We start from the raw sequence: 72,089 nt of genomic DNA on the forward strand, positions 1-72,089 counted from the left end.
GTATGTGAGATAACATGCGGGTAGTATTCACGAGTCTACATGATTCGATCGAGTGGGTATTTGTCGTTATTTTGACCAGAATCGTGTTTTTGGGCACTCGATCGAGTACCTCGGGCACTCGATCGAGTATGGGATCACTCGATCGAGTAGCCTGGCTACTCTCGAGTAAGTCGAAGATCGAAGGTCCTGTTTGGGTTTGAGTCGGGGCACTCGATCGAGCATGTTGGGCACTCGATCGAGTAGCCTCAACTCGATCGAGTAAGTTCTAGTACTCGATCGAGTGGGGTCTGTCAGGTCATATCGTGTTTCGTGTCATATGTTTATTTTTTGACATTCGTTGCATATTACGTTTAATCCAAAGGTGTTGTATTACTTCTTTATGCATTGTTTTACGTATGTGTTGGTCCTAGAGCGTAAGTTACCCAATCTTATGATGTAAAGAGTGGCACTTATGATGAATATGAGTTCGGTGGGGAGGACATGAGTTATATGTGATTATGATAGATGGTGGAAAAAGAAAAGGAAGATTGGTATAGTTTATTGAGGCATAGAGCACATTTTGCGAGACGGGATGAGTGATATGATTGTGTGTTGAGTAATGTAAAAGTAAGAGAATATGGGCAAGGGATGATGTGAGTATAATGAACGTGAGAATAAAAAGATTGAAAAGTAAGGATGCGGATAGTGGCGGCTTGAGATGTGTAAAGAATTATGGAGGGAGATGGTTAGAAATAGAGTTGAGTAAGGATATATGTAGTGAAAGTGCGTTTTAAAGGAGTTGAGAAGAGTAGTATATAGTGAACTTTGTGGAGACATGTCGCGAGGTGGATTTGGGAGATTTGGTTTATTAAGAGATGAAACTACTGTGTGATTTCCTTGGGCAATTAATGGTACAAAAGGAATTTTGATTCCTAGAGAGGTACAAAGGAGATGCAATTGTTAGAACAGTGAACGTTGATTTTATGGATAAACTAGAGGCAAGGGTGATTAATGGCATAATAAGATAATATTTATGGTAAGAAAGAGTGAGATGATATCGATATGAAATAATGGGATTTGAGTTTTGGAGCAATGAAAAGATAATCGGAGCACTAAAGAGTTAGATAGAAGTAATAAGGAGCTGAGCTATTAATGGTATTTTTGAGTATAACGAGAAAAGAAGGATAAAAGTAAGTTGAGAAAAAGTTCACCGGAGTTATGTGACATAAAGTAAGGAATCGTCGAGATGTATGATACTATCAAGGGTAAGTAAGTTAATAGTTATACGAAGTTTGGGACAACATGATTAATCATGAGTTTCGAGGAATTAAGGGAGTATGAAGTTGGTGGAGTATTTGCACGATACGAGATTTTGGTGGAGAGTTAGATGATGATACAATTAAGGATAGTATTGGGAAGAATGTTGAGGTAATTTTGTTAATGGATTGGATGTTCGTTATTTGGGATGTCAACCAAAGATAGAAAACAAATCGTGATGTTTAGAGATGAGTGTAAGAGGTTTGATGCCCGGACAGCGGTAGTGTTATGGTTTGTGACTAGTGGTTAAGGGTAATGGTATATTAGAAAGGTAACAATTCTAAAGAGGTTGATTTTGCAGAGACCAGATTGATAAGTACAGTTATGAAAGAGTATAAGATGTGGTTATATGAGGCGGTTGTTAGTAGTTGAGTATTAATGGTGTGGCTACATTTGGCAGAGGGTGATGGATATGCGAAAGGGAGAATATGTTATGAGGTGTATACGAGTTAAGCTCGGGCGACAGGTAACCTATGTTGAGTGGTAACTTACGTGATCGGGATTGACTAGTTGGTTGTGATTACGGGTCTATGATATGTGTAAATGTTTGTGTGAGGTTCTGACCTCACAAGAAGTGGTATGGTGTGATAATTATAAAGTTGTTTTATGAATGTTCTGTAATATATAGGTTGGACACGGTAATTTAATTGAATAATATCCAAAAAGGTAATAACTTGATTAATTTGACATGGCTAGTTATAATTTTATGTGTATTAATAACACATGTGTATTCCGTGAAATGGTAGAGATGATGTTCATGAGATGCTTATCTGTTTATCCATATAATATGTTGCGTGGTGATTTAATAAAGTGGATTTGAGTAAGTTTTCTTGTCCGAGAAGTTATGCTCGATCGGTGTTTATGGGAATCGTATGCAGTTGTGATGTCTATCGGTGTGGTTGTGGTGCCTCGGGTGGTGATCCGGGCACGGTACATAATGTTGTGATGCGGGTATTTTCGCACTACGGTGTGGCTGTTGGTGGCGGTGTTGTGATGCCGTCACCGGTTGTGGTGGAGTAGGCGGGATGATTATGATTCGAGTTTGAAAGTGCATACCGATTATTCATAGTTTGTTGTTTTGTTTGATGTTGCTCCCTGCGAGTTTCAGTTTCTGCAGATAGACAGTTGTCTTGTTTATTGATGTTTTCTTTACCAAGTTAAGTTGGGAATGAGGGTATAGTATGATATGAAATAGAGTCGTATATGTTTTCGTTGTTGTCATGGTATAGTGATGTTCTATTGATGGGACACGGTTGTGAGAGGTTGTTCTGATAATTTTGATCTTGTTCTAGATAAGGCTTTAGTAGACATGGTAATGACAAGTGGTCCGTAGGACGTGTGTGGTAATGATTTGAAAGCTGCAGGTGGTTCATAATCTTTTGTTGGGACAGTGAGTGTAGGGTGTTGGGGGAATTAGTGTCATATTAGGTTATGTATGAGTCTTGCGGTAATGAAGGAAAGAACTGGAGGATCTAGTGTGAGTGTACGTAACGAGTGTGGATCGTGAGTTATGCGTTTGGGGAGATAGGTGCTTTATATAGAGAGGTATGTCATGTTGCGGTAATGTGGAAAAGTGGAAGTTTTGGGTTAAGATAAAGATTCTGAGGTATAGGTTAGGTGGTGTGACGAATGAGTTGAGGTATGAGGAATGTTTAAGTAAGAGAGCCTTGGATATATGCATGGCGAGTGTTTAGATTATAAGTGGTTATCTTTGACATGCGGTGGTGATGAGGATAATGACACGATATAGCTAGGATTTAGTATTAGTGAGTTACGAGGACGTAACATTTGTCTTAAGAGGAGTAGGATGCGATAAAAGAGAGTTTCATGGTGGTGCATGTTGTAATATAATTGGAAGTGGAGTGTTAGCGTAGCGTAAAGGAGGGATTTGTTTTGTGGATGATACTTATAAAAGGCCATGGCCGTGCTTGTAGTAGTGTGATGCTTCGAAGTGTGAGAATATTTTATATAGTGTTAACAGTTGGAGGATGGTGTTATGAGTCTGAGTAAACTTCGAGGACGAAGTTCCTTTTAAGGGTGGTAGAATGTAACATTCCGTTTGATGTTCTGAGTATTTTGGTAGTGTATGGAGTTAGTGTTGAGAGAGATATAATGGAGTGGATACGATATCGTGAGCCATGTTGTGGAGGTAGGAATAGTTAGTGGAGTTGGTGTTACGAGTTCATATTTGGGTTGGAGTTTTGTTTTGAGTTCTTAGTCACGTTGTTGTGTCTTGATCGAGTTAGTATGTTTGTTTTCATGTATGGGTTGAACTTCGGGGACAAAGTTCTTTTTAAGGAGGGAAGACTGTAATACTCCGTATTTATGAGTCTTGGGGTACTCTATCGAGTAGGCCTTACTCTGTCGAGTAAGGGAGTTTTGCGAAATAAAATAGTTTCGACTGTTGGGTACTCGATCGAGTAACTAGGGTACTCGATCGAGTAAGGGAGCACTCGATCGAGTACCTTAGCTACTCGATCGAGTAGCTGGATTTCTGACGGGGCTGTTTTGTCGGGTTTTGTTAATAATGCGATTAAAGTATAAAACACTTCCGTCATTGTTTCCAAATCACTTTTCCAAAACCTAAATTTCTGTTTAAGAGAGAAAGCAAACAAGTTCATCTTCTTAATCGCATTCTTAGCAATTCCCGGAGTTCAGACGGTCAGTTCTTGTCGTTGTTTATACCGTTGAGTTCCTTGCGTCGAGGGTAAGATCTATGTACCCTTTTTTATTGTCTTTCCTTTGATTTGGTTAAACCCTAATTTTGGGATTGGGGGTTTTATGATTTGTTAAGGTTAGATTGTGATTATGTGATTATGTGATAGGAGAAGGATTTGTAAAGGAGAGGTTTTGAGACAATTTGCTAGATCGTCGATGATTGTGTTGGTTTCGGTAGGATTCCCTACTCGTATTAGTCCCATAATGGGATGATTGTTGATGTATTGAGATTGATTATTTGATATAGTAATTGTATTGTGACGGCTGTGATTGTGATTGTGATTGATTGTTTCTCGGTTCTCGAGATGCGTTCTCTACCGAGTGGAGTCACTTGCGGGAGTGACTTCACGCCCTAGTTTCGCCCTTCATGGAACCCGCCATGGAAGGGGATGTGCACATTAATGGACAGGGTTATCGCTCGGTATGATGAGCGGGGCTTAGGTGGGAACGGCCGCGGTCCCCCCGGCTGGCAGGTGGTCCAAAGTGGACGATCGGTGATTGAGATGATTGGAGTTGGGTTGGTTGTGTATGTGTGACAGTTAAGTCATCCGCTTATCTTATTGTGACATGTATGTTAATTGTGTGATTAGTATTGACCCCGTTTAAATGTTTTAAAAACTGTGGTGATCCATTCGGGGTGGTGAGTGGCTTGATTGCTTAGCGGTATATCTTGATACGCGTGGGATCTAGTGGGGATGGAGTCATCACATATCGTAGTCTTTAGTCTTCCATTTGTGTTTGTTAGGACAGTTCCTTTCGGTTGGTTTATAGTTTGAGAACAGTTGTATTTTGCTTACAGTTGGTTTTGTAATGTAATCACTTAAACTTATTTAATAAAGTATGTTTCTTCATTGTCTTATGATTATCATGCCTCGGGTAACCGAGATGGTGGCATCCTTATACCTGAGTGGTTCTGGTAAGGCACTTGGAGTATGGGGGTGTTACAGATATTGTGTGATTAAAATAAGTATTGTTGTGGGCTAAGGTGATTAAAATAAGATAAAGTATGAGTATTGTGGGGTATTGTTGTGGGGTGGGGAAATTAAAATAAGTATAGAAGTTTGCCAAATAAGAAAATAGGGTGAGTATTGTGAATAGACGAAAAATGAAATAGGGAGAGTTATTTAGAATAGGAGTGAGTATTATTTTTAAAGACCGATACAAAAACATTTGACATTAATTATTCGATACATACATTATTATTTACAAAAAACCACTCCTCTCATTAATAATTTCAGCGTCACAGTAGATTCGAACATGTTTGATAAAAAGCGGAATAAGGCCATGTATTAGGTACGAAACAACATAGTCAAAAACATTTGGCGAGGCAATGGATCTGTTGTTGAGAGTGATAGTGAAGATGAAAGTGATGAGGATTATGATAATATGGAAATAAATGGTTAGATAAAAAGATATAATATGTGATTTATTTGTTATCGTAATGTAATTGTAGTATAATGTATGAACAAACCAATGTATATAAAGCGGAAAAATGTTGCAGTATTATTTTACCTTGTGTTTTAGACTATAATTTCTTTATCAATGTTCTCTCTTGGCAAGTAATAATATTATATTAATAATGATAGTAATATTATATCGTAATAATTTTTTTTTTCTTCGCTGGGAGAGTTGGATACGGATGTTGTGGCTTTGCTCAAGCGAATCCAAAAATTCTATGTTTCTTAGGATGCAGGGGCTAGCGCGGCCGCTTACATTTTTACTAGACTTAGCTTTGTTATCGCTAAGGGAGTGGGGGCCCATATTGTATCTCGGCTGCCCACTAATTTCTTGTAAATTTTTTGATTATTTTTAATACAAGTTCCGGTTTATAATAGGAAACTAAAAATAAGAATAATAGTTAAGTTAAATAAAATAAAATTTAGTTAATTTAAATTCGACTCATATAAGTTCAGTTTATAAAAGTTCAGATCTTATAAGTTTGGTTCAGATCTTATAAGTTCAGTTCAGTTCAAATCCTATAAGTTCAGTTCAGTTCAGATCCTATAAGTTCAGTTCAGTTCATATCCTATAAGTTCAGATCAGTTCAGATCCTATAAGTTCAGTTCAGTTCAGATCCTATAACTTCAGTTCAGTTTAGATCAAATTCGTTTCAGTCCAAAAGAACAGGGCCTAACATTAAGATAGAAGAACAAAAATCCTAAGAAAGATCATCAAGAACCGAATTTTTACATCAAATATCAAAAACAGCAAGAAATTAAAAGACGGAAAAGAGAAAAATACCAAGAAAATGATGAACAAGAGTAGAATCCGATCCACTAGAACAAGGAAACATCAATAGATTACGACGAAGCAGAGTATAAAACAGAGTATTCTCCCCACAATCAACTGATGAATCCCCAATAACAAACATCGCTTTCGGTTTCATCAACTCCGACAACACCAAGCTACCATTATCATTGTTCTCGACTTGTAAAACCTCTTGGTGAACATCTTGAGAAATCGAAGACGGAGTCGGAGATGGAGCATCGTTGTTGTTGGTGGTGGATAGAGCTTCTTTGGATAGAGCTTCTTTGGACAGAATGACAATTATTGCTATGATGAATGCTGTGATCATTGCTAGGAAAGTTACTGCTATGGCTTCCTTGTTTAACTGCATTTTTTCGGGTTTTTGTTTTTACTATGGTGGTGAATCTGGTGATTGAAGATGTGAAGAATTTGTGGGTAATTAATTAGCAGTTGTGAAATTGGTTTAATTTTGGAAAGTTTATGGTGTTTGACGTATTAACTGATCTGTAACTGTTCAACTGCTTTTTATATATGGCGGGAACGTAGGCAAGTAAGGTAACTGATTTTTGTGGGCTTGAACTTGTAGTAATCAGCAATTGGGCTTATCCTTGTTATTTGACCCGACCCGATAAGCTGAGCCACGACGCGGAAAGTGCGACAAGATAGACCCGAACTCGAACTGACCTTACCCGAAAGTAGACCTGGCAAAAGCAACCCGACCCGATTGACTCGACCCGAAAAGGCCGACCCGAGACCCAAACTTGACCCGAACTATACATGTCTCGAATGTGACCCGAAAACCCGAATTGGCCCAACCCGACCCGAACATGACAAGAGCTTTCTTGACCCGTAACTGACCCGACCCGAAAATGACACGATCCGAAACCACCAAACCTGAAAATGACCCGAGAAAATAAAACTCTAATTGAACCGAAAAGACTTGAAATGGTTATTTCTCTATTATTTATTGACCCGAAAATGACCGACACGAAACAACCCGACCCGCTTGACCCGAAACAGACCTGACCACCAAACCCGAAACAGACCCAAGCCCGAAATAACCCGACCCGACCTGAATTAACACGAAATCAATGAGAGACCCGAAGTGACCCGACCCAAATTGGCCTGATCCGAACCCGACCTGTTGACCCGTTTTGCCAGGTCAAAAGTGACCCAAAATGTCTCAAAACGCTTTAGGACCTTTATTGACTCAAAAATAACTGGACTTGAATTGACATAACATGAACACACCCGAATCACCCATTTGTTGGTGATTTTAATCACTAGTCATTTAAGTGTATTCGGATTTTCAGACCGAAATCAGTATGAGCTTGTGATTGATATAATGTGAGTTAGGGGGTGCCGAGTGCACACTCATATAATCGAAATTATCGAGTTCATGGTTAAATGGATATAATTATGATAAATGATATTTATCTTGATTTTGGAAAGACAAAGCAAGATTGATAAAACTTCATTAAGTAATCTCTTTATCTTTGCCTAGATGAAGAGGGCCTCAACCGTTTTATCCTACAAGGGATTTCGTGTAATCCAAGGCATGAAATAGGGTCGAAATACTCTTAAGGAAAGCGTGCTCTTTGTGATTCAGTTGATAGTGTATCTCCCTGCATTAGTCCCCCAGTGACCATTACAGTAAGCAGGTTTAAGTTTCTCCTTGACCTGGCAAAGTTTCCTCCAAGTCCAGCTAGCGCTAACAGTTGGAACATAATCCAGCCAATGCTGGTATTTGATATACATGTGATTCACCCATCGTATCCATAAATGATTTGCCTTTAAGGCAAGCCACCATACGTACTTGCCAAGCATAGCCACATTCCACAGTTTACAGTTAACAATACCAAGACCACCAGATTTTTTTTTCCTGTACAAACCTTAGTCCAAGCAACAGGTGCAGTTTTCAGAAACTCCTCAGAACCACTCCACAAATAATTTCTACAAATAAGCTCTATTCTGTCCATCACAGTAACAGGAATGAGAAAAATTCGAGCCCAAAAACTGTGCAGCTGTGAGAGAACAGCCTGAACAAGGACAAGGCGACCTGCATAACTGAGCTTTCTAGCTCCCCAACCTCGAATTCTCACTACCACTCTCTCCACAAGCCTAGAGCAATCCCCAATAGCCATTCTTTTATATGAAATAGGAATACCCAGATACCTGAATGGGAAATTCCCTTCTCTGAAGCCTGAGACCCTCATCACATATTGACTATCCTCATTGCACATACCATTAAAGTAGATGTTAGATTTCTCTCTATTCATTACCAGTGCAGAGGCTTTAGAGAAAGTAGTAAAAGCTCTCAGAATGGTACATATAGACTGTCTATCTCCTCTGCAAAACATAAGGAGGTCGTCCGCAAAACACAAGTGAGTTAGCCTGAGTGCTCTACACATTGGGTGGTAATTGAACTCCAAGTTACTTGTCACATAATTCAAAATTCTACTAAGGTACTCCATGCTAAGGGTAAAAAGAAGAGGAGACATTGGATCTCCTTGTCTGATCCCTCTTTTCCCCTGAAAGTACCCAAAAGTAGAACCATTTAGAGCCAAAGTAAACCAGGGAGTAGATATGCACTCCATAACCCATTGAATCATCTTTTGAGGGAACTCCAGGGCAACCAACATCTGCCTAATGAATTCCCATTCAACTGAGTCGTATGCCTTCTTGAGATCCACCTTCATTAAACACCTAGGAGAGCAAGCTTTCCTTTTGTATAACCTCACTAAGTCATGACATATCAGGATGTTATCAACAATGTCTCTCCCTTTTAAAAATGCACTCTGATTCTCACTAATGATATCAGGAAGCACAGTTGCTAATCTGGCACAAATCACTTTATATATAATCTTATAAACCACATTGCAACAAGCAATTGGCCTAAAATCAGCCACTGTCACAGGTCTGTCCTTCTTAGGAATTAAAGTCAGTGTGGTAGAGTTGACTTGTTTGAGCCTTCGTCCAACAGTAAAGAACTCTTTCACAGCACCACATAAATCAGCACCAGTAATCTCAAAAGAATCTTTAAAAAACTGTGAGGTATACCCATCCGGACCAGGTGCTTTATCAGCAGGTATAGAAAACAATGCCTCTTTGATCTCAGTATCAGACACATCAACAATCAGCCTCATTTTATGCTCATTAGTTAGCACCTTCCCTCTCTGAACAATGCCAATATGCACCTTAGCCACCTTGGTTTGTGTACCCAGGATATGCTTATAATAATTTATGAAAGCTGCTTCAATATCAGTCGAGGTAGTGTGATTCTGACCATCCATGTCATAAATTCCCAGAATCCTATTCTGCATCCTACGAGCTTTAATGACACTGTGGAAGTAATGAGTATTATCATCACCATCCCTCATCCAATGTGCTTTTGCTTTTTGTGCAAGAAAACTTCTCAAAGCTTGCCCACGATCCTTATAGAGGAGATCAGCATCCTTAACTGCCTGCTGCAGACCAACATTAGTAGGGTCACCCTGCAACTGCATCTGAACACTGTGAAGATGTTTCAATGCAACCTGAGCAGTGGTCTCTATGTTGGCATATCCAGTTCTGTTAAGTTCTTTCAGAGGTTGTTTCAGTAGCTTAAGTTTCTTTACTAGCTGAAACATTTTATACCCATACAACTGAACACTCCACCTAGCTTGAACAATATTATGGAAGGTAGGATCCTTCCCCCACATGTTAAAGTACTTAAATGATCTATTCTGGTTCCTGAATTCAGAAGTGAGCTGCAAGGTGCACGGGCAATGATCAAATACACCCTCAGGATGATAAATTGTAACAGTATTTGGAAACTCAAGTAACCAGCTGTCATTGACAAGAGTTCTGTCAATTCTACTGAATTTTAAATCCCCAATCTCATGTTTGTTTGTCCATGTGAAAAAAGCACCTTGAGCAGGAATATCACATAACCCACAATAATCAACACACTCCTGGAAATCCCTAACCTCAGCATCAGTAACCTCTGATCCAATTCTCTCATTCATAGCTAGCACGTTGTTAAAGTCACCCATAATAACCCAGGGACCTCTAACATCATTCTTCATACTCTTAAGAGATTGCCATAAGCAAACACGTTCAGCCAACCTATTAAATCCATACACCATTGATAACCACCAAGCTTTCCCACTTTGTAGGAAAGTAACTCTAGTATGCACCACCTGAGCCTCACTTCTTAAGACTTCCACATCATAATTACTTGCATCCCAAATAATCCAAATCCTGCCTCCATCATGGCTATCATTATTATGAACCATAGACCAATGAGAGCCAATCCCTTGATGAACTTTATTAATAGTAGCAGTTTTTACTCTAGTTTCTAACAGCCCACAAACTCCTAAATTATTCGAATGCAAAAACCATCTAATATCCTTATATTTATTTACACTATTCATACCACGCACGTTCCAGAAACCTATACTACCCATTCTCAATGACAAGGCCTTGCTCCCCTGGTTCCTCTTCAATTACTTGATATTGCACAGAATGCTCAAGCACCTCTAAGAAAGTTCTCCTGCCACTTCCCATGCTCATTCCCCCTTGTCTAGTAAACTCAGTCAAGACTCTTGCTGGTGAGAAAGGAGTAAAAGACACAGGTATTGGAGTAACAAAGCCTCTGGAAAGACTAATGTTATTCCTGGGTTGGATCCTTAATGCACCAGCAGGTGGTGGATTCAACAGCTCGTGTACAACAACAAGGTTGTTCCGCACCCTCTCCTTTGGGACCCACTTTTGTCTGACCTGCTTTTGCCCTTTCTGCTGCTTTGTCCTGCAATCCCGAGCCAAATGCCCCACACCTTTACACTCCGTACAAATGGTAGGCCTTCACTCATAGTGCACAATCTGCCTGTGCAAAACATCTAACTCATTAGTGAATTCTATCACATCAGGCAGGTCAGCCCCCATTTTGACTTCTAGCATCACCCTCGCATGCCCTATGAAGGTTTTCAGTTGAGTATTGCTATCACACCTCACAGGAACCCCAACCAGACCTGCTATTTTGTTCAACGCATTCCCCCAAAACTTGAGAGGTAACCCATAGAACCTGATCCAGATTGGTACCATATCAACAGTCTCACGAATCAGCTTAGCAGTCGGAGTCCATTCCTTGACAACCACAGGTTTGTTATCAAAGAGCACAGGCCTAGACTGTAAGACCCTTAACTTCATTTCCTCAGTTTTGAAACGGACAAGGAATATACCATTAGAATGGAAAGAGATCTTATCATATTCAGTATATCCCCATACCCGTTTTAAAAACCCATCAATAATCTTAAACGGAGGATTCACACCTAGTACGTAACAGTAGACAGCAGTCGACCAATACGCTAGTTCAGATTCAGTATCATCAGAAGTCAGACGAAGAGGACTTACTCTTTCCGAATCAGAACCTGACCGCGAATTCACCTCCGTCCAAGTACTCCCATCATCAGATTCTTCTTCAGCGATTGAATCCATACTACGACTGAAATTGAATGGTCTGATTTCACCATCCTTATCAAGAACGCAATCCTCAACCTGAATATCAACCTGAGAATTGTCAATTTCCTGATCGAGATGATGAAACCTAGAACCATATTTATTATTATTTGAATTACTACTACTAATCTGTGTTTTTTGAGGAGTTTTTTGTGAATTATTACGGTTTACTACTCTAATTACTCTATTAGATTTAGTAATGCAATTATGCTAAAATCTAGAGAGAGAAACGAATTACTCTATACCAATTTCTTCAACATTCTTAAGAGTATTTATATGTTTTTGTGATAATGGTTGTACCGTTACTCTACTCATCAATATTGGAAGAAAATCAGAGAAGTTGATTTATGGTTCCTGAATTTGTCTCCGATAATTTTACTTGATGATATGACAAACAGGGCATGGTATTGTCTACAAATTTGTTAAAATCATGCATGTGTTTGATGTCCTCTGTGCGGAGCGAATGGATGTTAATGCATCATAATTGTTTGTTGGATATTTTAGCGGATCAAACATTGCACAGATAAGTACATTATACTTATTATATACCTTTAATGTTTGATAAATAATTGTAACTTTCTGGTCATCTATGATGTGCACCATCTTCAAAAGTTATGTTTCGTATATTGTTTTCTTTGATTGCCAAAAGCAACAAAGTGGATAAATAATCACTATTGCATCGAGTTTTGATAAAAGTGAATTGATTCATCTTAAATATGTGTGGCATGTTAACTACATTTGTTGTGGTATTGCATTGTTGATCAATTATTACTGATGTTGATGCATGATAATGTTTAGCCTGAAGTCAGTTATCTATCCATGAACAAATGCATCATGAACTATTTTCAACATGTTTGTTTTAAGAATCAACAATGGTTATTATATCAATGTGGAATTTATAAACGATTTTGATTTACATGTATGTATTCATGATCGTTTATATGCTGTTGAAACTTTGATTGTATACTTAATGTATTCCGTGAAACCGTTGTATTTGTGCAGTGGGTATTGCACTATCAATTTTTATTGTTTAGTTGAAGTGCATACATCTTGTTATTTGGTTTAATAACCGACAAATGTTTGTTTGATTTAATCATGTCTTTTCAAGATTAATCAATGCATGGTGTAGTGCATGTTATGTTACATAAAACCTAAGATCATTTTGAGTTGTGATGACGGTTTATTATTCATTTGGTCCTTGGTTGTTATGGTATTCGTTTAGGGCATTTTATCAAAGTGAATTTGCATGATATTTTGCTGGTCAAATTTTGATGAAATGACATGGAATTAAGAATGGTAGAAAACCATTCTGTTATTTATAAATTGATTCTTTTGCACTTATATCTTATAAAGATTGATTATATTTTATGACATGGTTAAGAGAGTATCTCTTTGGTTGTCCCAAGTTAGTATAGAATAACAACTTGGTTGTTGTCTATAAGAAGTGGGTGTGAATATCTTTTCTAGATCTTCCTTAACATAATACACGATCAGGCGGAATTGAGTGGTAAAACACGAGTACTCGTATAGCTCAATAGCATAGTGCATTGAAGTTTGTGTGGTGTATAGTCAATGTTTATAGTGACTTGAGACACACACGGTTGTTTAAGGAGAGAATTGGAGTATCACCCATGAAATGTGACACGGTCTTTGTCGAGTTTTTGTCTCATTGGCGGTCACCACGAGTTCTATGGGGTGCAAGCTTAATGAGATGGTTCTTTGTATTAACTTTTGATAAGAGTTGTTATTTGATCATGCATGATGTATATCATGTGGACTATCTATGTAAACATATATGTTTGTTTGATCAATTGGTTTAAAAATGATCATGGTTATTGTTGTGGTTAATATGCAAATAACTTTATGATCTCATGAATATTAGAGTGATTAATGTTATATTTATGATGTTTGATCATCAAATGTTTTAATAATTATGTTAAAAATTGGTTATTACTTATTAGTTATCATGTGGGTTGACTATGTTTTAGTTGAGTAACATTTGATCGGTTATATAGTATTGTGGTTAGTGTTCTAACTGTCTTGAAATGATTGTTTAACATGCCAATAACTTGTGTAAAGCTATTTAAAAGTTTGATTATTTAATTAATTTTATCATATAATCTCGGGAATGATGATTTGTGATAACCATGGTGAGATTATGGCGTCATGGTGGTTTAACCATGTAAGAGGTACATCAATAGCATTTAATGTACAGTTATTTGACGAGTCCGGTAAAGGAGTAGTCATTTGTTGTAAGATTATTGACAAGTTGATCTTTGGCATATACCAAAGATGATTTACCTTATAAAAGGTAGTTCTGTTATCGTGTTCTTCTATGGAGGATATAGGGGAGGTAGTATGACCCTTGGTATTAGGATCAAGGGTTGGATTTGGTAAAATGATATTTATCTTGATTGGCGGTTATATGGTTGGATTTGGTATGAAAACCATCATGCTTATCCTATTAACAATCTTGTATTACATACATTTTATGTATATGTATATATAAGGGAAGAGTTAGAATAATTCATACTAACATATTAACATTTCAGATTTTGGAAAGACAAAGCAAGATTGATAAAACTTCATTAAGTAATCTCTTTATCTTTGCCTAGATGAAGAGAGCCTCAACCGTCTTATCCTACAAGGGATTTCATGTAACCCAAGGCATGAAATAGGATCGAAATACTCTTAAGGAAAGCGTGCTATTCGTGATTCAGTTGATATCCAAGTTTACGATCATTATCACTGTTACCCTATACAAATTTTACCAACACCATTTTCCATGTTAATTAATCAATGTTTTTTATATTGTGATGTATTCCCTTGAGATGTAACGAATTTGTAAGATCGTATTCCATTCTAATCTCGACGGGTTCTTTACGTTTTTATTTATTACTAAGAAATATTTTAACTAAACGTGTAGAAACTGTTGACTTGAGTCGGAGGGAGTATTATTTGTCAGGTCTACTTGTGATGTACTCCCTTGAGATAGATCGTATTTCATTTGACATTCAATGGGTCCTTTATATTTTTATTTATTACTGAGAAATATTTTAATTAAGGATACACATATCTAGAATCCGTTTTTAAAATAATGCTCAAATATAGTATTTGTCGTTTTGGGTCGGTTTTGAAAATATTTGTCAAAATGGTGTCCACGTAGGCCCGGGTTTTCAAAACTTGAAACACGGAACTAGTAAGTAGGAAAAAAAACTTTTATAAAATGGACTAAAGCAAACACACCATTGGGAATGGTGGGTTTTGGGAATGAAACACGCCACTCACATTGGCGTGTCTATGTATAATTTTTTTTTTTAAGTTAATGGGAGTTTGTCAGTTGGAGAAAAAAAAGAACTGTAAAAACACGCCAATGCTAATGGCGTGTTTCCTTCATAAAACACGTCATTGATAATAGCGTGTTAGTTCCGTATTTTATGTTTTGAAAACCCAAGCCTACGTAGACACCATTTTGACAAATATTTTCAAACCGACCCAAAATAGCAAATACTTTATTTTTAAGCATTATTTTAAAAATGGATTCACATATCTACCACGCACAAAACATACTTGGAAGCTGGATTTTCTAAGCAACTAGTTTTATACCCGTGCAAAAATTGCACGGGTCATAATAGCAAGCGCTATTATTATATACATGAACATATAAGTGAGCGTGATTAAATGTTCAATACCGTGAGAATATAAATAGTACATATTTGGAGATTCGGATTTTGATAAATATTAGATTTGAATATTAGATAATATACAACCGTATTTTATTAGAATTATATTAAAAGTACTAGATTTTGTGCCCGTGCGTTGCACGAGTTTCAAATTTGACTCTCCTTTAATTGTTGTGGAACTTTTTTACCATTTTAAACGGTGTTCACAATTATAAGTTTTCGTTAATACTACTAAAATTGAAGGCAAATAAAACAGTCGAAGGAAATTATAAACATTAACATCATGTTACAATCAAGTTGGAATTAAAAACAATTAGAGTACCACTTTTGGGTATATATAGGGTTTAGTAACTAATCCTTACTTAAGATGTGTTGCCTTATATTTTCGAGTGAAATGATACTATCCGTGTAATACTACGGATTTTATAAGCTAAGTACTCGACCGAGTAGAGCCTACTCGGCCGAGTAGTGCCAAGAGTGTAGTTTGTTTGGGTTCTGCCGAGGAATACTCGGCCGAGTATGGTGAATACTCGACCGAGTAGAGGATACTCGGCCGAGTATACATTTTACTCGACCGAGTATCCGGTCTGACGGGTTATATTTTTTCCGCGATTGATTTAGAAAGGATTAGAGTTATTTATAAACGCAAAACAGTTTCCTATTACATTTCATAAAACCTAATCACTCAAACGACGCTCTAATCCTCTCTAAATCTCCCCTTGTGTGTGTGTGTGATCATAGCAAGTGCATTCATCCTTTGTTTCTTTCGCCGGTAAGTCTTTATCCCTATGTTGTTGATGATTAATTATAGGGTTTGTCTTTATTCATGAATTGGAGGAAATGGGGTTTTGCAGTTAGTGATTGGAACTATATGATTGTTGTTGTAGGTGACGATGTGGTAATTGTTATGCATTTTTATGGTTGATTGCAGCGTAAGCGGATTGCGAAAAGGTAGGGTTTCCCTACTCAGTTCTTATGTAATTGAATTGAGATATTTGTTGTATTGTGTATGATTGTTGTCTGCTGATCATCGGAGTGTTGGTGTTGTGGTGACGGTGGTGATGTGGTTGTGTTGTGACGGAAGTGGTGTTGTGGCAATTTGTGATCTTTGTGGTATGTGTGATGGTGGTGGAGTCACTTGCGGGAGTGGCTTCACACCCTAGTTCGCCCTCCGTGGAACCCGTCACGGGAGAGGATGTGCACATTAAGGGACAGGGATTGTTAGTCGCTCGTTGATGAGCTGGACTAGGTGGGGATGGGCTGCGGTCACCCACTGGCGGTGAGGATTACCTGTTGCGATGGGTAATCTAGTAGGGCTACACACTTCGGTGTGTAGTCGGTTAATGTGTGAAATTGGGAGACCGGGGATGGAGGATGATCAGCCGGTTACATTATTTGTTTGTCTTATTTGAATTATGCGGTAACTGACCCCGTGTTGTTGTTTTGTAAAACCTGCGGTGATCCATTCGGGGATGGTGAACAGATATGACAGGTAATGCAGATGTTTAGTTATGGGACAAACATGGGGAGACATCACTTCGAGTCTAGTTTCCGCCGTTACGAGTTTAGCCGTCAATGATTTCAGTTGTATTGAAGTTCTTACACTTTTAGTTTGAGTTGATTTGAGATAATGTATTCGCTAACTCTTTATACTTTAATAAATGTTGTTTGGAAATTGTAACTTTGATATACTAACCTCGGGAAACCGAGATGGTAACAGCCTTTCATGTTAGGGTAGTCCTTGGTAAGGTACCTTGGTATGAGGGGGTGTTACAATCCGTCCTAAGGAAAACTAACCGGTAACGGTAAGTCGGAAATTATTGAATTTACTTGAAAAAGGGAAAAAAAATATTTTAAAAAGAAAATTAATCTGCAAACCCTCAATTGAATACGTTAGTGTGAGTATGTCCTTTTCATTCCCAAAAACCAATCCCAAATGTATAATCCTCCCCCAAAAAAAATCCCCAATTTCTCATCTTTGTATAATTTGAGTCATTATTAACTACTTTCGAAGAAAAATACACATAAAAATCCTGTTTTATGATAAATTTGTGGAAAACGTTTTACACAAGTATTTGTGTTAATAAGAATTCTCATCTTTGTATAATTTGAGCCATTATTAACTACTTTCGAAGAAAAATACACAATTCCAATTTTCTCAATTTGAACTCACTTTCTTATATTTTCTACTATTAGTATATTGTTACGTTTCAATGTCTATTATACTCTCAAAGGTCATCAATGCTAAGTCAGTTTTCTCCTCTAATTTTGTTTGCATACATAATTGTTAGAATAACAAATATCTTGTGTATATTATTAGGAGATATGGATGCATATTGTTGAGAGATTTGGTAAGATATGTATCGTGTATTTAGGGTCATTGGTTATTCAGTTACCTAGTTTAGTGGATTACCTCCTTTGTATATATTGAAAGGTTGTACGCAGCTTCTGAAATGAATTGATGAACTATTATCTTCCCAATTCATCCTGTTCCAACTTTCACATGGTATCTTGAGCAAAAAAATATATACAAAAAACAAAATGATCCTGTTTATTCATTACGTTCACAGTCGACCAAAGTATGACTAGAGACGATAAACAGAAAGGAATAATGGGGGGTCCAAAGATCATCCCTGTAACTTCACCATTGTATTTGCATCCCTCGGATAGTCCAAACTTAACGGTCACACAAATCGTTTTCAATGGAAACAATTATGATCTTTGGGCAAAGGCTGTTATGAATGGACTAGATACGAAAAAGAAAGTCGCATTCATCGAAGGGAAAGTTCAGAAACCCATTTGCGACGATGGGAGGAAACCATCGAATCTGTGGCATGGAGACAGTGTAACGCAATGATTAGGGCTTGGCTTCGTAATGTAATCAACCCAAAGTTACACTCGAGTATAACTTTTTCTGTACCAGTTCACGAAATATGGGAGGAGCTCCGTGGTAGGTATTCAGCCGGAAACGCACCACGAGTTCATCAGTTGAAGACCGAACTCAATGAGTGCAAGCAGGGATCAGATTCCATAGTCGAATATTACACTCGACTAAAAACTATTTGGGATGAATTAGAAAATTACAGCAAAGCAAAGGGGTGTACCTGTGGAGCAGCGGCTTCGATTGCGAAAGAGAAAGAACAGGAGAAAGTTCACCGGTTTTTAATGGGATTAGATTCGAAATTATACGGAAACATTCAAACTAACCTATTGATGGAAGACCCAATTGCAATCCTCACTCGTACATATGGCCTGATCTTGCGAGAAGAACGTCACGCATCCATGACCAAAGTCAAGGAAGATCGTATTGAAGCAGCAATGGCAACACAGGGATATGCAGGAAGAGGAAGGAATGATGAAGATGGGACATACAAACCGCCACAGTGCACACATTGCAAGAAATTCTACCACACCGAGGCAGATTGCTATGATAAGCATGGGTATGAAGAAGTTCGAGCAAGAGACATAGGGCGTGGTAGAAGAGGAGGCTATGGAGGCCGCGGAACTGGAGGACGCGGACGTGGCTGTAATACCCGCCCTTTTAGAGACCCTTTGACTATCATTGATTGACCTTGGGAGCGGAAGTAGTCTTAGGAAAGTATGCCAAAACCTGTTTGAGCTGCGTGTTAAGGGTGGTACTCGATAGAGTAGAGGCTACTCGATCGAGTAGCTAGGGTACTCGATCGAGTAGGGGGCCACTCGATCGAGTAGGTTGGGTACTCGATCGAGTACCGGGTTTTCAGCGAGGGTTTTATATCGCGTTTTGTTAAATCCGCATATCACTTCCGCCACTTTCCTCCTATCCTTCAGTCGCCCCTTTCCCTTCCCTTCACCTCAAAACCTCCATGGAAGCCTTTTGAAGATTCTTGTGCCTGAGGAGAGCGTCTCTTGAGTCGGGTAGCGGTCTTTTGCTGAGTTTCTCCCTAATAGGTATGTCATAGTCATCATCTGTGCCTTTGTCTCTATAGTTAGGGTTGGCTTGTTAGTAATAGATGTTTGTATGATGGTTATAGGCTTTGCTTGGTCGCTGGATATGTTGTCTGTCGGCGTGGATTGGTTGCGGATGCGTAAAGGTAGGATTTCCTACTCAGTATTAGTCCCATAATGGGATATTGGTGATGTGCTGTAGTTAGTTGTTTGATATGATGATTATTGTATTGTGTTTGTGGTTGTGATTGCTGTTGATGGTTCTCGAGATGCGTTCTCGGCTGAGTGGGGTCACTTGCGGGAGTGACTTCACGCCCTAGTTTCGCCCTTCGTGGAACCCGCCACGGAAGGGGATGTGCACATTAATGGGACGGGGTTATCGCTCGTATGATGAGCGGGGCTTAGGTGGGAACGGCTGCGGTCCCCCAGCAGGCGGTGGTCCGGTGGACGATCGAGTGATGGTTTGGTTGGATTATTGTGATTGCGGTTGAGACTGATGTCATTGTTTGTATTGTTGTTTGTAGTTGCCATTGTCGTATCTTATCTCAGTACTGACCTTGTTTGGTTGCTTGTTTGTTATGTGTCTGCCGTGATCCCTTATGGTGAGCAGTCGGTCTTAGCAGGTGTTGATGTCGTGGATAGCTGGAGTCCGGGCGGGGATGAGTCTTCACGAGATTTGTTTATAGTAGCGAGTAGCTTCCGAGTTGTACCTTTTACATCGTTTGTTGTTTAAACCGCTTGTAATATAATTTAATAGTTCTTTTATTGACGTTTGATAATTACTTTCCTCGGGCGACCGAGATGGTAACGCCCTTATATGCTCAGGAAGGCCTAGTTAAGGCTCCTCTGGATATGGGGGTGTTACAAAGTGGTATCAGAGCGACGATTTTGGAACCTGTAACAAATGAACATAATGAACGTAGAGAGTCTAATAAAATGAACCTGGTGTATGTGTAATGGGAGCCCCGGCTGATGCTAGATTTTGGGTGAGTAGGCGCCCTCATTTCAAAATCTTGGCCCCATGACGCTTAAGCCAGTCACATGGGATGGGAATGTGGAGTCCGTGTGTCTATGAGTGCTATGTATGTTAATTGTGCCGGAGCTACCTCCGGTTAAGTTTTTGTTAGAATTAATAGAGGTGTGATAGTAATGTTTGGGCCGATTATGGTAATTATTGATAAGATTATTGAAGCTCGTTGGATGAGTAGTGAGCTTATATGATGGTTATGAGATATGTGACGAAAACTTATGTAGCTGCTATGATGGTAATTATAGTATAGTGAGTTATAATTCGAGACATAGCATATGGTAATGCGTTATTGCTTTATAGGAGGGTCGAAATTTTTCCGCTGCGTAATATTTGATTCGTGCAAGGTGAATTGCTTATGATAGAATGTAAGACATGATCGAATAAGTTGTTTAAAAGTATGCATTTATGCGAGAAGTGATAGATTCATTTATTATGAAAATTATGCAATTACATGACAAATGAAAGAATGAACTAATGTTAATTTAAATGTTTCAATTTAGTAGTAATATATAAAGTAAGCTTAAATGTAATACGATGACGTGATTATGTTTACGGAAGGTTCGGTAGCAGGTCAACCGAGTAGGGTAATGGGTGTAGTGTACGTGGAATAAACTTCATTTGTTTGGCAATATGGTAGGCTTTGTTAATAATAGTAATGCGTGAATGAACTTGATAATGAGTGCCGAATTCCGAACTTAGTTGGAATCGACACGCGGTGTTGTTTTTGCAGGAATCTTCAAGTTACTTCGTACTTATGATCGAGTACTTAACTATACTTGACCGAGTGCGAGTGCTTACTTGACCGAGTAGACCTCACTCGATCTAATTAGGAAGCTATGATGTCGGGATGTGGGAAAATTCCTGCAGTTACTCGATGATTTAGCTCCTACTCGATCGAGTAGGGTGGTACTCGATCGAGTACCCCAGGCACTCGATCGAGTAGGTTACTGTGCAGTAATTCCTACGGGTTTTCTTAAAACCCTTCATCTTTCTATTTCTTCCTCTTATTCCTCTATATTTCGACACACCTACACCTAAATCACTCTCAAATTCCTTATTCCCTCTCAAATCCTTTCTTTCTCTTGGGTTAGTATTGAATCTTGGGGGTTGATTTCTTAGTTTAATTTCATTTCTCTACTTGTTCATCAATCGAGGTATGCTATTCTTCCTAATGTACATGGTTTATTGCTTTGAATGTGCTAAGAAAGTAAAACAATCTGAAATTTTCGATTATAATGACCAATTTGGTGCTTTTAATTGTTGAAACATGATTCACATGCCTTCTTTTCATGTTTGTTGATGGTCAATTGCTGTAAATTAGATTAGAAATTGCAAAGATTGAACCCGAAATTTCTAGGGTTTCCAAAATTGAAATCGATTTTTGGTTGTTTTACAATGATTAGATGGAAGAATTGAGCCTTAAGTATTGTTTATATCATGTTGGAGGATAGATTTTGATGATTTTCCCCTTAGAAAGTTGCCTTACAACTCCGTCTTAAAAGTGCCTTGAATGGAAATTCGGGATTTATAATTGAAAAATTGATGTTGTAATTGACAGTATAAGCATGAGCTGAACTTCATTATGCTAATAGAATCGATGAGTGATGAATATATGCCGAAATTTTCACAACTGTAAAGACCGTCTGAAAATTTTAGTTGAGTTGTTGAACATAATATGAAAGTGATGATGATATACCATAAATTATTCTTTCTCTTGGATTAGTAACATGTAATTAGCAATGTAAATGGAACGACCTTTAGAAGCATGCTAGGATATTCGAATTGCTGAGAATATGTGTTCACATGCCAATTTTTTTTCATAATTGCGGTTTATAAGTGGCTACAAACTGAGACTATATGTTAAAATTGAGGAAACCATTAATGAAATGCGTGTACCTAGCTGAGCATCTAAGTTTAATGGCATGATTTATGTGTTTCAAATATTGAATTGGTTGATGAGTTAGGGAACTTGCTAAGTATATAGAACTCAAATTGTATGAAGTATATGCCTACATATTTTATACAAATTGTTTGACCTTATACCTAAAGCAGATGCCGAGACTGAACCTTGGAACCCGCCAAAGCAAACGAGGGAGGGGTAACCCACCTGAGTTAGGGGAAGGAAGTTGGCCTGTGGTACCCGCAGTCCCCGAATACCCTACAGTTGTTTTTGTTGACTTCAAGCAAAGGGAGCGTTTTGTAGCCTTACAAAAACGCAAATTGAGACCTACAAAGTGTATAGACACCAGTGTATTAGAGGAGTTGGAGATAGAGACGGATGTCCGTCACATATTCGAGACCTTGGGTTTTACGGGTTTGTATAGGATGAGGAAGCATACTTACCCTTTTCTTACCTTGGAGTTCATGAGCTCTTTTAACTACGACCCGGTGGGTCGGTTTGCCGTTTAGTTTAGATTGATGAATACCAGTTTTTACGTTGACTATGGACTGTTTGCCTCTCACCTTGGGTTGGCCAAGCCTCCCAAGGACTCCTTTCTCGACATTCCAGCTGAGTGCGGCGTCTGCCGCCTAATGCCTTGCTTGACTGGGAAGCAAGCTCCCACCTCGAGCAACATGCTGATTAATGATGTTCAGCATATTACCTTGAGGGTCTTCCTCCGTTCTCTCTCGAACCTCCTCTATGACCGAAAAGATATCAGTAAATTGAATAACCATGAGGTTTTGCTTTTGATGTCGTACCTCAACCCGGAGCGGGCCAGGAAAGTGGTCTTTAATGCTCCTTCTATAGTTTGTGCTGCCCTTGCCTTGATGGCTTCTTCCTCTTCCCGGTACCTGAGTTGTGGTGCTATTGCCACTCGGTTAGCTGAAAAGCTAACCTCCTTTGAGGCTTCGTCGGCGTACGTGCCTCTAGCTACCCCAGTGCCTACCATGGATCGTGAATACTATCTCGACTCGAAATGGTTGAGGACCTTGGGCGACGGCGCCCTAGCATGGAGGGTGCATGGGATGAGTTGGATGAAGATTCCAGCTCCTGAGCACCTCCCACTCACGGAGCCCTTGGAGCCGACAGTAGTGACGGTGGACTCCGATGATGAGGAGGAGGAGGATGATGACGGACCCCGCCAGCTACAGACCTATCTCATCGACGGTACCATCCTTGAGGAGATGCCGGAGCCGACGAAGGGCGAGAATGCGGGAGTTCAGGCGGCAGAGAGGCCTAGAGTGGTGAGGGGACCCCGTCGAGTGAGAGAGGGGGCCTCGGAGACTAGGCCACGGCCAAGTAGCACCGAAGAAGAAGCGTGATCTTTTCCATGCTACCCTTACCTCGACACCCCGGAGACGCGATCCCGATTACAGCGGAGAGAGTGTCATCTACCTTGACACTCCGGAACATGCACGAGATAGCCTACGCTCAGGGGATAGGGACCGAGGGATCGCATCCGGTGTGGTGGAGTGGAGTCGGGGACTACACAGGGGTTTTCCATTCCTACGGGATGGATCAGTCGACGTGGGGGGCACCTCAGTCCTTCCCTTACGGTGGCTTGACCCCATGGTACGTGGGCCCGGGAGCAGGAGCAAGAGGTGATGCGGAAGTGGGTTCTTCAGGTGCGGGTATGGCTGGAGGTGGTGGTGGTAATGATGAGGTGATGTTCGAGCAGCAGCAGCAGCAGCAGGAGGAGTGATACTCCTCATTCTTATCTTTGTTGATAGTAGTTGATGTTAGATGGTGATATTACTGTTAGACTTTGGTAGTCGTTTCCTTTCATTATTGAGACTTAGTTGGATTTGTATGATTGGCCATAAGGCCGGAATTGCTATTTTAACCTTTTGCAGGATAATTGAGAGTCGGGGCATCATCCCGACTCAATTTATGTGACAGTCATGTTGTTATATGTTGGTTTACGACGGGTTATGTAAGGTACTTGACCTGCAGGTACTCGACAGAGTACCCCACACTCTATCTAGTAGCTGCAGGGAAGGAGGAGAGGAAACATTCTGATCTCGGGCTACTCGATCGAGTAGCCAAGACACTCGATCGAGTAGCATGGCACTCGATCGAGTATCGCTGCATACTCGATCGAGTAGCACTATTACAGGAGGTTTTTGGAAATTAAAAATGTTCAATTGTTTTATATTTGCGGGTTTAATGTTTAAAGTAGTTGTGAGTACGTAGTAACACCTTTGAACCGTTAATTTCATATGTTACAAGTCATGATTGAAGTTTTATAAGCATATTTGTTATCATTAGTAGGGCGGCCATAATTTCTTGTTACTTTAATATTGCATACGCCCCATTACGATTTATTTGTCGGAATTGTAACTCTGCCTATATTTGTGAATATCATTTTAACGTGTGTTGTCAACAGTAACTAGTCGTTCCGGTGACTTGAGCACGATTTCTAATTTAACGAGTATGTAATTAGCGAGTAATGTCCACAACAAATAATATGGTTTTCTTTAAAGATTAAGATGCAAATAATAAATAATATGCGTTGAAATTAGGGTGGTGAACTTCGGGGACGAAGTTCCTTTTAGAGGGGAAGAGTAATGTCGCGAAATAAAAAGGCTGTTTTCGAATAATGTTTTGCTTGTTTATAATGTTGTTGGTATTATGTTTTGCTTTAATTATTTAAAGTAAAGGGGTTGTATGTTTCAAGAGACGGTCACGAAAAATAGTTATAGTGTGATAAATCGTACTCGAATCACGTTGCCAAGTAACATGGTGGCGTTGGTTGTACCATATGATAATTGATATGAGACATGTCCTGATCGATAGTTTGATAGTCGATACTGTATGTCGATACCGTATGTCGGGTGATCGTAGGTGGTGATTCGCATGGCGAGTTTGACGTTTCATAGGTATATAGAGTAACGGTTAACGGTAATAGTGCTTGCATGATAGTAGTAAAAGTCATTAGATATAAGTATAGACGGTGATCATGATGACAGGGGGGGAAATGGTATTTCCAGGGAGTAATGGGTTGAGCGGGAAGATGAGTAAGGACGTGCTGTTCTCGTGTCTCGAGTGGGAGATGGGTGAGGTGAACTTCGGGGACGAAGTTCTTTTTAAGGGGGGAAGACTGTAATACCCGCCCTTTTAGGGACCCTTTGACTATCATTGACCGACCTTGGGAGCGGAAGTAGTCTTAGGAAAGTATGCCAAAACCTGTTTGAGCTGCGTGTTAAGGGTGGTACTCGATGGAGTAGAGGCTACTCGATCGAGTAGCTAGGGTACTCGATCGAGTAGGGGGCCACTCGATCGAGTAGGTTGGGTACTCGATCGAGTACCGGGTTTTCAACGAGGGTTTTATATCGCGTTTTGTTAAATCCGCATATCACTTCCGCCACTTTCCTCCTATCCTTCAGTCGCCCCTTTCCCTTCCCTTCACCTCAAAACCTCCATGGAAGCCTTTTGAAGATTCTTGTGCCTGAGGAGAGCGTCTCTTGAGTCGGGTAGCGGTCTTTTGCTGAGTTTCTCCCTAATAGGTATGTCATAGTCATCATCCGTGCCTTTGTCTCTATAGTTAGGGTTGGCTTGTTAGTAATAGATGTTTGTATGATGGTTATAGGCTTTGCTTGGTCGCTGGATATGTTGTCTGTCGGCGTGGATTGGTTGCGGATGCGTAAAGGTAGGATTTCCTACTCAGTATTAGTCCCATAATGGGATATTGGTGATGTGCTGTAGTTAGTTGTTTGATATGATGATTGTATTGTGTTTGTGGTTGTGATTGCTGTTGATGGTTCTTGAGATGCGTTCTCGGCTGAGTGGGGTCACTTGCGGGAGTGACTTCACGCCCTAGTTTTGCCCTTCGTGGAACCCGCCACGGAAGGGGATGTGCACATTAATGGGACAGGGTTATCACTCAGTATGATGAGCGGGGCTTAGGTGGGAACGGTGCGGTCCCCCATCGCGGGTGGTCCAGTGGACGATCGATGATGAGTTTGGTTGGATTATTGTGATTGCGGTTGGGACTGATGTCATTGTTTGTATTGTTGTTTGTAGTTGCCATTGTCGTATCTTATCTCAGTACTGACCTTGTTTGGTTGCTTGTTTGTTATGTGTCTGCCATGATCCCTTATGGTGAGCAGTCGGTCTTAGCAGGTGTTGATGTCGTGGATAGCTGGAGTCCGGGCGGGGATGAGTCTTCACGAGATTTGTTTATAGTAGCGAGTAGCTTCCGAGTTGTACCTTTTACATCGTTTGTTGTTTAAACCGCTTGTAATATAATTTAATAGTTCTTTTATTGACGTTTGATAATTACTTTCCTCGGGCGACCGAGATGGTAACGCCCTTATATGCTCAGGAAGGCCTAGTTAAGGCTCCTCTGGATATGGGGGTGTTACAGTGGCAGAGGTAGAGGACAAGGTACTTACCAGGCAAATGCGATGGGTACCAATACGTCTTCTAAGAATTCGGAAAGTGTTGCTTCAAATCTGCCATTTACAAATGAAGAGATCGAGAAGTTGAAGATACTGCTGGGTGCAAGTCCAGATGATGGTGAAAAATTAAAAGGTATGAAATTAACAATTGATGTAGAATGGATGATTGATAGCGAAGCTTCTCATTATATGACGGGAAGACAAGATTTGTTAGCTAACGCCTGGACAGAGGATGTGTCAAAGGTTAGCCTACCCGATGGACGAGTGGTAGAAGCATCCATACATGGAGAAGTTCGATTGAATGAAAAATTTATTTTAAAGGATGTCTTATTCGTCCCAAACCTCACCTGTCATTTAATTTCTGTTCGACAATTAATAAGTGAAAATAATTGTACCATAACTTTTTATTCGGATCATTGTGAATTGAAGGACCCGACTACGAAGATGACGATTGGACGCGGTGAACATCGACAGGGAGTGTATTACTTTCAGTTCAAGAAAGAAGAGGCAGCAAGGAAAGTGACGGTGACAAAGGACGAGAAATTATGGCATAAGAGGTTGGGACATCCATCCAAAAGTATTTTTTCACAGTTTTCTAGTTTAGTTGGGTGCAAATTACATTGGAATTCGGATACTGTTTGTGATTCTTGTTCTCGAGCAAAACTTTCTCGATCCCCTTTTAAGAGGAATAATAAGAAGTATGATGTTTTATTCGGATTAATACATTGTGATATATGGGGAAAATATCGGGTAGGAAGTTTGACACAAGCACACTATTTCTTAACCATTGTAGACGACCATAGTCGGGGTGTTTAGGTATATTTAATGAAAGACAAAAGCGAAGCCGGAGATTATTTGAAAGTTTTTTGTCAAATGGTAAAGACCCACTTTGAGAACTGTGTTAAAAATATTCAAAGTTTCGGTAGTTCCTGTTTCGGCCCAGAGACAGAAGGTGCGATAGGAGGACAAGAAGAAGCAAGGATGGGCAGGGGCGGGAGAGAGAAATTTGAACCAAAGTGGAAGCAGGATTATTATTGCAAATCAAGGAAAGCAATCACTCCAGTGTCGAATGCTCATCCCGAAAAATCGAAGTCTTCGTCGTCAGGTACATGCTATCCTTTATCCAAATACGTTGTTACAAATTGTTTTTCTTATTCGCACAAGGCCTTTCTAGCCAAAATTGATGAAGAAAAGAAGCCCACAACTTATCGTGAAGCTGCGCGAAGTGAGCAATGGCGAACTGCCATGAGAAAAGAAATAGAAGCATTGGAGAAAAACAATACTTGGAAAATTGTTCCACTGCCACAGGGAAAGAAAGAAATCGGATGTAGATGGGTTTATAAAATCAAGTACTTGGCTAATGGTGAAGTCGAAAGATAGAAAGCAAGACTTGTAGCCCAAGGATTCACTCAAGTAGAGGGAGTCGATTTTCATGAGACGTATGCACCGGTTGCGAAGATGACAAGCGTTAGATGCATGCTTGCTATTGCCGTCATGAAGGGTTGGAAGATAGAGCAACTAGACGTAAATAACGCCTTCTTTCATGGTGATCTCGATGAAGATGTTTATATGAGAATACCGCAAGGTTTTGAAAGAGAAAAAGAGCATAAAGTTTGCAAATTAATGAAGTCGATTTATGGGTTAAAACAAGCCTCTCGGAATTGGTTTGCGAAACTAGCGGAGTCAATGAAAAGGTACGGTTTCGTTCAATCTCTAGCGGACTATTCTTTGTTTACCTTTAATCGGGAAGGAGCTTTTATTGGAGTTCTAGGTTATGTGGATGACATGCTTGTTGTTAGCAATAATGACAAAGCTTGTGTTAAGTTCAAATCGTTTCTTGATGCACAATTTGGTATTAAAGACTTGGGGAGATTAAAATTTTTCTTGGGAATTGAGGTTGCGCATGGGACGAATGGGTTGTTTCTTAATCAACGGAAATATGCTATGAATATTATAGAAGAGAGTGGTATGGCAGGAACGCGGACTGTGTATACGCCCATTCCACCTCGTCACGATTTAGCTTTAGCCAAGGGCGAGATCTTAAAAGATGTGATGAAGTATAGGCGACTCGTTGGACGGTTAGTGTATCTTACAATCACGAGACCAGACCTCGTTTATGCAGTACATATTTTATCACAATTTGTCAATGAACCAAAGACGGAGCATTGGGATGCAGCATCACGTGTGGTTCGTTACATCAAGAGGAATCCTAGTAAAGGCATTTTGATAAAGAAGGCAGGGGATTTCCAGTTGAGAGGATATTGTATGTGACTCGGATTATGCCAATTGTCCGATCATGAGACGATGCTTAAGGGGGTATTTTGTTTCTCTAGGGCAGTCACCTATACCGTGGAGGACAAAGAAACAAGTGACGGTGGCAAAATCCACCGCGGAAGCCGAGTATAGGGCGATGGGAGCAGCCACCAGTGAATTGATATGGCTTAAATCTTTCCTCGGCTCCTTTGGTATTTTTCACACTGCACCAATGTCTTTATATTGTGACAATCAAGCCGCACTACATATAGCCAAGAATCCGGTTTTTCATGATCGGACAAAACATATAGAAGTTGATTGTCATTTCATTCGTCAACATTTGGTGGCGAAGAACATCAACACTTTCCATATACACAGCAAAGAACAAATAGCAGATTTATTTACAAAGGCACTTGGAGGTGAATTGTTTGATCATTTGCAATACAAGTTGGGCCTCGGTTTACCTCGTTCTCCAACTTGAGGGGGAGTGTTAGAATAACAAATATCTTGTGTATATTATTAGGAGATATGGATGTATATTGTTGAGAGATTTGGTAAGATATGTATCATGTATTTACGGTCATTGGTTATTCAGTTACCTAGTTTAGTGGATTACCTCCTTTGTATATATTGAAAGGTTGTACGCAGCTTGTGAAATGAATTGATTAACTATTATCTTCCCAATTCATCTTGTTCCAACTTTCACAATAATTTTGAAGCAATAGGAATTTAACGTAGCTAAACTAATTGATACACGTATTAGTGTCACGTGTAGTTTCGTTGCCGATTTTTCTCTTGTTGTTTGCCTCATAGTATATTTAATAAGATGATTTCCTTCCTTCCTGTATTGCATCCCTGCAATATCTATTAGTGTATCATTATTTCTTGAGCATGCCCATGGAGTTCTTGTACGGCAAATTTATGCCGTTGGTTTTTTTACGGTTTTATAAATCATGATATTTAAATTTAAATGACTTGAAACTCATTTTTCTTTAAATTTATATAATTATCATTCATCTATTCATGAATATAGACTACTAGTTTTAAACCCGTGCAAAATTGCACAGGTATGTATTTGGGCCGGGAAGAATTTTTTTTAATGTATATTTGTTTTTGCATTTCTATTGTACCTATCTAAATGGTCTAAATCAACGATGTACATAATTAATGTTTAAATTTGTTAAAAACATGTCTTCACATGCACTGGTTTATAAGGAAATAACGTAATCTAATCTTGTAAATAAAAAATGCATACATACAAAACTTTACATTCGGATAAAAGAAATATAATCTAATAATCAACTTTAACAAATGCAAGTTATTCTAAAAATTGAAAAATTTCATGATACACTACATTAGTAGTCGTAGTAGAAGTACGCATATCTGAGTCACAAATTAAAATTTTCAAGCCTTCTTTTAGGGTGACCCTGGAAAGTGCGACATAAAGCTGGCCATGACTAAACACTGGTCTTAGAAGATAGATGCTGACCTGAGATAAAGACTGGCCTTGACTCTTGTTTATCGTCATTGCAAAACAAACAGCGATGGGGAATTGTCTTCTACTGAAACGTACCGGAAATCTACTGGTGTCCGATGGAGTAAGTGTTAGTCGAGCAATATGCACTCTATCACCTTTATGACTACCAGTTAAGACAAAGACATCTTATCACGCGTGCCCCCAGATCAGTCACAATTAGTCTAGTGCCGTTACACAACCCACGTGATTGATCAATGTTTCGCAGAAGCATCACCATAGCACCGACCTTCAACTTCAACTGGTGATTCGGGAGTCCGGCACATTTAATACTGTTGAGGAATTCAATAGAGTGAATGTCACCGCCACCTGTACCTCTGTCATCACTACACACCTCATCGGAGCTTAAATAAATTCTCTCATCCTTTTTAATAAGCGACAAAACGTATTCATTTACTGATTCAACAATCTCGTGAGTAGGGGCCAGGATTGCCCTTTGTTGGAGATATTCCGGATTCCACAATTGTGCTAGCAGATCCGGATAAGTGACATCTACTAATGTCTTAATAGGATTCGTCACATCCCCGAATTAGTAAGTCTATTTGGTAATTCTAGATCAACTTCTCCATCATTTTCACCGCCTGCTATACCATCTCCAATCTCCAAGAGCCATTCGGAGAATTTTCGTAACTCCTCAACATTGTCAGTTGAACTACCAACTTGCAATCGCATATTTTTGGTCAATCTAAGTACCTATAAGTGGTATACGTTTTAAATTATATAAATACAGTACGACAAAAATAATTTAACTAAGACTCACATAAAACGGTAATATTGATATTTAAAGAAATAAATATATATACCTTGCAGAAAGACCATAAATACGATGAACACAGGGATGCAGCCACAACATCTGCTCTACTTCCTTTTGAAACAACCGGTAATGTCTGTCTAAAATCACCCCCGAATACCACAACTTTCCCACCAAACGGCACTTCAAAGATTTCCCACGTCCAAAACACGCATAACATCTTTTAAACTTTTATCAAGGGCCTCAAAGCAATGCCTATGAGTCATCGGTGCTTCATACCATATTATGAGTTTAGCACGTATCAAAAGTTCAGCTAAATCACTCTTAGGGCTTAATTCGGGAGCATATGGAATCCTCCGTTACATTAATGGAAATTCCAAACCTGGAATGAGCCGTTACACCACCTGGTATCAATGTTGCTGCAATTCCACTTGACGCAACAGCCACAACAATATCGCCCTTACTCCTGAAACAGGCACACAAGGCTCTCCAAAGGAAAGTTTTCCCAGTTCCACCATATCCATAAACGAAGAACACCCATCCTTTGTTATTTAAAGCGACTTCCATCACTTCATTATACACCAACCTCTCGCTCATCAGTCATTGAAGATAACTGAATCTCATGTTCTTCACTCAAGGATTGTCTATCGTACGACAACGCATCCATGAGTAAACTATTTCGATGATGTGTCGTTGCAGACATGTCTGGGAACGACATTCCCTCAAATCGACGAAGTGAACTACCATTTATTTGAAGAGAATTTTCAATATCAATAAGTGCATAATTTTGCAACTCTTCATCGGTAAGCTGTAAATCTTTGGTTAAAAAAGTTGCAATATTATCTATGTGATTTTATATCTTAAAGCAATCAATTAATAGAATAGATGAAGGTAAGAATGCGAAATATGAAGAATTGTTTTAAAGTTGTTCTAATTAAAATAGCGGTAAATGTTTACTATTAAATGAAAACACACCTTGATTGTTAAGAATAGTGCGTTGCCTATGAAGGATGTCGTCCGATAGCAGTTGCCAAGTTTCGCCCCGGACTCGCTCGGCATAGACAAAGTGCCACAAAATAATAACGTCACGAACAAATTTCTCGGTAGAAGCGGACCCCAATCAGTTTTTCGTTGATAGTCGCAATATACTCGATCATCACCAATTAATCCCAATGCATAACATGCTTCTCTAAATGTCGGATGAACAAACTGATTCACAGTCCTAATATCCTCAAAACATTTTGGTCCCTTAACGTGATTCAACATTACTCTCATGAAATACAATTCACCACATTGCGGGGGAACGTGAACCAACCTACCAATTGTAAATCCTTTTTTCCTAAGGCTCCATTGACGAAGTTTCTTTTTCCAAACAAATTTGGTTGGAAATTCACAGTACAATAATTCTTTAGCAACCTGCATCTCTTCTACTGTCGAATTATCACAGCCCATCCAATTAAGAAATTGTGACACTCCGAGCGAAGTCTTTTCTACGACCTCATAAACCCAATCATCATCGTGGAAGACAATAGGTTGCTCATCCGGAAGATGGTATTGTAGCCTTTCAACAGCAGGAGTTGTGTAGTGGATATCAAACCTAAAAATTCTCCAAGCGGCTTCACATGCTGAGAGATATCGACAATCGTAAAACCTCTTAATCTCATCAAATCGACCAGGGTCCTCCTCATTACATCGTGTATAAGACGACTGCATGGTAACTCGATCAGACCCCTTGTTAATGTACTTAAATAGGTACTTTATGGATCTAGATTGATTACACCATTCGACATTGATATGAGCCCGATATTTCAACAACAACTGAGAGTTATATGGAATGACAAAATCATTTCCCAGGGGCACATCATCTTTAATCACCGTAACTCCTTCCTTGCTTCTCTTGTATATAGGGTACCCATCACCGCCAACCGTTGTTCTCTCGGTGCAAGGCTTTGGGTAATATTTTGAGCACTTGCCTCCGACCATGCACGGACATGAGGGCTTTGCTTTACCACACGGTCCATGAAGCATATACTCGCAAACAACACTATGTAAGACGGGATTTGTAGTCGGATCAGGAATCTCTGCGGAAATGATTTTGTCAACATCTGCGGCTGTAGGAAATTTGTCCTCCCGATGTAGGAACAATACTATATGGGCATGAGGGAGTCCACGTTTTTGAAATTCAATAGTATATACGACTGCAAAAAACATGTTCATAAATGTCATTAGATTTTTCTACAGTAATGCTAAAAAAGCAAACGATATATTAAATTAAAAGATTAGCAATTGGTAGTACCTCCTCGCGCTCTTCCAAAAATATGTCGATCCTTTAAGTCCCTAATCAACTCATCAAGCTTCATTTTAAAGACGCGATGACAATATCCGGACGATCCTCGGGTCGCAAGCCTCTTTTAGAAACAAATCGTACTATTTCCGGCCACTTTGGATTACAGGTGAAGGTGATGAATAAATCTGGATAACCAAACCACTTACAAATAGTCATGGTATCGAGGAAATTTGCTTTTTCCGATTTGTCACCTCCGGGGAAAGAAGAAGGCACGATAAACCGAGTACCCGCCGAAGATGGCTCAACATCTCCTCTTCCAACAACATTTGAGAGGTTCTTATAATTATCAACTCGAAGTCGATCTTGGTTAAAACGAATGAAATTGAGCCTATGCGATTCGACCAAAGATATAACAATCAACTAAAAATTGGTGGAATGCCTTACCGGATAATAAGATCGTTGGAAATTCAACATCCTGGTGGTGTCTCTATAAGATGATAAGCAAACCACTCCCTACACGTTGTTTCTTCACGTGGTTGGTCACTCCCCGCTAACACCAATAGAAGAAGCACTATGTAGGATACCCTACCTATACCCATCTTCTCCGGATGGAATTAACAAAGGATATTGTAAGGGGGTGTATAAAGGGTGAAACTCGTTATCCGCTGTAAACCACCGCACGACCTTCTCACAATAATATCTCGCTTCTCCATATGTGGACCAATATCACCCTCAATTAAAGCCGCTACCTCTGAAACTGTTGGAAGATTGTAAGTTCTTCCATCACTTGATCTCCTTGAAATCAGTTTGATACTCACTTCACTATCTATATTTTCAGTCAGTCTATCCCTAACCTTCCTAAATGTCTTTGCAATTGTCTTGTGCGAGTCAATCATATTTTCCAACAATCGTATTAACTCGTCATTGAACCTTGATGGATCCCCTGGACAACAATTAAAAATAAAATTATTGCCTACGAAAAATATTATTATACAAAAAAAGTTTTTTATGGAAAGATAATATATTTACCTAATTGCATTTTTTCGATTTTGAACTTCCTCTTCCGTGTCATAAATGTAAAGTTGACAGAACTTTGGCCTTGCATCTCCGGTCGGTACCAAAGTCCCTATCCGATGGCAATTTTGACCTCCCATCCTAAAGGTATACGGTCCTTTACCTTGATTGATGGAATGATCGATTTTACCGCCCATAGAAGTGAATGAGAACATCGAGTTATAAGCTCTAATGTTTTCTCTATAATGATTGCTAAATCGATGCTGACCGGTACACAACGACTTTATAAGTTCAGGCGGCTGCTGTAGAAATGCGAGTTCAACTTTTCCATCAGAACAATAAAGTGAGAACTTAGGACGTCTTGTACCACGTCTTTTATCTTTTCTCTCCTCAAACCACATCAACGCGTGACATTTCTCGCACTCATATTCTGCATCACCACAGTCCCAATATCCTTCCCATGCTAAACAGTTTTCAAAACATAATTCATAAATTGAGACATAAAAATTAGACTACAATAACGAAACCATGTTGCAATTAAAATTAAAAAATAAAAAGTCATGAATGAACTAACCATCATTATTTAACGGCACGGAAGTATTTTGCTGAATTCTCGAGGATTCGCCATCTGAATAGGATGCATTTAAAAAAACAACTACCGGGTGTTTGTTCAATTCGGTTTACAGACGGAATCACTTCATTGAAAGTTTCACCATATTCAGCACATAGATCTCTCACTAAGCGCTCAACAACATCGGTCGGACTACATATAAGTTCTACACAACGTTTTTAATTAAAATTAAGACATTCACAAACGTTAATACATGTTAAATGTAAAAAATTAAATATAGATATATATACCTGTCACGTTGGAGGTTGCTCGTGTCAAATTGACCGTATTTTGAGAAACGTCACTATGAACGCTACCAGCACGTTTCTTAGAGAATCGCAACTGTCTTTTTTCTCTTGCCGTTCTTGCCCTTAACTTATTAGGCGTTACAATAACAGTGTTGGAATATGATAGAGGAGGATCAGTAAAAACATTACTTGGCGGGGTTGTTATCGCTATCTGCTCACTTTTAATTCTTCTGCTGCTTCGGTTACACGGAGTATGAGAAACTGAAAATTTCACAATTTGTAATGACTTATTATAATTTCTAAAAACAACAAATGAAACATGATTAAAATAAAAATGTAAAAAATTGAATATATGTAGTAAAATATTAACAATTAAAAATAAAGAAGTACCGTTGCTAATGTCAGATAGCGGTACTCGAGGATTTGACATTGATTGTGGCGTATTGTCCGTAATCATCAAGTTTCTTTCTGATATCCGAACACCTATATTGGTAAAACATAACGACAAAGACAAATTATGTCAAACGTTATATTTTATTGTACATTTTGAAACTGTAAACAACGTGGACTGTATGTAAACTCATCTCGAACAAAATTAAAAGGCCAAACGATATTACAAATGGGCTGACAACGACCCAATTTGCAGTCAATATCTCGAAAACTCAAATTTGGGCTCACGAGTTCTTTCATTCTCATCCAACCCAAGTAAGAAAAATACCCTAATACTAACCTATCTTATACTAATTTGGGTCCAAATCTTTCTACAATTCCCGTCTAGCCCAATTCCCGAACAAAAATTAAAAAACAAACAGTACCAAACATGGGGTTATAGAAATGTGAATTTGGGCCCAACCTTTTTACATTTCCCGTCCAGCCCAAATGACGAAAACCCTAATAATTACCCCACCTATATATAACCCCTCCCCCACAAGAATAACAAATTGAGGGGGAGTGTTAGAATAAAAAATATCTTGTGTATATTATTAGGAGATATGGATGTATATTGTTGAGAGATTTGGTAAGATATGTATCGTGTATTTACGGTCATTGGTTATTCAGTTACCTAGTTTAGTGGATTACCTCCTTTGTATATATTGAAAGGTTGTACGCAGCTTGTGAAATGAATTGATTAACTATTATCTTCCCAATTCATCCTGTTCCAACTTTCACAATAATTTTGAAGCAATAGGAATTTAACGTAGCTAAACTAATTGATACACGTATTAGTGTCACGTGTAGTTTCGTTGCCAATTTTTCTCTTGTTGTTTGCCTCATAGTATATTTAATAAGATGATTTCCTTCCTTCCTGTATTGCATCCCTGCAATATCTATTAGTGTATCATTATTTCTTGAGCATGCCCATGGAGTTCTTGTACGGCAAATTTATGCCGTTGGTTTTTTTACGGTTTTATAAATCATGATATTTAAATTTAAATGACTTGAAACTCATTTTTCTTTAAATTTATATAATTATCATTCATCTATTCATGAATATAGACTATTAGATCATCCCAACGCTAACTGAAAAGAAAAAGTATTATTGTTAATACCATTCAAATACTTACAATCCAAGAAATAGAGAGGATTTTGACTCAAATTATATGTATGGTCTATGTAAATGATTCTTTCATCCCAAGGGTAGAAGAAAAAATCAAAAGCTATTATTGTTAATACCATAATCACAATGCACACACTTCATACTTATAAATTTGCAAACTATAATCATAAAGCATATCAAATTCTATGGCCAGAGAATGAATTTTGAAACTTATAGAGTAAATGTGCCAAAAAATAATTAATAAAAAAATAAAAAAAACTTAGAGACTACCAAATTACTCGGAAAAAAGTCTTAATTACCGGACCACTTCCACAGTTTCACCAGTTCAAACCATGTTTGTTTGCACATATCTTCCCCTGACACAACTTAAAATTAAAAGATTTGTACTCGTAAAATATAAATACGGTGTATAGAAGAAGTAAAACATACCGTAATATCTGTTGAAATATGCATCGTTGATATTCTGCATTGAAAAAACGTTTGAGTAAAGTGAGTTCAAAAAGGTAAAATAAAAAGCCAAACTAATTTGTAACTACGCACGATGAATTATAGTCAGATTCAAAAATAAAAAAATAAAAAAAAATAACATATATCATAACGACTTCAAAACATATGAACTAACGAAGATGTTTATATACTCGTAACATTTATGTAGCCCTTGGAGTCAAGGGTCATCTTAAGTTTTTGTTTCCTAATGGAATTAAATCAAAGAAGCACGGAGATGGTACAATACACGTATAAGATAAGGATAGAGATTCAAATTTAATGTTTTATTTTATATTTATTGTTATTAATCAAATTAAATTATCTTTTAATTAATTATTTATTTCAAAATAGAAATAGTGTTTTGAAAAACTTGGAGTCTCTCAGAGTGCCTGAAAAAAGCCTTTTTATATATATATATATATATATATATATATATATATATATATATATATATATATAGAAATTGCATCAAGTGAGTCTAGGTATCTTAGGTGAGTCTAGCATTTTAATCTCAACCATTAGATCTAACACAAATCAAGGGCTGGGATTAATCATTGATTGACATATAAAAACCTCATATTTTCAATGTTCAGCCGTCATAATCGAATATCACTTTTCTCTCTTGCCTCTCACTATAACCACGTTCTTTTTAAACCCTAAATTTATCCCCAATTCTGGCGATTTCCAAATAAATCAAATGCGTTTTGCAATTCATCCACAATTTTTTGCAATTTAAGATTCAATCACTCAAAACACTTTAATTAGACTCTGCCTTCGCATATTTCGATCGGTCATCTTCAATCGATATCAAGGTTAGTTCTTTTTACTTTCCAAATTCTTATTTAATTGCAACAAATCGATTTTATTATTGAATTTTGTTTTTTAAATTGATGTTCAACTTTGAATGTCGATATAATCAATTTAAGCAATTCATGATTCTATCAATACAAGATTGAATCACTTCAATAATTTAAACAACTTAATCAATCTCCAATCTTAGATCTTTCAATGAAAATCGCATATTTCGATGACATACCTTCAATCGAATTTCTTACTCAAATGATATTAATTTACAATTTCTAACGCATACTTTTGAGGTATTTCTTTTGTCTGCTGTTGTTATGCGAGATTCTCAGATTTGATGCGCCTAATTAGTTTTTGTATTCATGTTAATCTTTTAATTTTAGTTGTGATTGATGTTATCACATGTTCTTGTTGTTGTTCTTGTTAATTAATTTCTGTTTAATTTAGGTTTTCGTTTTCAACAAAAAAAAATAAGGTTAATGTTTTGCTCAAACTGAGTAATTGATTTTTCGTCAAAAAATTATGTTTAATTTGCATGTCGCTTGTGTTCATAGTGCAATTTTATGAGTTGTTGAATCGTGTTATAATATCATTTTTATACTGTTTGTTGTCGATCTTATGTATTTATATTATTTGTCAAAAATTTAGGGTTATGATATTGTGAAATTCATAACTTGATTTGTTTTCATGAAAATTGGGGATAAACTGAGACGATTAAATTAGCTTTTGTAAAATTCTCGGCACATGTTTCAGAATAATGTATTATTTACATAAGAATAATGTTTGTAACATTATTCTTGTATTATTGTTATTCTTTGTATTATTGTTACTACATGACATAATGTAGTTGGCATTGTGTCAATGTTTATCGTGTTTTCTTCAAGTATTCTTGTTTTGTATGTATTATATTCTTGTTTCAGTTCCCTTATAACCCAATTGTTAGTTTAAAGGCTATTCTCTCAAATGAGAGAGCAATGTGCAAAGTAACAATGTTACAGTAATAATGTTATTGTAATAATATTTCAAGTTCAGTTCAACAGTAACTGCGATTCCTCAATAATAACTCCAGTATAGCATGCAGTAATAATGTAACACTAACAATGTTACACTAATAGTTACTGTAACAACCTTACTATAACAATCTTACAGTAACAATGTTATTGTAACTGTATTCTAATATCTTTATAATTGTATAGCATGCAATAATAAAGTTTAAGCTTGTAGGAAGAGGATACCTTTATTGTTATTCATTTCATTTGAAAGTTTGAGTCGTTAGTTTAAAGGCTATTAGCTCAAATGGGAGAGCAATGTGCAAAGCTTGTACAAAGGTATGGGTTCGAATCCCATATAGCCTATTAAGTTATTTTAAGAATGTATTGTCAACTTTTCAAACAGACCATGCATATAGTCTAATGTTGTTTATTGTATGCGTTCCTCATATTTTTGATACAACCAATCCTTGTTCTTTCGCGTTATAGTAATAGTGTTACTGTAACATCAGTCATTCATCAGAGTAATACAGTTGTTCTTCAGTAATATAAAGTTCTTTTTGTAACATCATCGTTTCATTAATTGATTTATCAAAGGCGGATCAATATTAATGTAACAATGTTACTTTAACAAGTGATTCATTAAAATAACTTGACAACAATGTTACAGTATTAATTTAGTTTGTTTACAATATAAGACGGTGTATAAAGTAGTTCTAAAATGTAAATGTAGGGATTATTTCGTTTTTTAATTTTAAAGTAACGGTATTACTGTAACGTCATTACTCAAAAAGTAACAATGATATTGTAATGATGTTACTGTAACAACATTGATTCATCAAAGTAGCACGAAAACAATGTTAAAAGTTCCAACTTTAATTATTTCAACAATAAAAATCAAGTGAATGCAGACTAGTCATATGCTTAAATGATTTGTAATACCACACAGTAGCAATGTGAAATGTTTACAAGATGTATACATCATATTCACACATCAAAATCTGACTACAATGTTATTAACAGTCTCAAGTAGCATTTCAACTTCAATAACGCTGCCTTCTTCACGCCTATCTTCATGACTGATTAGGCAGTGTCTCCCTTGTTTTTGTATGTACTATCTCCTTGCGCGCCTTTTTTGTCTTACTTGATTTCCCAAACCTTCTTCTTCAAATATTCTAACATTCAAGACAAAACATTCAACCATTACTAACTAAAACATATGCGAAAGGCAGTGGTCAATCATTGGTTATAATTTACAGTAACAATTTTACAAGATAATCATTTGTGAGTTTTTGAAAATGTTAAAACCATAAAATTTAATTGGAAAAACTACACAACATCAAATATACGATGTTGTAACAAAGATATCAAGTACGAGTTCTATCATGTAGTAATAATGTTACCGTAACGATATTACGAAAGAATTGGTGTCGAGTATTTTACTTAAAGCTAATTTAATCCTCGAGTTACTCGGTTTCAACAAATCAAGAACCCTAATTTTTTCAAACAGGCCATATAGTCTAATGTGGATCAATATTATCGTAATAAAGTGTAGCATAATAACAAAACAATCTTAAGGTAACTAGATAACAAAACATTGTAGCATTAATAATTAAAATATATGTGAAAACTGATGGTCCATGATTAATGATCAACATCTCTTGTGAGTTAATAACAATGTTATACTTAACAAATTTAATTAATTGGGTTAAATCACACAATATCAAATATAAAATGTTGTAATAATATTTCAAGTTGATTCAACAAGAATCGACGATTCCTCAATAATAACTACATTATAGCATGCAATATTAATGTAAAGAATAATGTTACTGATAATAGTTTTTCTGATGTTACAATAACAATGTTACAAAGAATAGTTTTATCGTGTTACAAAGAATAATGTTACGATAAAAGATGTCGAGTATTTTCCGAAAGTTAATTTAATCGTCACAATTTTTCCCCAATTTTCATGAAAACAAATCCAATTATGAATTTCAAACTGTCACGACTCTAACTTTTTAACAAACACTATGAATACATAGAATCAATACTATGCAAAACAAAAACGAACATTAATTACTAAGTTTCTACAAATTATTAACCTTGATTTTTAGGCGAAAAGTAGAATATATATGAAATAACACAAAATTTAATAGCTACGAAAACAAAAACGAGAATTAATTTCTCAATTTCTGAAATCGAGAAGGAAAACATACAATTAATTGACAATTTAGTTATATAATTCAAGATCAACAACACCAGGATGCAAACTAAACCTAATATTTTGCCAAAAATCAATTACTCAGTTCGAACAAAACATTAGCCCTAAATCAATTAATATAATCATCATCAACAACAACAACAACAACAACAACAACAACAACAACAACAACAACAACAACAACAACATGCAGCAACGTATAAATCGCGACAATTTTTTATAAGAAATAACGAATTAGAGAGCGATCTATACCTCTTCATTAGATGAGAAACGGTTGTTTTCTGAATGTTTTTGAAGATCTTGATTAATTTTTTGTAGATCTATGCTCGATTTTAGAGAAAATTAACTAGATTAGGGAAGATTTTTTTGAAAAGAATGGCGATTGAAGAAACTTTGAATATCTACTGTCAAAATAATTGATGCGCGTTGTTTTTTTTTCTTGTTGAAGAATTAATGTTTTAACTGACTAGAGAGAGATGAGGGGTTTGTAGAGAGAGAAAAAGATCTGATTATAATGACACATAACAATCAGTTTGTAGCTTTTATTAGACGCGTTTAATATTTGAGGCGACGTGGCTGAACGAGAGCCCTTGGATCTTGTTGATCCAACGGTTCTTATTGATATGCTAGACTCATCTAAGATGCTAGACTCATGGGATGCTCACTCTATATATATATATATATATATATATATATATATATATATATATATATATATATATATATATATATATATATATATATATATATATATATTGATTTGACATGTTAGACCCGTTGGATGTATGTAAATTGTGAAATTTTAACTTATGTTTTAACATGAATAAGTAATTAAAATAGAAATAAGAGATAAGAATAGGAATTGTGTTGAGGTGAGAGGGTAATTAAATGAATAAGAAAACATGGGGGACCCACATATAAAAACTCAACAGCCAATCAGAAGCCAAGAAAAAACAGTTTTATACTATGTAGATAGACAAAACTACCCCTATATCCTCCCACTTGCTTCCTTTTTGTTTTTTGTTGTTTTGTGTCAGTGTCTTTTACCATTTCTCATTATGAGTCATTATTTTACTATTAGTATTTATATACATACGGTATAGAGTAAGACGATTTTATACTATAAAACGGTCTATTTTAATAGAAAATTACATTTAATGTTCATAAATAAGTTATCTTTTTAAACAAAGGGACGTATCATAGTGTGATCATCTTACGCAATTGCTACTTTAATATTTAATTAATTTTATAGTCTCATTTGTCAACTTTTACTCTAAAGTCGTCAAATTGCTCAGTTTTTTGACAGCCAAAAGAAATCAAATATGCGCCAGTTTTTCCCCGAGTTATTAAACAAGTAAATAAGAAAGTGTAGTGATATGGCGGCACCGGATGTTACCGAAACCCTAATTAAAAAAATGATAAGAAGATCAAATTTTCAATTTTGCGCCAAATTACGAAGGTTATAAATGTAATTTAGAGTATCTGATACATTTCGGAAGCATTTCATCTAAATCTGCCTAATAATTCTCCATGATTGCATAACTAATATCAATTGATGAACATGAAAAATCCAAACATGTTAATCAACAAAAAAAGGTAGAGAATGATTGAATATTGAATAAATAAATCCAAGTTTATCTAGAAATACTGGGATTGCATGGATTGATAAACATGAAAAGTAGTTCATGTTTTGATGTTAAGTGTAAGTTTGCAGATTCAAAGACCAAACTTATAGCTTTAATTGAATTTATCTTATGTGTTTGTCAAGATCGTGAAACTAGTTATGAAGCAATCCCTAGTTATGAAGCAATCGCTACAAAAGGATCGTATTATATATATATATATATATATATATATATATATATATATATATATATATATATATATATATATATATATATATATATATATATATATATATATATATATATATATATATATATATATATATATATATATATATATATATATATATATATATATATATCGATCATTAAGGTCCCTCCAAAAGAATCGTATTATATGATTACACAATCCCTAGTTATGAAGCAATCGCTACAAAGTCGATTCATTTTTGCAACGATTCCATTTTTAATAATTCAAAATGATATTAAACTTCCAACTATACCCTTTTATAGTGAATCAATTTTTTTTTTTTTTTGCAACGATAAATAAAGGTTCCTTACACAAAGCATACCTGCATCTCTAAATCGGGTACATACACTACATTATTATTACAAAAACTTAAACTAGGGGTGGTGGTACTTAAAATTCGGGGCTTCTTCAAAGAGTTGTTGGAGTAACACATTGAGGATGCAAGAGCTTTTCTTTTATTTGGTAATTGAGCTTTAGGAGAGTACCTGCAACAAGACACGCTTACGCCACGAGGACGTAGAAATTTATGAGAGAGAGATCTACTTTCAGAGAGAGTAGATAAACTGTGTCTTGGAGATTAATCCCCTCGCTTGTGCCCAAATAAACCGAAATACCAATGTAAGATAGAGATTTCTTCTTTAAATTGTTTATAGTTTGCATGCATAAGATCACCAATTAATTTTATGATTAATTTAAAATAAAACATATATGAATATGTTGAGTATATAGATCTACTTTTCTTTCAATCGGTATCAAGAGCCATGGTTGTTTGCATGCAAATCGGTTAAAAGTTTTTCCAAGTTATACGATTAACATATAAAACTTGTTTAATTTGTGTTATTATGATATATCACGAAAATCATTATGCATGTTAAAGTTTCTGGTCCTAAAATGTTTTTAGGATATTTTGGTTAATTTATGGATTTTTATTGTTCATATTATAAAATAATGGCATTAAAATATGATTTTATGAATAAAATGTCATTTTCGGACTAAAATTAGCTAAACTTCGAATTTTCAGGTGATTTTTGGATATGTTGTCACATATATTATTTTGCGATGACCTATAAATTTTCATAATTTTTGGACTTCTTATGCTCGAAAAATGGATTTTTAATTATTAAAATCGGATTTAGATGAAAAATAGGTAAATATGAGATAAATTTCGAATCTGGTCATAAAAATTTAGTATGTTGTGACATGCAATTTTACACGATGTGTGTAAATTAATAGGCTATATTGAAGTCTTTATGCACGATTTATGATTTTTGAAGAAAAATAGCATAAATAGTGACTTAATTAGTGAAATATTAATAAAACATACTCCATGACTAAGGAAAAACTTCATATGTTGAATTTTATTATCCATTTCAGATATAAAATTGAAAAGTTGATAAATATAATTTTTCTCATGTTTTTATGATTATTTTTGTTAAAACCGATAAACCGCAACATTGTTTTTCCGGATAAATTTCGAAATATTTAACCTAAGTTTTTGAACATTATGAGTGTCATGGTATTTTTCCAGAATGTTCATGAGTTTAAATTTCAAATTTCAAATTTATTTGAAATTTTGTGATTTATTTGAAGTTTATAGCATTTTATTATAATTTTAAGTCCATTAATGAACAAATTTTAGAAATATGAGTTAATTATGGTCAAATAATTAGTGAAGAGACTAAATTTTGAATCCTAAAAGGTTAGGGTAATTAACTTATGCATAAATGTGAATTTATGTAATTTTTGTTATTATAAAACGTTGAATCACGCAAATCCGTAAAAACCGTGTAATATACGATATTGGCTACTTAAAGGCGATTTAGCATAAAATTGGGCATGTTCATTGACACGGATATCGCAACCCTATCAAAGATAAAACCTAACGGTCTCAACTAAAATGTAGCAGAGGCAGTCGAGTATCGAATCCACAGGGAGGTAATGTAATTATCGGCTGTCTAATTCTAGTCCTAAAGTAACAAATGGGGGGTTTGTCGAATTGATTCTAAACTACGAGATTAAAGGAAGGAGAAATAAAAGTAAAGAGCAATAAGACAAGATAAAGGGTTTAAACTATCAAGAGAGAAAGGACATGTCGGGATTTCGGTTCACTACGGTAGTTCAGTGACTCAGCTGTAAATGATTCAGACGAACTAATGTGAGACGGATGTTGAAAGGTCCTTTCGGTCCACTTTCTATCCTAAATTACCACTAACTTAACTTTCATCCTTATTAGGGTAGTTTACTGTTCATAGCAGGCCTATTTAGTCCAATCTTTCGATCCAGGATTAATTTTAGCCAGATTAAAGGGTGACATAGAAGCGTGCACTCAACTAAGTCGAATAAATACAATTAAATTGCTATGGTGACAGGGTCTCACAATTAATTCATCTAATTCATTCACTACATCGTCACATTTCTACCACAGATCCCCTAATCCCAACATGAAAGGGGTTTAGCTACTCATATCGCTAATTAAACTAACAACAAATAATTTTCCAGCAGTAAACATAATGAAATAACCAATAAATCGCATAGAGAGAAATTAGGGCAAAAGGAATAATAAGAAAAACAGATAATTAAAGCAACAAAAAGGTTAATTATTATTAAAGGAAGAGAAGGAATTACAATCAATGCGATTCCGGCGTAAAGAACGATCGAATCCGAGCAATAATAATCCCAAAACAAAGTTACAGTGAATGATGAAAAGTACGTAGCAAAGTTTTCAGGAGCCAAGTTTATAAGATGAAAAGCCCTCATTAACCTAGTTAACGTAGGTTTAAATAGAAAAGCAAACAAAGTTTAGCGAAATAATTAACACACGGGCTGATTAAGCCCATTAACCATCGAAACCACTCGATCGAGTGGATTAAAACCACTCGATCGACCAATTCTTCAGCAAAATCCACTCGATCGACCAAATAGTTACTCGATCGAGTGAATGGTCTTTCTGCAACTTAAGGATCGAGTAGTAAACTACTCGATCGACCAATCTGGGACGTGAAAACCACTCGATCGAGTGGTAAAACTGCTCGATCGAGGACTTTGACTTCATTTCATCTCAAGTCCGCGCCTAATTGCCTCGTAATCCGTGCCACGACGCTTCCAAACACAGTATCTCACTCAGGAAAATCCCGTCTCCTCTAAATGCATGCAAAAAGGACGAAAAAGGGTACGATTCCACTAATTTCGCGTTCATTTCTACAAAATGGACATAACGAACCAAAGTAGCCAATTCGGGGCAAAATACCATAAAAATAGTATGAAAATGCAAAGAAATACGTGCTGAAATAGGCTAAAAAGACTATACTTTAGGCACGTATCAAATCTCCCCAAACCGAACCTTTACTCGCCCTCGAGTAAACTCAAAACTATACACTAATGGAACGGAAAAATAACTCAGAGCTAGCTTAACTTGTCTACTTGAACCAATTTAATGCAACAAGAACTAACAGTTAAACCTAAGCAGTCAATACGCAAACGAATTATAAGCTGTTCAGAAATATAGCCAACCTATCGACCTTGCAAGACCAACAAAATCGGACTCTCTCGTGGTCACTCTTCTCTCATGAAGCAAAGGGTGAATAATATATGTAAAAGAGAGAAGAGAAGACAGTCACTCACCTAACTGCGACCTACATAGCGTGCATGCAACAAAAATGAAAGACAATTCAAGTACTAATGCACACATTCCAACCAATAATGTCCGTCACAGCCGAGGGCTTACAAATAGTTTGGGAATAGTGAAGTTCAGGTGAGAAAGGGCAAAACATGTTATGGTAATGTGGAGGTAAAAGCGTCAAGCTAGTTCCTAACATGACCATAGTAAACTATCCGAATCTCAACTGACTGAAAAACTAAGTACAAGTGCCCTTCAATTGGCACAAAGCTCACTAAACTCAAACACAATCTCCTCAAAAATATAGAATAAAACGGAGGAGTCAGACGGTCACAAACTTCCTTTCTTTAATACCGTCTGAAAGAACTAACTGAAACAAATCATTTTTTTCAAACTTCTCTTTTTTTTTCTTCTGTTCCACGTTTTTCAGCTTCTTTCATTTTTTCATTCATTTTTTTTTCTTCTTTCTTTCACGTTTTTCTCTCCTTTTTTTTTTCTTCTTTCTTTTTCAATACTTTTTTTTTCTTCTCCTCCTTCCATAATACTTACACCAACACCAAAACAAGAAACACGGACCAAACTGCAATGGAAAATATACCACAAAAGAATATACTAACTAGCTTGACTAGGCAGGTTTAGTTTGGGATGTAGCTAATGGGTCAAAAAGGCAAAATTGGCTAATGTGGAGCTAAATGGGTGAAAAATATAAGGAAAGGGAAATTTGCAAGCACCTCCCTGCATGTGACACCAACCACAAACCCGAATATATGCATTTGACTCAAAATTGAATGTCATAAATGTGCAAAAAAGACGAACATGCTATGCAAGGAGTACTACTCAAAATTCCTAATGAACTGGTCATGAATGTCACCAGTTATGGGCTCTAATATCTCAGAATTTTTAAGTAGTTTGCCAATTTATCAGGTCAAGTCTAAACAGTCGGCTAAATTTGAACAGAAACTCGTAGACTATGCGTATGACAAAGCTAATTGATACGTGCATTTTATATAGTCTTTTTAGCCTATTTTATGCACGTATTTCTATGCTTTTATCGTAGTTTTATGCTACGAAATGCCCCGAATATGCTACTTTGGTTTGTTTTGTCTTATTTGCAGGAATGAACCCAAAAGTAGTGAAATCAAGCCTTTTACCATCCTTTTAGCATGCATATGGAGGAAGAGTGAATTTGGAGCGGGAATGAAGCTATTTTGAGATGCGTATTGGAGTAAGGAAGTTAGGCGAGCCAAGAGAGTGCTTCAATTTGCTAGTTCCTGCTTGTAAGAGCCATATCTCGAGTTCTACAACAGATATTAAGGTGATTCCAGTTGGAGGTGAAATCTTATCCTTTTTACTTTCCAACGCCACAAACCACGCCCTATTTGTCCAAGTAACGAAGGAATGGCAGCCATTTGAAGTTTGGTGCGCGAAGCAGGAATTACGCGCTGAGAAGTGCTCGATCGAGAACTATTTCTATTCGATCGAGAGCCCATTTGCTCGATCGAGAGCCACTTCTCCTCGATCGAGTGGTTTAGGATGAATAAGTACTCGATCGACTATTTTTCCTTTCGATCGACCAGTTCCTTTTATGCCTTTGCTCGATCGAGTGATTTAGTTACTCGATCGAGTGGATTTTGTCGACGGGCTGGGCTTTTACTTATTTTCCGTCATTAGGTTTAATTAAACTCCTAATTTCTTATAAATAGGAGTTAGGTCGTCAATTATGTTATGCTTTTTATCCGGAGACACTACGACTCTCTCTTTTCTCTTGGAACGATACACTTGTTACTTTGCTTTTTATTAGGATCATTTATTTACGATAATTTCTCTCCTTCTTATCTTTAATTACTTAATGTTTATTATTGTTCTTCTTTTATTTCTTGCTTCCCCTTTAATTATGCGTAGCTAAATCCCGTAGTATGTTAGGATTAGGGAAGCCGTGGTAGCGATGTTTTAATTGACTTATATAGATTAGTCTTGCGATAGGAATTGTATTAGGCAATTTAATTGTTATCCGGTCGAATGAATGCATGCAGGAGACCATAAATTTAGTTAACCCCGACCTAGATCGAAAGATTGGAAGGGAAGGCTTGCTTAATTACAATAGGGTATTGCAGTGAGGGCGAAAGTTAAGCTGTTTACGCTCTAGGGCGGTTTAAGGACCGAAAGGTGACGACCATAGCTCTTCTTATCAATAGTCTAATCGCCTTAGTATTCCCGATAGTATAAGATCTGATAGCTGCCACGGTAGACCGACTCCTAACATACTCCCTTTCTCTTATTGCTAATTCCCTTTATCCTTTTTCTCTTGCCTTTAGCCTTAGTAGTTTAGTTAAAATCAATTCAACCCCCATTAGTGACAATTAGACAGATAAATAGACAAATAGATAGTACACCGCCTCCCTGTGGAGATCGACCCTACTTACCACCGACTTCTGTTAGTAGTACTTAGGTATTTATTTTTGGTACGAAACGACAGAGTATCAAATTTTGGCGCCGTTCGGGGAGGCAATCTATTTATTTATTTGTTTAATTTTATACATTTTTTAGCCTCGGGGATTTTTCCCTTGAGGCCGTTCCGATCTTTTTCCTGAGTCTTTGTTTTGATAGGCCTTACAGGTACTACCTAGACAGTTCTAGGTGAAAGACAGTCAAAGGGAGGGCTTAAGTACCTTTGACCCATCACTGATGTCCCATTATATGGAACAGCCGGTGATCTGCTACGGGAGATGTGGTTCTGCTGAGCATAATGCAGCTGTAGTTGTGCCGCCACATCCACCCTATCAATGGCCGCCGCAACAAGATTCCCCTGATATACAAGAAGAAGACATTGCGGAGCTGAAATCCTTGATGGAGACACTTGCATTCCAAGCACAAGAATATGTTTCGCGAGTTGATAAGCTCGAGTCTGTAGTTGCTCAGCTAGCAGCTCAGATGGAAGAAGAAGAGATCGCGGAGCTGACATATTTAATGGGAACGCTTGTATCCAAAATGCAAGAGAGTGATAAACATATGGACGCTCGAATCCTTGAGCTTGAGTCACAAATTGCTCAGTTAGGAGCTGAGATGCAAGAAGAAGAGGTATACCTTGCTGAGAGCGGTTTCTCCCCTGAGAAAACCGTGTTACCCAATGCTGAGGATGATCTCTATGACTCAGACGACGAGTTTATATCATATTTCACTGCCCCACACGAGGATTTCAGCGCACATACGGGAGGAATCACTCGATCGAGTGACTAATATCGGTCGATCGAGTGATTTTCCAGGAGAAAGTGCTCGATCGAGTGAACATTCTACTCGATCGAGTGGAAATCGGAGGAAAGCGCTCGATCGAATGAAGATTCTACTCGATCGAGTAGTCCGCCATTGGGAGCTTTGGTTCGTCATTTAGGCTTGATTTTGATGACGATTTTGACGATGATAACGGTTATGGTGAATCCCTCTTATTCAAAGCCGAGTTAGATGCGCTTGAGGCTGAGATTTACGGGACGGATTCCATTGAGGGCGACAAAGGGACAGCTGAGTCGGTAATTACTCCTAGCACGGAAGAGGTAATGAATTCTTTTGTCTATGATTCCCTCATTAAGAGTGATCAACCTGAGGTAGTAAACGGTAATTTCATTATTGTTTGTAAATTGCCTCGTCTTATTCATGCTTCCTTTTTCAAAGCTATACCCTCTCATATGTGGACGCATAAATTAGCAGTTTCTCACCATCCTTGTCATTTTAAAATTGTTAATCTGAATTGGAGCCCTAAATTATCGTCAATTGCTCCGTCTCTCCTTTATTTTGTGGATAAATTTAGGAGCGCACATAGGAAATTTGTTAGACTTAAATGTTTACATATTTTTATTTCCTATTTCTGTAATCCACTTTTGTGCTACTTATGCTTTTGTGTAGCACATGCGCAGGTTTATGATTTAATGCTGCGCGCTTTGAGCTGTTTTGATTGTAATTAACCATAAAGGCTCGAAGAAAAAGAAGGTCAAGTGGGACTGATCAAGTTAGCGCTACCCGGGAGGCAACCCGGAGATTTTATTTTGTTTTTTATTCAATTTCAGTTGTAATAAATGGTTTTATACCATAGACTATCTCAGTATGCTTGTCTTGTTAGTTTGCGGGCTGTTTTTCATTGCGTTTTGCAGGTACTAGCTGAGAATCACTCGATCGAGTACTTGTTGTACTCGATCGAGCACTTTTGCCGGAAATTCCCTTCGATCGAGCAGACCTCCCTCTCGATCGACCACCTGCAAATAGAGAACCACTCGATCGACTGCTATTTTACTCGATCGAGCAGTTTTAGACGGCCATGTTACTCGATCAGCTACTATCCCTCTTGATCGAGTGTTATTGACTTGGATTAGCTTCCTGAGACGGTTTTCCGGGCCTTTAGCAACCTCCCATTTCATGGTCGGTTTGGGGAGGTCCCCTTATTTCGCGCTATCTTGTGAGTTTTTCCGCATTTACTCTCTTTTCTCCTTTAGTTTGCATTTCCTTTCCATGTTTTGGTACAATGGGGGCATTGTACGGTTTGGTTTGGGGAGGTTATGCATCCATATCTGTGTCTGCATCTTGTTTTTATTGCAATTCAGTTATCACGTTTAATTTATGTTTGCATTGTTGTTTATTTTTATTAAAAATTCAAAATTTCATAATAAAAATTGAAAAATTGTTAAAATTTCAAAAATTCACGTTTATTTTAGCATATAGGTTGAGTCGGAACGGTAGATTTCAATGATGACATTGCACTGCGATTGTCTTTTTGCTTAAGCCTTGCATTTAACTGTTATCTATTAGCTTTGTCTTATTGCATATCTACGAGTTAATGTTTAATTTAGCTGAACGAATAGACTTGACCTGAAATTTTGGCAACCTACTTATAATTTCTAAGGAATTAGAGCCTTATAAACTGGTGTCATTTGTGACCGGTTTCATGTAGGATTGTGAGTAGCTACTCCTTGCATAACATGTATCATTAATTTGCACATATATAAGATTCAATTGCTTTTTGCCGTCATACATTCGGGTTAGTGGTTGGTGTCACATGCAGGGAGGTGCTTACATTTCCCTTTTCTTTCATTTTTACCCATAAACTCCACACTAGCCAAATTTGCCTGTTGACCCTTAACTACATCCCAAATTTAGCCTGCCTTGTCAAGCTAGTTTAGATTGTTCTGCGGTATACTGTTTATTGTGTCAAATCTTGGCTCATATCATATTGATTTGGAGTTGGTAATTTATGAAGAAAAGGAGGTTGATGAGAAAAAAAGACGTGAAAAAGAAAAAAAATTGAAAAAAAAGAAAAAAAAAAAAAGAAAAAAATCAGAAAAGAAGAAACCGAAGAAAAAAAAATAGAAAAAGAAAAGAGAAATGAGAAAAAATGGTTGACGGTTTCTGCTCCTATGTTTTATTTATATCTTTTGAGGAGTTAGTTCAGTTTGGTTTGGTGAGATTTTATGCCAAATGAAGGGGCATTTGCTTAATTCATAATTGAGTTGGAAATGGATATGTCTCATATGGTTTTGTTTAGGTACTAGCTTGATCACCAATACCTCCACATTCCCATAATTGTTTTGCCTTTTCTTACCCATTGCCTCACTTTACCATATTTTTTGTAAGCCCCCGGGCCGTGTGGGACCTCGTTTGGTTGGAATGTGTGTACGGTAGCTAGAATTGTCTATCATATTAGTTGCATGCATGTTTATGTGGGTCGTAGTCTAGGTGAGCGACTATTTTTCTTTCTCTCTTACATATATATGTTCACCCTTTGCTTCATGAGAGAAGAGTGACCCGTGAGAGTCCATTATTGAAGGTCTTGCAAGGTCGACGGTTCAGCTTTATTATAGACATCTTACAACTCGTTTGCATTTGACTATTTGCTATAGGTGTTAGTTTGCTTGCATTAAATTGGCTTAAGTGGGCATTTGTAGCTAGCTCTGAGTTATCTTTTTCCGTTCCTTTAGTTGAATTTTAGTTTACTCGGGGACGAGTAAAGGTTTGGTTTGGGGAGATTTGATACGTGCATTTTATATAGTCTTTTTAGCCTATTTTATGCACGTATTTCTATGCTTTTATCGTAGTTTTATGCTACGAAATGCCCCGAATATGCTACTTTGGTTTGTTTTGTCTTATTTGCAGGAATGAACCCAAAAGTAGTGAAATCAAGCCTTTTACCATCCTTTTAGCATGCATTTGGAGGAAGAGTGAATTTGGAGCGGGAATGAAGCTATTTTGAGATGCGCATTGGAGTAAGGAAGTTAGGCGAGCCAAGAGAGTGCTTCAATTTGCTAGTTCCTGCTTGTAAGAGCCATATCTCGAGTTTTACAACAGTTATTAAGGTGATTCCAGTTGTAGGTGAAAGCTTATCCTCTTAGCTTTCCAACGCCACCAACCACGCCCTATTTGTCCAAGTAACGAAGGAATGACAGCCATTTGAAGTTTGGTGCGCGAAGTAGGAATTACGCGCTGAGAAGTGCTCGATCGAGAACTATTTCTATTCGATCGAGAGCCCATTTGCTCGATCGAGAGCCACTTCTCCTCGATCGAGTGGTTTAGGATGAATAAGTACTCGATCGACTATTTTTCCTTTCGATCGACCAGTTCCTTTTATGCCTTTGCTCGATCGAGTGATTTAGTTACTCGATCGAGTGGATTTTTCTTTGACGGGTGGGCTTTTTACTTATTTTCCGTCATTAGGTTTAATTAAACTCCTAATTTCTTATAAATAGGAGTTAGGTCGTCAGTTATGTTATGCTTTTTATCCGGAGACACTCTGACTCTCTCTTTTCTCTTGGAACGATACAATGTTACTTTGCTTTTTATTCCGGATCATTTATTTACAGTAATTTCTCTCCCTTCTTCTCTTTAATTACTTAATGTTTATTATTGTTCTTCTTTTATTTCTTGCTTCCCCTTTAATTATGCGTAGCTAAATCCCGTAGTATGTTAGGATTAGGGAAGCCGTGGTAGCGATGTTTTAATTGACTTATATAGATTAGTCTTGCGATAGGAATTGTATTAGGCAATTTAATTGTTATCCGGTCGAATGAATGCATGCAGGAGACCATAAATTTAGTTAACCCCGACCTAGATCGAAAGATTGGAAGGGAAGGCTTGCTTAATTACAATAGGGTATTGCAGTGAGGGCGAAAGTTAAGTGTTTTTACGCTCTAGGCGGTTTAAGGACCGAAAGGTGACGACCATAGCTCTTCTTATCAATAGTCTAATCGCCTTAGTATTCCCGATAGTATAAGATCTGATAGCTGCCACGGTAGACCGACTCCTAACATACTCCCTTTCTCTTATTGCTAATTCCCTTTATCCTTTTTCTCTTGCCTTTAGCCTTAGTAGTTTAGTTAAAATCAATTCAACCCCCATTAGTGACATTTAGACAGATAAATAGACAAATAGATAGTACACCGCCTCCCTGTGGAGATCGACCCTACTTACCGCTGACTTCTGTTAGTTGTACTTAGGTATTTTATTTTTGGTACGAAACGACAGTATCACTAATAACTATCAATAAAAGTGCAAGGCTCAAGCAAAAAGACAAGTTATAGTGCATTATCATCACGGAAATCGACCGTTCCGACTCAACCTATATGCAAAAATAAACGTGAATTTTTTTTTTTTGAATTTTTGAAATTTTCTAATTTTTTTTTGGATTTTTGATGGAAAATAAAGAACAATGCAAGTTGAAAAGTAAACGTGAATGCAAAAACAGATGCAGGTGCAGACTCAAAAGGATGCAATACCCTCCCCAAACCAAAACGGACAACGCCCTCGTTGTCCTCCAAAGATACACCAAACAGATATATACAGGGGAACGGGAATATACAACCAACAAAATAAAAACAATGAAATAAAGGAGACAAAATAAAAGAGTGAAAGATACATACAAAATACGAACTTCCCCATACCAGCTATAAAACTGGGGAAGTGAGTAGACCAGTAGCTACTCGTCGTCGTCGTCACTGCTCTCACGGCCAACCTCCGCCCTGTACTCCGGGTCCTCCTCCTCCTTTCTCCTCCTCCGCTCCTCAGCGCGAGCTCTCTCCATTGCCACCTCTGGGTCCTCGTCCTCCTCCTCCTCCTCTGACGCCGGATACCCCTCAGCTGGGTACCGGAAAAAGGAATGGTGTGGCCAACCCTCCGGGATCGGTCTGTGTCGCCGCAAGTGGTACTCGTACAGAGGGTGTAAGGCAAGAGCCATGTCCCTCTCCATACGAGCCCGACGCTCTGCAATCTCACGCAACAAACCGTAAACGGCGCCCCCTTGGTCCAGGACCGCGGGCGCCACAAAGGGAGGAAGTAGTCTAAAAGTAGCCGGTAAGACCGTCTCAGTCTGGTCAGTGGGAGGTGGAATAGGAGTAGGAGTGGTAGTAGTAGTGGGAGTAGGGGTCGGATCGGGAGTAGCCGTGGAAGGCTGGGTACTCCCTGAAGGTGTGGACCCCTCTCTAGTCTCAAGTCGCCGCTTCTTGGCGGCAGGTGCATCAGGAGTAGGTCTGGGTGGAAGGTGAAGGAGAGGTAGTGGTGGCAGACGGTGGCCCTTTGCGACAGTAGGCAAGGGCTCAAGACGGGGGAGAGTCTGACAGGGTAAGTCAACAGACAAGGAGCCGTCTATCTTCCAAGTCTGGTAGTCTGGGGTGAGCCAATGCTGAGAGAGCATGGCGTCCAGACTCAGTAGCCTCTCTCCAGCGAGGTACTGCAAGTCACGAGGCCAAACGGGGAAAAGGCGACGGGCAAGAATGGTGGCTATGCCACCGCAGGCAATGGTCCTCGCCTCTTTCTTCCCCTGGCTCAGAAGGTACTGGGCGGTCAAGTAGGCAATGTTGAGGGTGAAGGGACCCTTGCAGTCGACGTTCAGGTAACCGCCCTGGGTGGAGAGCTCGTTGTTGGTAATGTTGTTCGGCTCCTTTCGGCTGAAGATAGTGCTCCCCATCAGTCTAAGGAAAACACGGACAGGGGGTAGGTGGACCTGGTGGAGCTTTCGCTCCTGAAAAGTGGTCTGGGCCAGACACCGCCAAAGCTGACGGTAGACCTTCCTCGGGGCAGCAGTCAAGCCCGTAGAGGAAAGGTCAAGTAACCTACCAAACTCCCCTAGTGTCATCGGAAACACTACTACAAAAATAGACAAAGAGGACGGTTAAAAACCGTCCTAAAACCTTAAAACAACCGTCCTAATTTCACCCGTCCTCGTTGCCTAAGATGACGGTTGACATAAACCGTTCTCTTTTGATTTTCACAAGAGGACGGTTGGGGTTTGGAACCGTCTTCTTTGGATTTTTAAGGAGGACGGTTCTGTGTCTCAACCGTCTTGTTTTGAACACAATGCACGCATAATTTTTGCGTCAACTTCATGACGCTTTGTCAAGGAACCGCCTTCTATACATCTTTTTTTTTTAAATCAATTTAGCGCCAATTTATGAATATAGCCCGCCCAATTTTTGACGCCAATTTATGAATATTGTGTGCCGAATTCTTGGCGCCAATTTATAAAATCCAATTTTTGGCATCAATTTATAAAATCAAATCCATGCGCATTGACAACTAGATTTTTGAAATAAAAATTATTTCATTCATACACTATACAGCAATAGTCGTATAGCTTAAATATATCCTCCTACATGTCATAAAATCCAACAAATCTTACATTTATACTCTAATCCAACCAAACAAAACGGAATAAGTTTGAACCTCCAAAATACGAACTACCGACAATAAGTTTAACACAAGCACTAATAAGAGTTTTTCCATCCACACACCATACTTTTAAGCTATCTAGATAACCAGTGTTAGCATACTTTAAACATTGCCATCAATTACTTCCTGCTTAAACGGCAATGCATATGTTGCCCAAATGTCCTGCATCTCGTCAATTTGCTCAACTGAATATGTCTGAGGCTTTAAGCATGAACTACATACAATCAAAAAAACACAATTATAATTATTTACGTATCAACAAGTGTAATTTATATAAAACGAAGTCAATATTGAAATCAAAGAAACAAATTAAAGGACGTACACTTGGAATAATATTAATATATCATCCTCTGATGATCTCCAACATATATCGGCAGACATAATATCCACATAAGACACTTCCAAAGGGTTGCGTAGGACACTAAAATCGAAATCATGTCAACTACCACTTATAAACAACAAACCCATAACAATAAAACATAGACTATATAATTCAGAAGATAATAATATTATCAGTTGAAGATGGCCTTTATTATTTTCCATTCAGGCTGTTTTTGGTGACATTTCTCAGGATCCATTGAGTTTATCTTCGTAATTGCCCTGTGTTAAATATATGTTATAGACTTGGCTTAATTATATTTATTTTACGAAAACAAATGTAAATTTACGAGATAATTGCAATTTCTTAAATCGTATACATGCTGAACTTACATATTAATTGTATCCTTCAAAAATTCATGAGGCTCTAGATTTCCATCTCACACCAATACACTACACTATCGTTTGGATTAATGGCAGCCAACATCCAATGATTACTACCATTTATAGAATTAAAAAATTAGCATCGCGTATTAATAAGTAGCATCGAATAATATAATTAATAGCAGCTAGTATGAAAAAAAGGTACATACCCTTCAAAATATGGAGCAAAAACAAGCTTTCGACCCCTTTCACAACCCGTACATGTCATAGCCTTAACAATATAGTCAGACCGATCCTCTTCATTTTCAAAACTATCAAACTTGGACAATGATATGGGGCACAAGAATCCATATGAAGTTGTACAATGAATACTCACTACCAGTTCAGTCAAATACCTACCACAAAGAAATGATAATTGCTAAATTGTGCATAAATATCAAAGTGTACTAAGTAAAGGCACCATCCCTTTTAAATCAATAGGGATTAATTGGTCGTCTCAGCATATCGTAGTTCATTTCACTACTACAAAAAGCTTTCTAGAGGCGTTTTGTTTACGACGCTAGTACTCAATAGTGCTGAATTAAGTTAATTAGTCTGTAAAGACACTTGTACTTCTTGGTTATACTAATTAATCTCTGTTTACTTGTCGCTGCAGATTAACTAATAATTAAAGTTATGCTACAAAACATGAGCTTTGCAACCTGAACTGTGAAATGAAGTACACATCCATATCATTATTTGTTTTGGGACATTTATTTGGTTATGAATTGTACAATTTAGTACCTAAGCTATTCCTTGTATAGTTTTTCTTACTGAGTCATTTTTAATTCCACTTTAGCATCGTGGATTGGAGTATGTAATTGATTTATTAAATTTTTAAATATAGTTGAGTTCCTTTTTGAATTGTGCAATTGAGTACTTTTCTATTAGCAATGCACATATGACTCGTACAAGACAAAATATTAAAGCTCACTTGATTTACATAGACGGTCAGGCACAATAGTTAAGTTGCTTTAAGAGACTTCTTAGCACGTTGCGGCACTTCAAAAGCGCACAGGCAATTCATTTTTTTAGCGCATCAAGTTGACAGTAACTTACATCACAAAAAATCTCTGACAACATAGAACCATGTAATTTGCAAAATAAAAGAGGAGTTTAGACGGGTAAGAAGTACACCATAAAGGGGGATACGAATGGAACTGGCATAAGCAGGTATGGGGAGGTTGGAACTGTCAAGTATCTTATGCCTTGGCTGATAATGCAAAATGTACTGAATGTGAAACACAAATTGATGCAGTATTGAGGCTGACTACTGCTAGAATTAAGCTCAAAATTCTACGCGTCAGTATAATTTTAACAAGAGTTATCGAGGTAATATAGGGATTATACATTGTCAATTTATAACTTAGTATAATTTTCAATTCCAACTCCTTAACAAAATCGGTATATAGTAATTTAAGTACTCCCTCCATTCTTGTTTGATGTTCCCATTTGTTTTTGGTGGAACAACCAAGGCAAAAAGGATTAAGAGCAAGTGGACCAATTGTTAGCCATAAAAAAAGACTAAATTAGCTAGTGGGCCAATTTTTAGCAATAAAAAAAAGACTAAGCTAGTGGGGTATAGATATAAGTAGGATTAGGTGGACTAATATATGGTATATAATGTAAATATGTAATGGCAACAAGGACCATTTGGTCATTTTTTAGGCTCAAAAATAGAAAGGAACCAAATGGGAACATTATAGTGAAATGGTCCAAAAAGAAAAATGGGAACATCAAAGGAGAATGGAGGGAGTATATTTTAAAATACTTTAAAATTACCTTAAATGCATCAGTAGTATGGGAGGCCACAAATGTATTCCATACATCTGGTGTTATCTGCTTCCACAAGGTCGGTGGTGTCCTCCGAATAGCTTCCGTCTCCTCATCATATAACCACTCATAGACTAACTTACTCTTCCACTTTCTCCATAACTCTCCTGCCTTACCAAGGGACCAATATTTACGTTCCTTCGTAACTGTGAGTATATATTGGAAAAAAAAACAGATATTGAAAAAAAATATCTTTTGTATAAGAAAACATAATTTAATAACAAAAAGTAAGTAATTTCTACATACTGTGATAATATCTAACATATCTTTTCTTGTCGGCCCATCCACGTCGTCCCATTTTTCAACTGTGCAGCTAACATGTCCCCGTCCCCGAACAGTAATCCCAATCCAACTACTGAACTTCGCAACCCAATCTCTAGTTGGCAAATTCAGCTCACTATCCCATTCTAACTTAATTGGGTCCTCATCTCTAAGAGCTTTTGATGCTAACTTCAGGACCGATCGACCCCTCTCAGAAAGCTTCTCTCTCTTTGACGTGCCATCATCAGATTGGTTGGAGCTATTTTTTCTCTTACTTCTCTTTCTCTTTGGCGTTGTCAATGATCAACATGCACATAATTTTTTAGAATCACTATTCTTAAATCACAAAATCACTGCTTTTCATTACAAACTAGAAAGTTGGCATAAAGTTGTAAACTGGCTGGGAGCAAAGAAGCAAAGGAAAAAAATGCAGGAGTCAGTTCAATAGATAAAAAAGGAAATCAGAAGAAGCAGTTGACTATGCAGTGAATGAGAAGGATGTGTTTCGCGTTGCTTTTTAATTTAATTTATACTCAAAACATGCATGGTAGAGCTGTTTACTCAAACATCAACATAACGAATTACTCATGTTCCCACGCACCTCAAAATTGTCGGCACAATAAAGCTGTTGTATATGTATCTGTTGTAGCTGTGGAACCCCGACCTGAAAAAGATCTATGCTCATCTCCTAAATTAAGTTCTGGAATTGCCCCCAGAATTTACATGATCAGGACTGACATGATCACCTTAGAAGTGACTTGATCAGGATTTTTGTATCCCTTTTTTGCAACCTAATTGTTGTGCTAAAATTAATTCTTAATGTAGATCATAGAGTTCTTTCTAGGTTAGCCTTTTTAGTGTGAGTTAACGCAAATTCTATGAATTGCTATTTCATACGAGTATAACTCACACTTCATACATAAACTAAATAACCCTCTATAAGGTAGTTTACATTCTATGAATTACCATTTCATACGAGTATAAACTCGCACTTCTTAAAATCATTTTATTTGAATTTTATTAATTTCAATCAAGAGCTTGAATACCAATGGAGAACCTCTTCCAGCAAAATCAACAAAATGGAGCAGTAGCAATAATCAAGAGTTTGAATTTTATTTCTAACCATCTATCCGAGGCACATCAATAATCGAGTTAAGGATAAGACACGGACCTAAACTTTACATTTTTTTCCAGATAAGGAATTGTACTATTAAATTATCCAGTTAAGGACCTCTAGTGTAGTTTCCGTTGACTTCTCCGTTAAATTCCTGTTTGTACCTTTGTCGAAAAAAAAAAAAGTTCCTGTTTGTTAGTTTTTCTCTCATCCACCTCTTAGTTCCTCCATCAGTAGCGTCTAGCACCTTCCTCCTTGTTCATCTACTAACCACATCCCCAAAAAACAACAACTCTAAATTTAATAAGATGAAGTCAATTAAGTTACCCCGCAAATGGGATTCCAGTTTGGAGATTATTGAAGAATCCAAAAATTGTTGTTGTTGTTGTGTAATTCGAGCTCGTTATTTAAAAAACAGGTCGATTTGGATGCGGGCTTAGGCTAGGATCTCAGTTTTACTTGGCCAATGACTTATGGTAAATTTAAGGTGAAGTCTACTCATTGGCTTGTAATGAGAGGGCAGAGCATGTTTATGGGACCGAAATCGGTGAATTATGGCAAATGGTAACAACGAAGACGAAGCTAGATAAATAAACAACGACTAGCGACTATCATATTATAGTTGAGTAGAAGTTGCTATGGCGGCCAGTACCGAAAATCTAGTGTATCGTGGGCAGTTGAAGACTTGCAGAGTGCTTTGATAGCATGAGTATTGACAGATCGTCTTCCTTTTTTTTCTCATTTTTTTTTTGACAATGACACAAATCTAAGATTAAATCTTGGAAAGCAAATTAGCCGAAATCGCAACTTTCATCCTCTATGCTTATTCTTTGCTGGCATGTACAAAAGTTATATCATCAACCAGGCTACTAACCATAGTCTTAGTAGCAGTGGCGGATGCAGGATTTGACTAGAGGGAGGGCACACCCAAAAAAAAAAAAATTTTGCGGACAACTTTTATACATTAAAATTTTTTCATCGGCAATACATAATAATATAATCGTAAAGAAAAAATATATCAACAAACCCTACACGGCTAAACCAAATACCAACAAGCCCAAGTGCATTATTTTAGAGGGAATATCCATTTTCGGCGATAGAATTGGGGGTCCTGTGTAAAAAAAAAATCGAGAGACCCCTTCAATTTCATATATTATCGTCATGAAAATAGTAAAAAAATTAACCAAAGAGTACCATAATCTTTATTTATAAGACAGTGGGAAATTTTACATGGAACTACTTCTAAAAGTGTATAATTCTACAGATATAAAAATATATATGCTTAACAAACAATATTAGTATGCAATTGGTGTGTTGGACAATCATTGAATATACTAGCCTAACGTCCCAGGTTCAAACCCTTGTAGCATCATTTTGAAATTCAATTAATTAAATCTAACTTTGAACATACAAAAAAAAAATAAGCCAAACCTAACCATAGTGAGATTCGAACACGAGACCATCAGGAAAGTTTATAAGCCTCTTACCACCAAACCAAGAGCATCATCATGCTAAAAATAGGCGCTCTAAATATGTAAACATAAATTTTCAGTTTTTTTTTTCTTTTTTTTTTTCCGTCACGTGAGGGCACGTGCCCTCACTTTCCCCTCCCCAAATCCGCCGCTGCTTAGTAGTAGACATTGTTGACAATCTGACATATAAGTTTATAACATCTTTGTTTAAGATATTATCGCTAAGGTATTAAAGCATTTTTTACGGTAATAGGTGTTAAAGCATTTTTGACGGAATGTTTGACGGAGTTGGTTTAGATGTCCTTACTTAGAAATTTTAAAAGTATAATCCCTTAACTGGAAAAACTATGAAAGTATAGGCCCTTGTCTTACCCTTAACTCATCAATAATATAAAAATTTCCCATTATAAGTGTCGGTCTTATGAGCATGATAGTTAGTTAGTGATAGTTAAATAATTAACTAACTTCCATGTATTAAGGAAGTCGGTTAAAGTTAGTTGTAGGTCGTTATGCTCAACCTATTTCAACTACTATATAAGGATATCTTGGGCATTGTAAACATAACAATTCAATAATATACATTTACAATTCAGTTCTCTCTTTCTCTCTACATTTCCTCTCTGTAGTTTCATATGGTATCATCCGCCATTGTTGCGATCTTACGCTTCCGCCATTAACAAACAAAATCATCATAATCTTTCTTTCAAAACTCAAAAACAATGTCAGATTCTTCTGAAAGTGCATCTCTTTATTCTCCTTTCGATGATCCTTTATTTCTTTCTCCCACTGATCAGCCGAGTCTGGTCTTGTCCTCCTTCTTGTTCGATGACACCAGCTTCTTACAATGGCAACGTGAAGTTGTTGCTGCTCTGCTGTCCAAGAACAAGAGTGGATTTGTCTCTGGGGAATGTTCATTACCACCTGCCTCTGACAAAAAGCATAATCAGTGGATTAGGTGTGATCTTTTGGTTAAACGCTGGATTCTCAACTCCATTGTTCCTAGTCTTCGTGAGAATCTGCAGTTTGCTGTTTCGTCTAATTCCTTGTGGATTGACATTGTTGAGAGGTTTGGTCAGCCAAACATTCTTGAAGTTTATGAGTTGAAAAAAGATCTTGTTAGAATTACTCAAGATAATTCTTCTCTTGTTGAATACTATGGTAAGTTGAAGAACATCTGGGAGAATTTGGATCATCTTGATCCTATTCCAACCTGTACTTGTGGTGCCATGACTCGGTGCTCTTGTCAGATGCTGAAACGACTTGTTGACAGGGAAACTCAGACCAAGCTGCTGCAGTTATTGATGGGGTTAACATCAGGTTATGAGCATGCACAGACAAATCTGTTGTCCATGGAGCCTTTACCTCCCATCAACAAAGCTTTGGGGCTTTTGCAGAAGGTTGAAAGGCAAAAGCATATCAATGATCAAGCTGCTGAAGTTTCTGTTGAGCAAGCTTCTTTTGCCTCCAAGAAGAGGTTGTGAGGCTGGTACTGCCAACAAACGACAGAAGGAGGATCCTGAGTTTGAGGATAAGTTTTGTACTCACTGTGAGAAGATTGGGCACACCATTGAAGAGTGTCACAGGTTAAAGACGTGTACATTCTGTAAGATTAAGGGGCATATTCAAGAGCGGTGTTACAAGTACAAGGCATTCCTGAAGGGTAAAGGCAAAGCTGCTTCTAAGGCAAATAATGTTGATGTTTTTGATGCAGAACAAGATTCTGATTATCAGGATGTCTCTCCTCTTGAAATTCCTCCTGCTGCTAATCAGGTTGCTCAGTTGTCTCAGTTTCAGGCTACTGTCTCTCCTCATCTCAATCCAGATTTTGTTCAGGGTATCATTCGGTCTGTAACAAAGTCTGTCATACAGCAAGTTTTTCAGGCTATTTCTGATGTCCCCTCTACCAGTACATCTGATCTAAAGTCATCAGTTAATTTTGCTGGTATGCATCTTTCTTCCCATGTTTTTACTGCTAGCTTGAGTGGTTTTAATGACCATGATTGGATAGTGGATACAGGAGCATCTGATCACATCACATCTAACATTCATTTGATGCATAATGTGACAAATCTAGCTAAACCTGTATATGTGGGACTGCCTGATGGTACAATCAAAGTTGTACATAAAGTTGGTCAAGTTTCTTTAACTGATCATATAACTTTGAATAATGTTCTCCTTATACCAGATTTTCAGCAAAATCTTTTGTCTGTAGCTAAGTTAATTACTGCTACTAATTTGACTGTTTGTTTCTTGAAAACTAAATGTGTTTTTCAGGACCATACAAGTAAGGCAGTTGCTGAGGCAAAGAGAGTTGGGAATCTCTATAGATTTAGATCATGTTTTAGAACTGTTATTCAGAAAAATGTTCCTGTATGTTCAAATAAGACTAGTTCTTCAAATTGTCATATTAATGCAACTAGTGTAGCTGACATAGCTCTTCTACATTCTCGTTTTGGTCATAACTCTTTAGAAAAGCTCCAACATGTTAAAGGAATAAATTTGAAAGAAAAAAACATTTCCATTGTGAGACATGTGTTTTTGCTAAACATCATATGTAGCCTTTTCCAAGAAGTTTATCATATGCTAAGAATTGTTTTGATTTAGTACATGTTGATGTTTGGGGGCCATATAAAGTCCCATCTTTGTCTGGTGCAAAGTCTTTTCTCAATGTCTTAGATGATCATTCACGAAATACTTGGACTTTTTTGATCCACAATAAAACACAAGTTCTTGGTTTTATTAAGGGATTTGTTGCATATGTTGAAAACCATTTTGGTGCTAAGATCAAAACCATTAGATCTGATAATGGTTCAGAATTTTTTCAAGTTCAATGTAAAGAGTTCTTTAGGGATAAGGGAATTCTCCATCAGAGAAGTATTGTAGGGAGACCTCAACAAAATGGTCGAGTTGAGAGAAAGCATAGGCACTTGTTGGAGGTTGCTAGGGCTCTCAAATTTCAGTCCAATGTTCCAACAAAGTTTTGGGGAGAGTGTATTCTTACAGCAACATATCTAATCAATAAAATGCCTGTCAAGCTCTTAAACTGGCAAACACCCTATCAGTTGCTTTATCATGAGTTGCCATTATATGATGAGCTCAGAATTTTTGGTACACTGTGTTATGCCACTATGCCACCCACATCAACTGATAAATTTTCCAAGAGGGCAAGGAGATGTCTCTTCCTTGGATATCCTTGCAACCAGAAGGGGTATAAGTTGTTTGATTTGGAGAAGCATGTCATCTTTACTAGTAGGGATGTTCTTTTTAAAGAAGATATCTTTCCCTATCAGGGTGTTCCTGCTGACTCACAGGCTGATCCTTCATCATCTGCTACAGATGATTTTTTTGGTTCTCCTTAATGAGAGCAGTACATCTAATATTCCTGATCCAGTGTCAGGCACACATCAAGGTAGTTCAACTGTTCCTGATACTCAACAAACAGGACCAGTTTTGGGGACTGGTTCTGCTGCTGACAATGATACCACACCTGATCAGTCTGTAGTGGCAAATAATCCAGCTGATCCAGGTGTTAGGAAGTCAGACAGGCCAAGGAAGCCATCTGTTCTTCTCTCTGATTTTATAATCACAAAGTCAAAGAGGGGACATAGTGCTTTACATGTCCAAACTTTAAATGATCTCACCACTTATGACAAGGAGTTTGTCTTATCATTATGTAATGTGGTAGAGGAGCATGAGCCTAGTACTTATGCTCAGGCCTGTACTGATGAAAGGTGGGTTACTGCAATGAACCAAGAACTCAAAGCTCTTGAGGATAATAAGACTTGGGAACTCACTGATTTACCACTTAATAAGAAAGCTATTGGTAGCAAGTGGGTTTTTAAGATAAAACATAAAGCTGATGGCACAGTAGAGAGGTTCAAAGCAAGACTAGTGGCTAAGGGGTATAATCAGGTGAAGGATAAAGATTATAAATTCACTTTCTCCCCTGTTGCAAAGTTTGCTACTGTTAGAACTCTTTTGGCTGTTGCAGCAATAAGGAATTGGTCTCTCTATCAATTAGACATCAACAATGCATTTCTTCATGGATTCCTAGATGAAGAGGTTTATATGAAACCTCCACTAGGATATTTAACTGCCAAGAAGGGACAAGTTTGTAGGTTAAAGAAGTCAATGTATGGTTTGAAGCAAGCCTCAAGACAGTGGAACTTGGAGTTGACAAAGCACTTACTCAGTTTCGGGTTTGTCCAGTCCAAACATGATTACTCCTTATTTACTAAAATTGATCCAGTATCCAAGAAGATATTGATAGCTCTAATCTATGTGGATGATATGCTGCTTAGTGGTGATGATGAACTTGGAATAAAAAGTCTCAAGCAATCATTGCATCAAAAGTTCACTATCAAGGATTTGGGTCTTATGAGGTATTTTCTGGGGTTAGAGGTAGCCAGAAATGCAAATGGTATAGTTGTCAACCAAAGGAAATACATCTTGGATATTATCAAAGATGCAGGATTTGAGGATTGTAAACCTGCTAGTTTCCCTATGCAGAAAGGGTTAAAACTCTCCACTGATGTTGGTGAAATAATGCAGGAACCAGAGAAGTTTAGAAGGTTGATAGGTAGGCTCTTGTATCTAAATATGACGAGGCCTGATATCTCCTATAGTGTGCAACATCTCAGCCAGTTTTTGAGGCAGCCAAGAGAGCCACACTATCTAGCAGCAAAACATGTTATCAGATACCTCAAGGGTACTGTGAATACTGGTTTATTTTACCCTGCAAAATCAGAACTCACCTTGCAGTCATATTCTGATGCAGATTGGGCTACTTGCAATTTCAGTTGCAGATCTTTAAGTGGCTTTTGTGTCTTCTTAGGCAAGTCTTTAATAACTTGGAAGACTAAGAAACAGAAGACAGTAAGCAAAAGCTCAGCCGAGGCTGAGTATAGAAGTATGTCCTATACAACAGCCGAGCTTGTTTGGTTGGTGAATGTGCTTGCAGATTTGACAGTTCAAATACCTCTGCCTGTTACATTGCATTGTGATAACACAGCAGCTGAACACATTGCCCAGAATCCAGTTTTTCATGAGAGAACCAAACATCTAAATGTGGATTGTCATTACGTGCGTGATAAGCTGCAAGAGGGTTTTCTGAAAACAAAGCATGTCAAGACTACCCTACAGCTTGCTGATATAATGACTAAGGCACTGGGTGCTAATGAACATCGGTTTCTCTCATCCAAGCTAGGACTGCAGCTTCCTCCTTCTCTAGACTCAGCTGGTCCAGCTTGAGGGGGGGATATGAGCATGATAGTTAGTTAGTGATAGTTAAATAATTAACTAACTTCCATGTATTAAGGAAGTCGGTTAAAGTTAGTTGTAGGTTGTTATGCTCAACCTATTTCAACTACTATATAAGGATATCTTGGGCATTGTAAACATAACAATTGAATAATATACATTTACAATTCAGTTCTCTCTTTCTCTCTACATTTCCTCTCTGTAGTTTCATAGGTCTCATGATAATCAAACTATAAAACCGTCTTATACGAAAGAGATTGCAGTAAGAAAAATTGATAAATTCAGCAAAATCAACAATTACACAGATAAGCACAAGTAGAGTAAGGGGATTGGGGATAAGCACAAGCAGAATAACGGAAAAAATGGAGCAGTAGCACAAGCAGATTAACGAATTATCAGAATTAAATTAAGAATATGATATGCAGAATTGATTTCATTGTTCAATTATGGTAGTTACAAAATCAATTTGTACTAAATAAACGATTTATCGGGTACTTAATGAAGAATATGACGATTGACACACACCTCGATAAGGCGATGAACGACTGGCAGTGATCGGTGGTACGATGTTGCTTTAGGGCGATGATGAAGAAGAATGTCGTGGCGGTGGTTTGCGAGGCGCTGGTAGCGTCAGAGATGAACGACAGACGATGAGGGTGGTTTATGTGCTTTAGGGTATAAGGGTTTCGTTTATTGCGTTTAAAAAGAGGATTGGGAATTTGGATCATCGCTAGGGATGGCAATGGGTGGGATATGGATGGGGTGGAGCCATATCCATATCCATATCCATTTAATTTATGGTCATCCATATCCCACCCTCATCCCTTTAATATTTTTTCATCTATTCATATCCATACCCACCGGGTGAAGCGGGTGGAGCGGATACCCGTTGGATGTTTTCACAACTTATAAAATTTAAAGATAATATATCGTAAAAAAAATTTGGCGATAAAATTAAAAGACATACATAATTCGAGTAATGATATGTGTTAGCAAATAGCAACCCAGTATATATCCAACAACAGAGTGTCTTTGCAAAGCAAGTGACCATACAAATACGCCACGCCAACTACAAAGAAACCACCAACGCATTATATTATTGAGTAAACTAACAAAAGTAAGTTACTTTGATTAGTGAAAATAACAATATCCACATAAACACAAGTTTTACTTTCCCTAAATAACAGTATGATATATTATTGAGTAAACTAATAAAAGTAAGTTACTTTGATTAGTGAAAATAACAATATCCACATAAACACAAGTTTTACTTTCCCTAAATAACAGTATGATATTAAAATTAAGTAAAATTTCTAATAAAAAAATATACTTTTGAAGGGAAATTATTAATGACCTAAATAATTATTAACTTAATAAAAAATTAATTATAAATATTAATTTCGGATATCCACAGGGTGGTTAAGCGGATGAGAGACGATAATCCATATCCCACCCTAAATTCAACCATATCCATATCCTATCCTAAATTCGAAAAAAATTCGTCATCCATAATCCCACCCATTTAATTTCGGGTGGATGGATATCCACAGGGTAAGGGTGGGACTGCCATCAAGAAGACGGTCGACTAATATAACCGTCTTGTATTTTAATAAGAGAACGATTTTATTGACCAACCGTCCTTGTTACTTTTACAACGAGGACGGTTGTCTCTATTAACCGTCCTAAGTATATAATCACTAATGGCGCCAAATTAATTGACTAATATAAGACGGTTCCGTGTCCAACCGTACTCTAAGGAGCGTCCTCTTTAAGTAAAATTGTAGTAGTGAAAGGTCCGGTTAAACAACCGGAAGGACACTGAAAGGCTCTCGGGGTCAGCCTCGTAGGCCCCAGGGGAGAAGGTAAAAGAGCTGAGAAACTCGAGACTCAGCTCTAAGAAGGTACGGCCTCTCATAGTGATGAGGCCAGGCATCCCCGTGACCCGTAATAACTCACAAACCGACTCGTAAATGCCGAGTCTCTCTAGTGCCGTTTTCTCTAGAAAACGGGAAGGTACATGCACACACTTAAGCAGGTTATAAAACTTCGTATGGTGTAAAGCGTTGACGAATAATACCTGCGGATAATCTGGGTGAGGGTCGAGGGAGGTGTCCCTTCGGACCGTAATAGTGCCAGAAGTAGAAGTAGAAGCAGAGGCAGCAGCTGTAGAAGTGCTAGGAGCGGGAGTAGAGGTAACAGGAGCTGGCGTAGCTCGAGACTGTCTACGACCCCGGCCTCTGGAACTCAAGGCAGATGCTCGTGAAGCGACGGTGTGAGGAACCAGAGCTGCTCTGAAGGCGGTTGCGACTGCTGGCGAGTCCGCCACAGGTGTAAAAACAGGGGGATGGTGCAGAGGTAGTGGCTACTGTGGTCACCGCTGAAGAGGAACTAGCAGCAGTGCTAGCTGTGGTGGTGACCGTAGAGGAAGAGGTAGCCTGAACTGTGCTAGCAGCTGAGCTAGCTGGAGTAAAAACCGTCCCTGCAGCTGAAACAAGGAAAACTGGGGCTGCAGTGGTCACTAAAGTAGAGACAGTGGCAACAACAGGGACCACTGTCTCACTCGAAGACGGACTGGAGGACGAACTAGTGGATGGTAAGGAACTGGAATCCATCCTGCAAACAGAAATTAAGGGAGACCAGGGGTGTGATGAGAAAATAACTGCTAACCGTGGCTAAAACAGCATGTAAAACCAGCATATGAACTCCCTACCAGTCGAAGAATTCGACTATACAGCATATAAATCCAGCAATTCCTTAAAAATTTTCGAAATTCAGCATGTAAGCAGCAGTAGGGGATGGGATAGCAGTTGACAACAGTAGCTAGCAAGCAATGACTGAGGTTAGTTAAAGCATGAAGGCATATGAACCCGTCTGACAGTCGAAAAATTTTCAACTGAGAAGCCCTAATCGCGAAATTTCACACAAAACTCGAATTAAACATGCTAAGCAATGACAGGGGTGTGAGAATCAGTCTAAAACAGCAGCAAGCTAGCGATAATAAAGCTAATTCAGACGAATCACAGCAGCAATAGCCAAACTGACAGTCTAAAATTTCGACTGTTCTTAACCCATTACGCAAAAGTCATGTAAAATTCGAAAAAGGCATCTGATAAACAGCGAGGAATTACGATTGATCATCAAGTAAGAAGAATAAGGGCAATAAACTCAATTAAAGTCGAAAAATCGACCTACAATGGATATTCAAACCCTAAATTCAATTTTTACCTCATAAAATTCCAAATAATCGAAATCACGATACAAAGAAGGTAAAAGAATCGCTTACTTGATGAGAATGATCCTACAATTGTAATTAATCTTCAAATAAACAAGCAACAATGGCGATTTTTCAGTCGAAAAACCGCAAACCCAAAAACCCTTTTAACACCGAGATAATCAACACAAATGAAGGGGAAAATAAGGGGCTTTTGAAGATTAATAAGCAAACAAGGAAATGTAGGAAACGAATTTGGTGATTAGGCAAGAAATAAAGGGGATTTGGGAGAGTTTGAATCGCAATTAGGGTTTGATAGACAAAAATTTAGGGGAAAATGAAGTTTAGAACGAAACAAAAGAGTTTAAGGCAAAATACTCCCTGTATACTGTTCATTTCACTCGATCGAGTGGTGTTAAACCACTCGATCGAGCACTTTTATGCTCCAGTCACTCGATCGAGTAGAATTCTACTCGATCGAGAAGTCTCCCTTTTTGTTTTACTCGATCGACCTGTAAGAGTGCTCGATTGACCAAATTTTCACTCGATCGAGTACAAAAAGTACTCGATCGAGGACTTTTCTCGCGTAAGCTCTTGAATTTTTGTCTTTTCTCCCTTGGAATGCGTGAAACTTCCCCAAACCTGCATAAGAACACACGCAAAAATTTCCCAATATACCAAATACGCATAAGAACAGTCTATAGTCTTACGTCTACGCTAAAAACTGTCTAAACTAATTGTCCTAATCAAAAGTAATAAAACAAATTCAGCGAAAATTCAAAAATTATCTATTACAAGGTGTTACACGGGGCATTTCCCCGTTTAATTCCCAACAAATTTCAGTAGCCCCTTGGTGGGCTCCTGACTGGAGGACGTCACCTCTGCAACATCGACTGTCCTGTTCAGCTTCCATAAGCATGAATTATCACTTGAAACGGTAGGAGGGGAGTAGTTCGCATCCACGTAAGCGCGAACTTTCCTCGTCCTTGCTCCTTTATCACCAGCTTTAGCGTCATCATCTTCAATTTGATTGATAATAATTGCACCATGTCCTTTGTGACTCCTTCATTGCTTTCATCCGTACTGCAAAGAAGGAAAATAGACGAACTTTCCTCCTTTTTGCTCTCAGTCTGAGGCGGAGGGTTAACAATAGCAGCATGATTCTCCAAATTTTCATCTGGAGTGTCAATAATAGGATCAATAGAAGAGAGAGCATTGCAAGGCTGGGCTTGCATGGGGGCTCTCCGGAACTTAGACTGATGAAAAATCAGCTCCTCATCCCCTACCTGGAAAGTCAAAGTCTTCCCCCTGACGTCTATAACTGCACGGGCAGTCGATAAAAATGGTCTCCGTAAAATGATAGGGGTGTGTGCATCTTCGGGGATGTCTAAGACAACAAAATCAACGGGAATAAAGAACTTCCCGATCTGAACAGGTACGTCTTCTACTACACCTAATGGCCGTGATAAACTACGGTCGACCATCTGGACAGTCATGTTGGTGCAACT

The 72,089-nt window shown here is 37.7% G+C and overlaps 2 protein-coding genes across 2 annotated transcripts; one reads left to right on the forward strand and one right to left on the reverse strand.

The window, feature by feature from the left end:
* Window positions 1–18,296: 18,296 nt before the first annotated feature.
* LOC141631601 (uncharacterized) lies at window positions 18,297–19,013 on the forward strand. The gene has a single exon (XM_074444250.1). The coding sequence runs from the start codon at window positions 18,297–18,299 to the stop codon at window positions 19,011–19,013; it is 717 nt and encodes a 238-aa protein (XP_074300351.1).
* A 12,841-nt stretch (window positions 19,014–31,854) lies between these two features.
* LOC141631602 (uncharacterized) lies at window positions 31,855–36,129 on the reverse strand. The gene is made up of 8 exons (XM_074444251.1): window positions 36,057–36,129; window positions 35,830–35,922; window positions 35,443–35,700; window positions 35,241–35,357; window positions 34,745–35,044; window positions 34,260–34,510; window positions 32,256–33,515; window positions 31,855–32,088 (listed from the first exon to the last, which is right to left on the reverse strand). The coding sequence occupies exons 1-8, from the start codon at window positions 36,127–36,129 to the stop codon at window positions 31,855–31,857; spliced, it is 2,586 nt and encodes an 861-aa protein (XP_074300352.1).
* Between the last annotated feature and the right edge of the window lie 35,960 nt (window positions 36,130–72,089).

Source organism: Silene latifolia, chromosome Y (assembly GCF_048544455.1).
Source record: "Silene latifolia isolate original U9 population chromosome Y, ASM4854445v1, whole genome shotgun sequence".
In the NCBI taxonomy this organism is placed as follows: Eukaryota; Viridiplantae; Streptophyta; class Magnoliopsida; order Caryophyllales; family Caryophyllaceae; genus Silene; species Silene latifolia.

Bases quoted from the DNA above. Each gene is read 5' to 3' on its own strand.
- LOC141631601 (XM_074444250.1), top strand. From the start codon at position 18,297: ATGATTAGGGCTTGGCTTCGTAATGTAATCAACCCAAAGTTACACTCG.
- LOC141631602 (XM_074444251.1), bottom strand. From the start codon at position 36,129: ATGAAAGAACTCGTGAGCCCAAATTTGAGTTTTCGAGATATTGACTGC. The intron at 35,701-35,829 runs GTACTTCTTTAT...TGAAATTTTCAG, and splicing joins GCTATCTGACATTAGCAACG to TTTCTCATACTCCGTGTAAC. The intron at 34,511-34,744 runs GTAAAGGACCGT...ATTGTTGTCCAG, and splicing joins CGATCATTCCATCAATCAAG to GGGATCCATCAAGGTTCAAT.